Genomic DNA, 60,948 nt, shown 5'->3' with positions numbered 1-60,948 from the left:
GAGCGCAAACTAAATGACTATAAACAGAATAAAATGTGTCTATATGCTGCTCAGGTGTATCGTGTGTTAGATCAGGGGCATTTCTCAGGGGTGTTTAAGGTATGGATGACCTTATACCAGAGTTGTGTTGCATTCCTTCTCCGGCGGGTCTCCCGGCCGGCCCATATAGGGCTCGTCTGCTCCGGGCAGGAATGCAAGAGCAGCGTTCCAGTATTGGGAAGTATTCTGTGGGAATTAGTGGGGAATCTCAAACTCGCCAGACAAGGGCTGTTTGTGCTGTAAATCTGACCAGCGCACTAGAAGCTCCTGCCTCCTCCATCACTTCTCATCCACTCACACCTTTCTCAACATCCCTCCATCACACTGGACCAGCAGGGCACATTGAACTCCAAAGTTTTTTTTTTTCAAAATGGTATTTAGCCTATTTGTCTCATCTCATGTATGTTTCCATGACTAAGATTGGAAAAACCCTTACATGTCCAAGTTTTTCTGACCATCTGGCTACACATGCACAAAAAATAAATTCCATTACCCCTCACTGGCGGGAAAATGCCCACCTGCAAGCGAAATCCCAACTGGCAAACATGGCATGGTGAATGTGAGCCAACAGACGACAGGATGTTATTTACGCCTCACGATTGACTCACAACGGATTTTTCCATCTCAGAGGGTTTCCCCGTTGTCCGAGTATATTTTATTTATATGATAACCTTACATTTTATACATTTAAATAAACTTTTTGGAGATTTTGAGTTACCTGTCCAGCGCGTCGCGTCGCGTCCTCCGCTCAACAGGTGGCGCTGTCGAAACACTCAGCTCTAGTGACGCGAGGCGACGACGACAAGGAAACTCAGACGCTGTTTACGCAGACGGTTGTTTGGTCAGTATTTTAACGCAGGACATTATTTTCATCTAATTTATAATGTTCATATGTTTCTACGTGTATTAGTAGTGTAAATAGCATAAAGTTTTCGCGGTGGTTGTTGTTTGATATCAGTCGGCTGGTTTTTGGTTATTTTAAGACATATCGTGTATCAGCTGACAACTACAGTCAATTTGCGTTTTATTGTAATTATAACACGTTCTAATTTTTGCTCTGGCAATTTAATTAGTCCTGTAAAAGTACTGGAGTGACAGTATTACCATGGTACTTTTATATACATTAAGCGCAGCGTCATGTCAATGAAACAATGTATTACCATTGCATTTTTGTCAACGTTTAGGCGATACATGTAACTTCTAAGAATCTGAAACACCATATTTATGATTTATAATAATGTTAGTTTTTCTCTACCATGTTCTTTTCTGCAGTTGTATTCTGATTGATACTAAAATCATCTGGAGCTGATCTAAACCAGAAAAAATGGTATGGACCATATTTTTAAGTATTATTTATATATTACTATCTATTCATATTTTGAATTTGTTTTTATTTTTATAATTTGTTTTAAATTTTAGTTAACGTTTTATGTGATTAATTTTTTTTAAATTAATTTTAGATTCATTTTAAATATGAATAAGTTTTAATTAATATTAATTTCAGGTTTATTTTTTTGTCATTTTGGCACTTCCGCTTAAACTTTTAACTAAGTTTTTCATTTAATTTATATTTTATTTTATTTCAGAAAACCATTTTTCATAGTTTTAGTTAACAATAACACACTGGTTCAAAAAAAGAAAATATTATTTTAATGCTTGTTCTCTGTTTTAGGGTGAACGTAAAGGAGTGAACAAGTACTACCCTCCGGATTTCGATCCAGCCAAGGTGAGAACAACAATTTTTCTGGGTTCTGTCTTTCAAGACTCTGTGAAAGCTTGTATATTAAAAATGATTTTCCTGACATATGTATCTCATAACAGCATGGCTCCATCAACGGCTACAGGAAAAGTCACCCGCTGCGGGAGAGGGCCAGGAAACTGTCTCAGGGCATCCTCATCATCCGGTAATACACATTTTCACTAAACAATATCTGTCACTGTTTTTTTATTCACATGTGATGATTGTCTGTTTTGTGTTTACAGATTTGAGATGCCTTATAATATTTGGTGTGATGGCTGTAAGAATCATATCGGCATGGGTACGAATCTGAAGTTGTGCATAACGCTGTACTACTCTACTCTACTGTAGTAGTATGTAAATTGTACATAGTTTGTCACAATGCAATCCTCTCCAACTTGATTTTCTATTTCTAGTGTGATGAATTACCTGGATTTCTTCTTGACTCAATATTCCATTCTAAACATAGATATTTTGTCTGACAGGATGTCTGATTCGTTTTGTCTTTAAAGGGGTTCGATACAATGCAGAGAAGTCGAAAGTGGGAAATTACTACACAACTCCGATATACAGGTGATATGTCGTCTGATCTCTTACTGTTCAGTTTCGAATGCCACGAGGCAGCATGTGTTAACCTGTAGGTTTGTGTGTACCACAGGTTCAAGATGAAGTGCCATCTGTGTGTGAACTACATAGAGATGCAGACAGACCCGGCCACCTGTGATTATGTCATTGTGAGTGGAGCCCAAAGGAAGGAAGAAAGATGGGACATGGCTGAGAATGAACAGATACTCACTACTGGTGCGAAACTGTCTGTCTGTCTCTATATGTCTGTCTGTCTGTCTGTCTGTCTCTATATATCTGTCTGTCTGTCTCTTTATATATCTGTCTGTCTCTCTTTATATATCTGTCTGTCTGTCTCTCTCTATATATCTGTCTGTCTCTATATATCTGTCTGTCTGTCTGTCTCTATATGTCTGTCTGTCTGTCTGTCTCTATTTGTCTGTCTCTATATATCTGTCTGTCTGTCTCTATATGTCTGTCTGTCTCTATATATCTGTCTGTCTGTCTGTCTCTATATATCTGTCTGTCTGTCTGTCTGTCTCTATATATCTATCTGTCTGTCTCTATATGTCTGTCTGTCTCTCTATATATCTGTCTGTCTCTATACATATCTGTCTGTCTCTATATATCTTGTCTGTCTGTCTCTATATCTGTCTGTCTGTCTGTCTCTCTCTATACATATCTGTCTGTCTGTCTCTCTTTAAATCTGTCTGTCTGTCTCTATAAATCTGTATGTCTATATCTATCTGTCTGTCTATCTATCTGTCTGTCTATATATCTATCTATCTCTGTCTGTCTATCATCTATCTATCTATCTATCTGTCTGTCTGTCTGTCTATATATCTATCTATCTATCTATATGTCTATCTATCTATCTATATGTCTGTCTATCTATCTATCTATCTATCTATCTATCTATCTATCTATCTATATGTCTGTCTATCTATCTGTCTGTCTGTCTATCTATCTATCTGTCTGTCTGTCTATCTATCTATCTATCTATCTATCTATCTATCTATCTATCTATCTGTCTGTCTATCTATCTATCTATCTATCTATCTATCTATTTGTCTATTTGTCTATCTATCTATCTATCTATCTATCTGTCTATCTATATGTCTGTCTATCTATCTGTCTGTCTGTCTATCTATATATCTGTCTGTCTCTATATATCTGTCTGTCTGTCAGGGCTGCACAATATAGAAGTGCGATATTTTACGATAACTTGTTAAATAGTGCGATATTCAAAATGCGATACGACGATGATGCTTTAAGTGTGTAAAATAAATGTAATTATGTTTAAACATTTAAAAACTGAAAATGATATAACCAACACATGTTTCACAATCAATTTTTTTTAAGAGAAGAAAGACTAAGTGTCATTTTAACGTCACACGTGTAAACTTGAGGGTTTCAGGTAGGTCTACGTTACTAACCTAACTTAGGTTCATTTAACAACTGAAATTGAATAGTTATATGTAAAAATAAAACACTGCTTAGTCTTCACTGTATGAATTATATTATAACATTAAAGCTACAAAAGTTATTCTATCAAGAGCAGTGAGTGATTTTCTCTTTGTCTTATGTTGTTTGATTAACATTAAACACACAGACGGGAAGCAGGTTAATTAGGCTGCTGTCACTTTAAGAGCTGCACGGATACACTGGTGCTTTTTTTCTCAACTGTTTACCCCAATTAATATAAACTGACTGTGTTTACGTGAAAACTCACCAAGACGGGCATTTTTTCCCCCATAATTTTCTGTGTATTTGGCCATATTAGCTGCGGAAGAGAGAACTGAAATCGGGATTACGTGCTCTCTGAGAGGCGGCTTTCTGTGCGTGTAAATAGGCCCCACTTCTCTTATTTCTCCTAATAAGATTAAGCATGTCACACGTATGTGACAGTCATGTGTCCAGTGTATTCTTTAATGTCTGCGTCGACCTAAAACCTAAGACTTTTCATAATCTTTTAAAAGATTAAAGTCAACTTTGATGTATCATGCAGATTTTCTGTCTGATCTATCTATCTATCTATCTATCTATCTATCTATCTATCTATCTATCTATCTATCTATCTATCTATCTATCTATATATATATCTATATATCTATCTATCTATCTGTCTGTCTGACTGTAAATCTATCCGTCTGTCTGTCTGTCCATCCATCGCTGTCTATGAGCTAATCTATTTTTCTGTCTTTCTGTCCGTCCACCCATATTTTCAATATTATTTATTACAAATATTTTAATATTGATTTAAATTAAAAGACATTTGAGTAATTAATTAATTACAGTTATTTGTATGACAGTCATCAAGATATTTAGGCTCAGTGTGCTGTTTTCCCCTATAGAGCACAGTGAGAAAGAGAAGCTGGAGACAGATGCCATGTATAAATTAGATCACGGAGGAAAGGATAAGGAAAAGCTACGTGCCGCCATCCCGTCTCTCAATGAGCTTCAAGATCACCAGTCCAGCTGGAAAGATGATTTTCAGCTGAACAGCGTCCTCCGCAGGAAGTTCAGGGTGGGTTACACGTTGCCCGCTGCATCAGATATGCATCTGCCATGAAAGATTTGCCACGTTAACCTATTCCTGGTTTGCAAATACAGTCTGAGAAGAAAGTGATTGCCGAGGAGGTGGAAAAAGACAATGCAGTGCGAATGAGGACTGGCCTGTCCATCCCGTTATTACCAGAGAGAGAAGAAGATAAGAAGCTAGCCTCACTACTCACCCTTCAGATTCCAGACTGTGAGTGAACCTGCTCTCTTTTCAAGTCAAAAATCGATGTATTATATCTGTTTACTTAGATCTTTTATTTGTATATATATTCATCTTTTAATTGATTTTACTATTTGTTACTCTTTTTGTTCAACTTTTATTGCTTATAATGAATAAATCTATACATATATTTATCTGGATAAATCTTTTTCTCTTCCAGCATATGATGAGGGTCAGCAGTCGAAAAGGAAACAGATATCGACTCGTTCCTGGTTCAGTCCCTCGTCTTCAGCGGCAGGGGGAGCTGCCGGGAGCCTCTTGCTAAAGTTAGGCCAACAGGGTCGAGGAGCAGCCATGGCTAAAGCACTCAGCTCGACTATTCCCAGCCCACACATTCTGGTACGCAGGAAGTCCGAAAATGGCAAGACTGAAAGCGCTAACATTATGAACTCCAACTCGTCGTCTCCTGACACTAACCCAGCAGCTGTGGAAATAAACCCAAGGGACTCATCTTCTCCTCTCACAAATAATGCGAATGCAAACAAGGACACAAACACTCACAGCTGCACTACAGAGACTCGTGAAGGAACCACATCAGAGGAGGACAACGCCATTGACTCGTGTGGTGGAAAGTCTCTGGTTGCAGATTACAGTGACTCCGACTCGGGCAGTGAGGTCTGAAAAAGATCGGAAGTTGAAATTATTCACACATATATCATATCAGTCTTCTTATGGTCAACAATTAGTCGTCATTTACCAAAAAATAAACTCTTCCATACTGAAAAGTGTGTCCGTTTTTTTTTTTTTTTGTGTGTTTTTTTTTTACTTTCAAACATTGAGAATTGAACTTAGTTTATTGATTTGCTCACAGCAATCATGGTAACAAACTCCAAAACACAAGGGGGCGAGAGAGTTGCATTAAGATGCCTCTTGCATTTAAATGGATGACTGCCTCAGAAATCGCACACTGTCTAGTGTACCAGAATTGATGTGGAACGAAGTTTGCAACTGTTAAAAAAAATGTCTATATAGACTGCATCAAAAATCGCATACTTCCCTACTATATAGTAGGCGAAAAACAGAGTGCGGCAAAAAAAATATGTCCAAATATAGGCTGCAACCGATATTGCATAATTCCCTACTATTTAGTAGGCAGTACTAAAGTACCAAAAGAAGTATGTTCGTATTCACAGTGCTCATAAAACAGTAGGTGAAAAGTACCTGGATGACCTACTATTTAAGGAGATTTTGTAGTGTGCATTCGATGGACACTTTACTATCCCATGAGGCCACGGGAGAGGATTTGTGAATGTTAGTGAAGTGACACAGGCAGGTCTGGATAGGCATGGTGAATGTTGTATGTCCGGATGACATTCATATAAAGAACATACGTTTTTAGCGGTCAAGAAGTAATTACTTCAAAATAAGTATTTATTATGAATTTGAACATGACAGACAGTAATGCTTTCTAACAGAATGTGCCTCCAACACATTCCAAGGATAAGGTTGGGTTTAGGGTACAGTCACAGGGTTAGTATTTGTTTCGGCTTTGTGAATGCAATCAGCACTCTGAAATAACCAATGAAATCTTTAGAATCAATTGACTGATGGGCGGGGTGTGTACTTCTTTGTGGAAAAAAAATGGCTTATTATTCAGGTAAGTTGCTATTAAAATTTAGACTTTAAATACCATGATCAAGAATATTCTCTTCAAACTGACAGTAGTTGACCTAAAAAGGAAAATTTGCTGTAAAAATTACATTTACACTAATTTCTGCATTAGCGCAGAAAGAAAACACAAACTACAATAAACACTGTGGCATCATGATAATGAACGTTTTCACAAATTTTACTGAGAAAAATAAAAAATCTACTTTTAATAAAATTATGTTTGGCAATGTTTTTAGAGTTTCTAATGCTGAAAGCATGTTGCCTATGTGTATGTTGAAATGGCTGCTGCTTAGAATAAAGCAAACATTACACAAGAGTTTCTCAAAGTTTGAATAGCGGTGGTCTGGTTTAGTGGGAGGGATTTTGAGGTATTATTACAGCTCTCTCGTTGATGTTTCGGACATTTTATGAGTCGTCACTCAGTCCTAAGGACGATATGCTCCTTCCACTGCTGTTATGGACGACTTTGCTCTGTCACATCTCCGATGGCCAGGCTTCCTCTCAAAGACAGTGCGTTTAATATTATATTAATAACGTTTAATAATGTGTAAATGTTCTCCTTGTCTTGACGAAGTTGATTTAAAGTGTGTTTATCTTGTCAATTGAACAGCAAGAGGACAGTTTGGGGACCTAATATGCGAATACCGTATGTAGTCTATATCTTTTTTTGTGTGTTGTGTTGTGTATTTTGTGCTTCTGAGATAATTTTTTGAAAAACTTTCATGGATATAAAATTCTCAGTATTGATTTTTGTTGTATGTAAAATCAAGTAGGCTTTATCTGTAAGTGAGTGTGTTCTGTGTTGACAGTGAGCCGGTTATTGACCCGTCTCCGACGTAAGTAACTGTTACACAACTGTCTTCTGACCTGAGTTGGTTAACACACACTGTAACACACTTCTTTTCTTTTTTTAGTTTATAAATATTCTTTTTGAACGTCAGGCTATTCAATTTCTTTTCTTTTAGGTCAGACCACTTTGACATTTGTGACTTATTTTACCACAAAAACAAAATCATTTAAAATATATCTTAATTTGAAAATTGAAAACATGTTTCCCATCGAAGTTATGTGTGCTTGGATGTGTATGTTTTGGTTTAGGTTTTCTATTCTAGCTCCAGCAAAGATAAGGCCTGGAACAAAACAGAACATCTTGCTAGAGGGTCAGAATCTGTCCCGGGAACTAAAAGTCAATATCCAGGTCTATGACTATCCAGTCTCCGTAACTGTCTATTGGCAGGACTCAGTTATCCTCAAGTCAGACAACAACTACAGCGCCCTCAAGACCATTTATGTATGAATGTATTTGATCTTGGTTGGTTTAAACTTGGTTGGTTAAAGTTCTATCTTGTTTGAGACATTGCTCATGTTGCATGCTGAACCTAAATGTAATAAAATACGGTCTTTTGCCAGATTGATCCAGATGTGCTACGTCCAGATGGAAAAAAGAAATATGTGAAGCTGGTTGCTCAGTTCGGCCACTTCCATCGTGCAGAAAGAGTAATAGCAGTGTCGTTCCGCACTGGACACATCTTCATTCAGACTGATAAACCTGTTTACAACCCTGGAGATGCAGGTCAGCTCTCACATGCTGTTGAGCACATTGATAATACCTTTTATTAGTGCATTGTTCAATCCTTTTTTTGTTTTCCTTGATCATTCCGGAATTTTCCAGTGCGTTCCAGGGCTTTTGTATCTGATTCAGAATTCCGTGCTTCTGAAAGAACCATATCTCTTGAGATTCAGGTGATTGTCGCTGGCATTGACATAAGCGTCAATACAGTTTGCAAGGCAACAGTTTATTTTTCTGCAACAATGTTTTATGGCTCAATTGGCTCATGTTTCAGAATCCAGATGGTATTGCAGTACATGGTATTTCCAGAGCCAAAGCAATAGATGGGATACTATCTGACACCTACCTCCTCTCCACTGTAGTCAAGTATGCATATAGAACTGTTCATTTATATAGTATAATTACACAATTAGTATAGTTTGTGTTTAAATGTAATAATCTATATTTATATATATAGATATTTAATTAAAATTTAAGATCATAAAATAATGTAATTTATATTTAATAATATATATTAATATAATACATTTTGATTTACCCTGTGCTCATGTAGCTTCTGATCTTTTTGATTTTCCAGAGAGGGCAAGTGGAAAGTTGTTGCAAAGTTTGATCAGGGAAAAGAGAACATTTTCAGCAGAGAGTTTGAAGTAAAGAAATATGGTAAGCAATTCATATAATCTTCAGATTCTTATTTATTTCCCTCTGTCGGTGGGTTAACGCCATTTCTTCTTGCTCCCAAGTGCTCCCAGCGTTCAATGTCACTTTGACTCCAAAGACGTCCCACCTCGGTCTAGATGCAGATAAGCTGGAAGTAGAAATAACAGCCAGGTGTGTGAATCACTTTTATATATGTTCTACCGTTAAACAATTTGGGGTCAGTTATCTTTGCTTTGAATCACGGTTTCCGCAAAAATATTCAGCAGCACAACTGTTTTCAACACTGATAATAAATGTTTTTTGAGCTGCAAATCCGCATATTAGAATGATTTTTGAAGGATCATGTGACACTGAAGACATTCAGAGTTATGATGCTGAAAATTCAGCGTTGCCATCATAGGAATAAATAAATCTTTTATAAATAAATCTATTTTAATATATAAATAGATTCAAATATAAAAGTTATTTTAAATTGTTGTAATATTTCACAATGTTTTACCATATTTTTTATTGAATAAATGCAGCCTTGGCGAGAATAAGATACTTTTTTCAAAAGCATTACAAAATCTTACTGATCCCAGATTTTTGAACAGTGACGTATTGAATTCAACATTCATAAGTGTCCAAAAACCTTGTGGTCACTGTGTATATTTCTTCCAGGTATCTTTATGGTGAACCAGTGCAAGGTGTTGCATATGTGCTGTTTGGTATTGAAATAAATGGTGAGAAGAAGAGACTCACATCTATGAAGCAACTGAATGATGTAAGTGGTTAAACAAGAAAAACTTAAACATTAAATCAGCTTTGTAGAAAGAGACTTTTGTAATCTATGTTTTATAAACTGCAGCTGAAAGGAGGAATTGTTAGTTTGACTATGGAGGAGATAAAGAGGGTCTATCCTGACACAAACAGCCTAGTGGGGTCTTCTGTGTACGTCAAAGCGTCAGTAATGACCAGCTCAGGTGGGGAAATCAGTAAATATCAGCGTTTGCCTCTGAGTTTTCCTCTCTGAAAACACTCTTACGTCTTAAGACTTTCTTCTCAGGTAGCGACCTTGTGGAAGCAGAGATATCCGGCATTAAAATAGTAATATCACCCTACATGCTGTCCATCAGGGACACACCAAAGTATTTCAAACATGGCCTGCCATTTGGCATGAAGGTAATTTGCTTTCTGTTGCGACGTTTACTGCTCTAAGGGATAGTTCACCCTTCATTTCATGCCTGTTTGATTGAGCAGAATGCCCAAGCTGCTCTGTTCCTTACCCTGGACGGTGAACACAGGCTGTCAGGCTCTAAAAAGAACTTTAATTTTTAGTATTATTTAGAGTATTTGTTAATATTTTGAGTTAGTTTTCATTTTTATGTTTTAATTTAAGTTTTAGTAGTTTTGCTATGTGCATTTGTCATTTCTTGTAGATTAAAAAAACATTTATATTTGGCTTTAATTTATTGTTATTTCAGTTTTAGTCATTTTAGTTAACTTCTTTCATTTCAGTTAATTCCCAAGGCATTTCTAATTTATTTTATTTTTTTTACAAAAATATAGTGTATATATAATATATATATATATACACACACACACACACACATACATATATATACGTTTTTTATATATATATATACAGTAGGCCTACTAAAAAAAAAAAAACTATTTATACATAATACAAGCAATATGGTGTCTATTATTATTTTGAAAAGGTTTTATTTTTATATTTTCATGTTTTTTTTTGTTTTTTTTTTAGTTTTAGTAATATTATGTGTTTTTGTCAATTTTGCCTTTTTTATATATTTGTTTAGCTTCCTTCTAAAAAGATATTAGGCGCTGAGTAAATGATGACAAAATTGTCATTTTTGGGTGAACTATCCCTTTAATCTGATTTTATGATAGGATTGGTGATTTTAGCACATGACAGTAGCATTATTACAAATTAGTTTGTATTTTGTTGCTTAGGTTGCAGTGAGTAACCATGACGGCTCTCCAGCCCCTAATATTCCTGTTAAAATCAGCTTTCTTGAAAGCCCAATCAGTGTTCACAGCGGCATCATCCAAGTCTACATCAACATGCCTAACACGGCCAGCTCATTTGGTAAATCACAGATACTGAAAGTAAGTCACTCACAGAAAAAACATACACGCACAATAGAAACATATACAAATTGTATTTAACTGTAAGCTGAATGTGTAAATATATATATACACACAGGGCATAGGATAAGTCCTTTACATGCAATCTGCAAGCTGTCACATCATTACTGCATGGCACAAGCCGATTGGCCTCTGCTGATCCTGCAGCCAATGATATTGCTTGCTCATCAACATTTAAATAGTCTGGTTCAGTGTTTGCTGTAAGCTAGTCCTGCAGTGCGCTATCAGAGTTCCTTTGAACCCCTCCACCTCCCCCAGCTCCACCTGCCTAGATTTATGCATGTCTATTTATGCAGCAGTAGCAGCATATCTTGCTTGCTCACAGCTGCGTGTTTGTGTATCTATTAGAAGAAGCAAGTCCATACCTCCTCTGAAGCAGCGTAGCAGATCTAGTCCACCATGACAAAATACATTAACATTGCCATATTTATTAACCTGTCAAAACTACCCAGAGAGTTGTCATGATTGACATATTCATGTGTAGGTGGAGACAGCGAATCCTTCACTGAAACCAGAACAGCAGGCTGTTTTAGAAGTGCATGTGGAGCCATATTCCCCTTATACCGGCTTCAGGAACTTCCTGCATATCTCAGTGGGTCTCAGTCGAGTGGTGGTGGGCGACAGACTCAACGTCGAAGCGTACATCAAATCCCCACCAAATCAAAAAAAGTTTGTGGAGCATCTGACGTATGCCGTGAGTATGACACTTGGGGCATTTTGGGATGAAAATGACTGCAATCTTGGTATTGATTACACCTACAATTGTTTCTATAGGTGTTAAACAAAGGAAATATAATCCATGCTGAGAGAATGAATGTCAAAGACCTGGCTGTCATAAACATTCCTCTGCTGGTTACCACAGAAATGCTACCTGCCTTTCGGATTGTGGCGTACTACATTTTGCCATGGAAATTTAATGCGGAAGTGGTGGCAGACTCTGTGTTTGTTGATGTGGAGGACCGGTGTGTAGGTTCGGTGAGTTCATGTGGCGTCCATAAGAAATTATTAACATTGCATGATTCTAGCACTTTACGCCTATTTTTCAATAATGTAAGTGATTCTGCTTCTGGCTTTTAAACCACTTAAAGGTGCATTGTGTAATATTTAGGAGGATCTGTTGACAGAAATGCAATATCATATACATAACTATGTTGTCAGTGGTGTAAACAGAACTTACTTAATGAACCGTTATGTTTTTATTACCTTAGAATGAGCCATTTCTATCAACATACACCGCGGCTCCTTACATCGACATGTTTCTACAGGAGCCCCAAACGGACAAACGCGTTTCGTCACTATGTTGTTCTTCATGCAAAGAAGCTAGCTAAAGTCAGCGAATAAAATACTAACACAATGATGAACAAGTAACAATAATGTTCGCAATAACATATTGTTTTACTGAATAATTATGTAAACCTAATTTCTTATTTTTTCTTTGTATAGAAACGTGTCGGTTACCAATGTAACCCTCGTTCCCTGAAGGAGGGAACGGAGACTTAGTCGATCGTACCGACTGTATGGGATAACGCCTAGTGAGCCCGATCACTCTGATTACTCTTAAAATCAAGCCAACAAGCTTTGGCAGGTGCGTAATCAACGCCCCGCCTTACCCTGCGGGTATAAACACGGAAGTGGATGCACCTACCAGTTGTTTTTAGCTGAGGAGCAGATCGTGCCCCAGTCAGCGGTGGTCCAGTAGAAGTGGCAAGGGGACTAAGTAGGGCTGGGCGATATGGACCAAAAGTCATATCCCGATATATTTAGGCTGAATATCGATATACGATATATATCCCGATATTTTTTCTGCAAAGTGAGAGCAAATGTTCAGTCAAAGCCAAACATGACGTCACAAGTAGTTTTATTGAAACCGGCTATTTCAGTGAACAGTTGCAAAATCAAATTAATAAATTATAAACAGGTTTCTTTACCTTAGGGCTGCACCGATTATGACAAAAATCATAATTGCCAATTATTCCCTTGGAATTGTAATTGTGATTTATTAATTATGATTATCAAAGTTTACATTGAATATATATAAACAAATTTTGTGTAAACATGTTATAATTTGCTTATATATAGCCTACATATATATAGGCAAATTATAACACGTTTACACAAATTTGTTAACACACACACACACACACACACACAAGTACTGTCCCCCTTTACTTAACATAAATTGTAAAAATATGACTAGTAAAGACTAGTAGGCTACTAATAAATAAACAGTAGGGCTATGCTAAAGCTATTAAATAGCAGTCCCAAACTAGTTTTTGTTAATACAATGTGGCATGAGCCACTACAGTCATTTAAAAATATAAAAAATAACACAAAGAAAAATAAAGTAAAAGACAGTTACCATGGTGAATACACAATATTAACAATAACTGTTAATGAAACATGGAAACTGCTCAGGTGAATAGAATTAAAATCATACCTGCATTACTTTTATTTCGTGTATTTTACAACGTAACGGCGTTGCATGCTCGTATAGTTTCTTTTGCACTTTATATAGCCTACAGTGAAGCGATACACAGCGCGCGCGCCGCCGCATTTGCGCGTGCAATTGAAGAGTGTGCGCTCCGAGCACAGGATAACGGCTGACAGGACAAGAAAGTCCGTGTTTCTGAGGTGAAAAACTTTATTTCAGCGTACACTTATGTCACTGCCTGTTAGTTCCTATTGTGCTGGGTTTTCTGAAGTAGTCATGATTCGCCTCTCATAACATAACATGCTCTAAACACGCGCGCAGAGTGGAAGGAGGGGCGGACTATTTGAAAATTTGAAATATATATCGATATATGCGATATGGTCTAATTCCATATCGCATTTCAAAATATATCGATATATTTTTTATATCGATATATCGCCCAGCCCTAGGACTAAGTCTCCGTTCCCTCCTTCAGGGAACGAGGGTTACACTGGTAACCGAGACGTTCCCTTTCAGTCGGGTAACGTTCGACTTAGTCGATCGTACCGACTGTATGGGATCCTCTAACACGCCACTACTGTCAATTACGGCAGAGGTGACTCTGCCGAAGGAAGATACGAGCTTACCGTAGGAAGCATGCCGTAGAGAAATACACATACGGGATCACCGTAGGGATCGCAACGTATTGGCCCCACCTAACACAAGTTTCACAAGCATACAAGTGATAGGACTAGTATCAGACGCTCCGCCACGTCTACTACCGACAGGGGGCTCGGAGGAACTCAATAGGGTTCCGTAGAACTCACCAGAGTAAATTTACGCACTTATCCAGTCCATAGGAGGGGAATGGCGTAGCAAGCCGACACTAAACTAAGGCTAAGTGAGGCTGACTTCAATGAAGAAGCCTACTAAGCCATGAGTTCAGTACACATTAGTGTAATGTCGCCCAACCCCTAACACAATATCTGTTCAGCGAGGCACCCATGTCGACGCTTAGGAAAGAGCACACGCTCCAGATGGAGGGACTCTTAACCCAAGTGGACACGGTGCACCTTGGACGTAGCTCGCGACCACCGCTGCAACTGCTGTAAACACCGACACCAGGAGAGTCTTCCAAAAGAACACCGGCACACTCGTTGTATAGTCGCTCGATCAGAGACCATCAGAATGAACCGATCAGCTCCGAAAGCGAAAGACAACTGGTAGGTGCATCCACTTCCGTGTTTATACCCGCAGGGTAAGGCGGGGCCGTTGATTACGCACCTGCCAAAGCTTGTTGGCTTGATTTTAAGAGTAATCAGAGTGATCGGGCTCACTAGGCGTTATCCCATACAGTCTGTACGATCAACTAAGTCGAACGTTACCCGACTGAAAGGGAACCTCATTATTTAACTGGCTACAAAATCTTTTCCTGTCGGCCACCGTAACTTCTGTTGGTTGCAATTTGCAACCTCACCACTAGATGCCGCTAAAAATTACACAGTGCACCTTTAAGAGGTTACTTTGTCACAAAAAAAGGCCATATAAGTTTAATGCCATAATAGTGGCTTACATTCGTTTATTTATTTTATTTGAGTGTTTTTATGATTGTATTAGCTCAGTGTAGGATCACTGGAGGGAGAAAAACTTAATCACTACTCACCAGGCAGCAGCTTTAAATTTGAAGTGAAAGGTGACCCGGGAGCAAAGGTCAGCCTGGTTGCGGTGGATAACGCCATCTTTCTGTTGAGTAAAAACCGCCTGACGCAGAAGAAGGTGAGTGACGACGTTATTTTCACTGTACTCTCCAGAACCTTCTCCAGGGCCTCATTGATACTCATGACTCTTTCATTCAGGTGTGGGAGGTGGTGGGACAGGGCGATATGGGCTGCACCTCAGGAGGAGGCGAGAATAATATCGGTGTTTTCAGTGATGCAGGACTGATGTTTTATTCCAGCACAGGAAGATCCACTGACTACAAAAAAGGTCCTTCACACACACAGCATTAACATCTAATCAATTGGACTAGAATAAATGTCATTACACTACCATTCAAAGATGAGAACATATTTAAAGTTTTTTAAAAGAAGTCTCTTATGGTCATCACAGCTGCGTTCATTTGATCAAAAATACAGTAAAACAGTAATATTGTGAAATATTTTTACAATTTAAAATAACTAGTTTTTGAATATGTTGTAAAATGTAATTTATTCCTGTGATCAAAGCTGAATTTTCAGCATCATTACTCCAGTCTTCAGTATCACATGATCCTTCAGAAATCATTCTAATATACGGTTTTGACGCTCAAGAAACATTTATTATTATTATCAGTGTTGCTTAATATTTTGTCCTTTTTTTATAATACATTTTTGTATTAATGAAATATTAATCTTTTGTAGCATTTTAAATGTATTAACTGTCACTTTTGATCAATTAAATGCTTCCTTGATGAATTAAAGTATAACTTTCTTTCAAATACTACTGACATTGAACGGTTATATTTATAAAACAAGTCCAAAGCTTCAGAATTAGGCAAAGATAATGAGGATGGCAACAACACAAAATTGCACAAAAATGGCAAACTTTTAATTTCTAAACTATTTTACAGTCCTGTTCCCCATGTACATACTATGTACTTATTATAGTAATTGCAATAACTGTATAATAACTAGGTACTAACCTTAAACAATGTAGTTACCTTATATTAACCTGTACTTTCTACTTTCTAAGGTACACTTTACACATAAGTCCATGTACAGTAAAATAAAGTGCAACCAAATGTCTAATCAAAAATACAGGACACATATATCCCATTTTTAGAAAAAAGTTGTTATGCAGCCTTTCAAAAAACGTGCCTATGGTTAAAGTCCCCCTGTGGTGAAAATCAAGTTTTTAATGTTGTTTAAACATATACATTAAACATTGGCTCCAGTGAACCAAAAACACGGTTTGAAATCGCTGGTGTTTCTGACGTCACAAACTATCTTGTTACCAATCAGGTCAGCGTGTGATTGTCAACGAGTAGATATCTGAGCTGGTGTGAGTGAGTGGAGGCGGGGCTCATTTGCATATTCATCGAAATGAAGCAAGGGTGTAGAGTTACATTCAAGCCATTTTAAGGCATGAAGAATTTTGAAAAAAAAAAACGTTCAAATATGTTATTTTGGTGATCAAAGATACGTTTTAAAGGATAATTATTAGCCGCTTTCCGACCAAGTAGTTATAGGAACTTAGTTCTAGGAACTGTCCACTTCTAAACAGTTCTAAGAACTACTCTCCCCCAAACTCGGTTTCGCTGTTTGCGTTCGCACTGGCCAAGTGGCCATAGGAACTGGTAGGAGGGGTAAGGGAGTGACGCAAGCACGCTGACTTTTATTTTGACGGCGCGACGAACCTTTATTTTGGCGGCGCTGAGAACGCCAGAGCAAACAATGCTCGCATTCTCTGTGTTTATTAGTTAGCGATCTGTCTAACAGTACTGTTTAATATGTTATTAGATAGAACTGTTATAAAAGTAGACAGTATGTGAAAAAAGGTTATTAGCCTATGCTGTGTGGTTGATGTCCAGTGTTGCTAGCTGGGCAGATAAACAATCATGTTTGACTTGGTCCCCTCAAAGTTGCGTTGGATTTTCTCTTCAGCATGAAGGTTTAGAGACCCATCTATCACTGTTTTCCATGTTTGTATAGTTAGTTTATGGAGTAAATATATAGGCTATAATCTGTGTGTTTACATTCTAGCTGTTTTAAAAATGGCGGGTGCTGGTGTTCCGCGTGCGTTCGGTCAATCAGCGTACACTAACGTCACGGATAGTTCCTATAGTGCTGGTTTAGACCCTACTCTGAAGTAGGACCCAAATTAGTTCCTACAAATGGAGTTCCTAGAACTAAAATCGTTCCTAGTTCCTGCGGTGCGAACACGCCGACATCCGGGTACTTTAGCCAATAGTTCTAGGAACTGTGAAAAGGTTCCTCCGGTCGGAAAGCGGCTATTGACTACAGGGGGACTTTAACACTGTAATGTATTGCAGGTTAATGGCAAAGTAACATTATGGCAATAATATCAAATATCATTGGTATTACGTTGAGATGCTCTCTAGGGTGATCTTAACCTTCAGCATCCATGTCCCATTCGCCATGGTTTCACAGCGAAGCCATAGAAGGACCATTTTTGGTTCCCAAAGAACCTTTCAGTGGTCAGTTCTTAAAACCATTTTTTTCTTAGTGTGAAGAACATTTTAAAGAACCTTTTTCCACCGTCAAGAACCTTTTGTGGAATGGAAAGGTTCCATGGATGTTAAAGGTTCTTCACGGAACCATAGATGCCAATAAAGAACTGTTATTTTTAAGAGTGTATTTCTTTTGGTTTGTTTGGAACAGATTGCTCCAGTAAATCTAGAAGAAGACGTTCTGCTGCCAAACTGCAGCTCAGAGAGCAGCTGGGTGAGTCGCTGTGCATCAGAAAACTTTTAAAAGTTTGATATTTTACAGTTTGTTAGAGAAGCGGAGATATGAAAGTGCCAAAATGAGCGAGTCGAGCTAATGCGCCCTGCCTTAACACGTTCTTTTCTCTCAGAGAAGGTATATTCTGACGAGTTCCTGCAGAGATGTTGTGTGGACGGCATGCGGGAGATTCCCATGCCCTATTCGTGCTACCGCCGCTCCCTCTACATCACCGAGGACTGGAGCTGCGTGTTAGCTTTCCTCCACTGTTGTGCACAGTACAGAGGGGAGGAGCTTGGTGTCGTTACCAGGCCCCCGACGACCACCCCTACACCCACCACCACCCCTACACCCACCACCATCACCACCCCCCCTGCACCCACCATCGGCCGCCTTATTTTACCTACGCTTAATAGTGGACGTGCCTTGGATTATTTTATCTATTCAGATCGTGTTGAGGTATCCCGATCTGTCGTCCTCGAATCTTCCTTCCATAGATTTGATGTGTCAGCAAGCAAGGACAGTCATGTTGAAAGGATGAAAGAGGAGGTGGTGGTGGAGGTGGTGGAGGAGGAGGAGGAGGAGGAGCAAGAGTTCGATGAAGATGATTTAGCTGACATAGAAGACATTTACGTGCGCACCAAGTTCTTCGAGTCGTGGCTGTGGACTGACATCAGACTGCCCAGCGTACCCAAGTCTGATGGGTAAGAGTTTGACTTAGACTCAGTGAAGAAGTCCCACTTTTATCATGTTCACTGATGAAGTGTTTGTTATTCCAGGCTGGCTGTGTTTTCAGTGGACACGGTTCTTCCTGACAGTATCACTCAGTGGGGGTTTCTGGCCGTCAGTGCCTCGCCTGAGAAGGGTAAAGAGTCCTGATCTCGGCTGAAGATCATCTGTTTGTCTGGGCAGAGCTCCTTTATATGGTTTTAGATCTGCCATAGTGATAGCTGAATAATTACAATGAAAAGATATGAATTATGATCTTTTTTATTAGATTTTAATGAGCCATTTCTGCACATGAATTTGGAATATATTAATAATTAATATTTCGCTTTTAATACTACAAGACAAGCATTTCTGCATATGAATTATGGATATATTATTAATAATAATGATTATTATCATTTAGCTTTTAATGCTACATAACATATCAAGCGTTTTTGCATATGAACTATGAATATAATAATGTTTAGCTTTTAATGCTACATGCCAAGCATTTCTGCATACAAATTATGAATATTTAAAAAAGTATTATTTCGCTTTTAATGCTACGTGCCAAGCATTTCTTATTAAGAATTAAAAATATTTTTATTAATAGTTGTTTAGCTTTTAAAGCTACATGTCAAGCATTTCTTCATATGGATATTTTGATAATTATTATTTAGCTTTTAATGCTACAAGTCAAATTAATTAAGGATATTTTATTAATAATTATTTAGGCTTTAATGCTACATGTAAAGCATTTCTGCATGTGAATTATTCATATTTTAATAATTATTTTATCTTTTAATGCTATATGCCAATTTATTATGAGTATTTTATTAATAACTATTTAGCTTTTAATTCTGTCAAACATTTCTGCATATAATTTACAAATATTCTACTAATAGTTATTTAACTTTTAATGCTACATGTCAAATTAATTATGAATTATTTATCAATAATTATTTACGTTTTAATGCTACATGTAACACGTTTACTGTTTAGCTTTTAATGCTACATATCAAGTATTTCATCATGAACTGAGAATATTTTAATAATTATTATTTAGCTTTTCATGCTACATATCAGACATTTCTGAGAATGAATGTGACAATGTCCCTGAGAATGAGATTATTCCTGGTTTGTGAACCTCTCGCAGGTTTCTGTGTAGCTGAACCTTATAACGTGCGAGCGTGGAAGCCGTTCTTCATAGACCTGAGGTTGCCTCACTCAGTGTCCAGAAATGAACATGTGCAAATCAAAGCTGTGGTCCACAACTACAGGAACTCAAAACTGGAGGTTAGATTCACACCACCATCCAACAATCACCACACTCCCACTCTATCGCCTCTGTGACCTGACCTGAACAACCGTCTGTTTGCAGGTAATGGTGATCCTGGATAAGACAGAGGACATGTGTAGTGTGGCATTTAGCGGACCCCACAGACAGCAGGTTTCGGTGCAGGCCAGCTCCTCCAAGCTCATTACATACACTATCATCCCCCTCAAAACGGGAGAGCTCCCCCTACAGGTCACAGCCATTGCGGCCTCCTTCATGGGGGATGATGCAGTGAGGAAGAATCTACGTGTGGTTGTAAGTTACTAAATCCTGCGTAATATTGAACATATTTTATATTTGTTACATGTTCGTACACATTTTTAGTAACTGTCTGGGATATGCTGCTATATCTTGTGTTTTAGGTAGAAGGCATCCAGACAATTAAAGTGAGGAGTTTTGTGTTGAACCCCGTTCAGAAAGGAGACAGTGGTAAGACTGGTTGGAAATCATGAGATTATTCATGATCAATGCAATAACACAATAAAATCACGCTTTTTTAAACATTGTTACAGTAGCAGTTTTACACAATATAAAAGGGTCTTAGAATATCTAGCAAGGATGACATTTAATTGACTGACCAATTAAAGGTGGCATCCAATCACAGTACCATGCTTGAATCCACTGAGCTCTTCAGAACGACACATTTTTTTCACAAATGTTTGGCTAGGTGCTTGATTTTATACACCTGTAGCAATGGGTCTGACTGAAACACCTGAATTTAATAATAAAGAGGTGTGTTCCAAATACTTTTGTCCATATCCACTTTCTTCCTAATGAGCCCTACTGCGTTTTAGATTATGGGAGACACTTTCGGTTTGGGGAAGTTCCACTCAAAAAAGACAGACTGAAACATAATTTCAGATCATAAGGTCTCATAAATGTTTCTAAAGCAGGTAAATACAGTAGTTACTGTTTGTCATTTGTCAGAAATCACTTTGAAATATTATCACTCAATGTTCGATGGCTGAAGGGTGAGTAGAATAATGCCATCTCATTGTACCCAGTTTTTGCGTTCATAGAGCAAACCTTTCACTGATTGTTTCCAGTTTAACGGAATTGACTCCCATAATTTGTGCGTAAAAATAAAAATGATATATATATATATATATATATGTGTGTGTGTGTGATATATACATTGTATAATTATCTATAACTCAAAAGATTTCTTTATAATATCACGCTTCAGTTTTTAAGTTTTACACAGTTTAAATGGGTCTTGATGCATGAAAAGTATACGTTATTTTATTAAAATGTATATGTTCATTTCAATTTATTCATTATATGATTTCATTTATATATTTTTGTTATAATAAATTATTAAATATTTCCTTCGTCTCAGCTGGGAGACAGATGATAGCGGTGGAGAAGATGCAGCTGGACGCCGTTGTACCAAAATCTCTGCCGGAGACATTTGTCAATGTCAGAGGTTTGGCATTTTATTAAGCAATATTCATGATATTATGAAATGGTATTAACACTCAATTACATCATGGACATTTATGTGAATGAATTAAACTGGGAAATTCTTGACCCAGTTTTGTACTGATCTGTATGTGTTTTTTTTCAGGTGATTTGCTGGCAGATAGCATTGATAACTCCATTCAGGATGACTCGCTGGCATCACTGATCCGCATGCCCGGCGGGTGTGTGGAGCAGAACCTGGCCACCATCACACTGCCCCTCATTGCAGCCCATTACTTGGACCGCAGTGCAAAATGGGACGTTGTGGGAGTAAGTCGCAGAGAAGAGGCCATCAAATACATTCAAAGAGGTGCAATGAGAGACAAACAGGGATGAACTGCATTCTTTCAGATATGATTAAGATCAATTATTTATATTCTGTTATTTTTTTATTTATAGGTTACGAAAATCAACTTAATTATCGGAAAACGGATGACTCGTACCCTCCCTACGCCAAAGAAGGCGCAAGCACATGGTATTCATGCTAGCACTAAACTATAGCACTATATTGAACGTTTCCTTGTACAGTTAATGTGACTTTGTTATGTCCGTCTCAGGGTCACTGCATATGTGGTAAAGGTGTTCTCCATGGCACACTCGTTTATCAGTGTCAGTGAGAAGCATCTGTGTGGCCCTCTGCTGTACCTTCTCAAGAATAAACAGCGTCCAGATGGATCCTTTCAGGAGAACAATCCTGTCTACGACACCAGTATGACGGTGAGAATTTATAACTGTGATTGCACTAGTTTCATGATCATCTATAAAAGGCGGCCACTGTCATCTGAATGCTTTCTCACAGTACTAGCTTACACATGTTTTGTGATGCAGGGAGGCCTGCGGGGCTCTGAATCCAGAGTGTCTCTGACTGCATTCGTGCTCATTGCTTTGGCAGAGGCACAAAATGCTGTTACCTGCCAAGAGCCAGGCCTTGACATACAGGTAACCTCACTCTTTAACATGGATAAAAACATCTGAATTAAACAGTAGTTAAATTACATTATTGAAACAATAGCTGAATTAAACAGAAAAATATCTAAATTTCATAATTAGTAAAAAAAAGCTCAATTAAATTATACAATAAAAATAATTAATACAATAGCCAGATTAAATACTTACAACAATAGCTGAATTAAATAATTAGAAAAATATCAAAATTGAACAATTAGTGTAATTAGTACAAAAGCTAGATTAAATTATACAATCATAATAATTAATACAATAGCTGAATTAAATAATTTAATTTAATTAAACAATTAAGTAAAAAATATTAAATAACATTGTACAAAAATGATAATACAATGAAGTTAAGAATATTTGGACATTTTCAGGAAAATATTTGCCATCTTCATACAGATTTTACAAAAAAAAAAAAGTATGCCATTAAATGTACACTCCCCTCAATTCTGAAGGGATCAGAAAACAGAAACAGTGACCGCCCACTTATTCAGCATCTTGAGTTCCTGAAGTACACTGAAGTAGTATTTAAGTATATATATACAAATAAACGAATATAAATATAAGTAAATAGACAAAGGTACAACACTGATTCATGTTGTACTTCCGGGCAAACCAGAAAACTGAAATTGAATATTCAATTATGCTAATTGTATTTTCTACGTTCGATCATTGCAGGACGAGTCCAGGAAAGCAGCGATTTATATAAGAGAGCATTTCCCCCGGCTGTCGAGGCCGTACACAGCGGCTATAGCATGCTACGCCTTAGCAGTCTCCAACCACGGCTGCATGAAGAGCATGTTGCTAAAATTAGCCTCACCTGGTACATAGCTTTTGAAAACAAAAATATAAAATATGTTGCTTTGTGTGGGCTTGTCTTTCTCATCTTTCTTTATTTTCTGTCTACAGATCGTACCCACTGGCCTGACTCTGACAATTATTTCTTCACACTGGAAGCTACAGGCTACGCATTGTTAGCGCTTATCAAAAGTGGCCACATGGAAGAAGCAGCCGCCCCCTTTCAATGGCTGAGCGAGAAGCGTGGCATTGGGGGAGGGTACGGCTCTACTCAGGTAAAAACCATGTGTAAACCTTTACTTATTGTCTTACATTTGTATTTAAGGTACATGGTTATTCATATAATGACTGTTTTTCTCCCATCAGTCTACTATGGTAGTGCTACAGGCCCTGTCTGAGTACCTCGTGAAGAGCCCTCCTCCTACTGACCTCAATTTATTGGTGCAGCTCAGTGTTCCCGGTCGCAGTGACGTACGCTGGACCTTCAATCCAGAAGTTGCTTACGTGGCCCGATCTTCACGGGTGCGATAGTATATCTTTCAAACTCTCCTTTACAGTTTCATTCAAAATGTTTATTGGCAAAATGTACAGCCTTTCAGCTGTTTGCAATGGACAAATCAAACAAAAGTAATTATAGCTCAACACAACAAATGTTGTGTGGTTCCCCCAAATTCAACTGAAAATGCAACTTTTAATGACTTCTGCAGTCTAAAAATTATTCAACCCCTTCATGGCACGCATGTTTAGTACTTAGTAGAACACCCTTTTGCTGTTATGACCTGCTGCAAATGAGGCAGCATTTCTGAGGAATCTTAGCCCATTCCTCATGAGCAACGGCCTCCAGTTCAGTGATATTCTTGGGTTTGCGTGTTGCTAGCCTTCTTCAAATCCCACCAGAGATTTTCTATGGGGTAATCTATGGGGTTCAAGAAAGGTTTCCAGTGCCAGAGGATACAAAGCAGCCGCAGAGCACCACCATGCTTAACTGTAGGCAGAGTGTTCTTTTAAGCATATGCTTCATTCTTCTTCCTCCAGACATACCGCTGATTCAGAAAGCCGTAAATTTTGTCTCATCGCTCCACAGAACAGAACCTCAGAACCTCTGTGGGTTATTTATATGCTTTTGAGCAAATTGGAGCCAACTTTTCTTGTGATTTTGGGTCAGTAGTGGTGTAGGTCTTGGAGTTCTGGCATGGAAACTGCATGCGTTTATTACTTGCCTTGCTGTGCAAGCTGAAACCTCAGTGCCTGTTGCCACCAAGTCTTGCTGCAGGTCTTTTGCAGTCTCTCGAGGGTTTTTCTGAACCTGCCTTCCCAGAAATCTGGTTGCAGCGGTTGATAGCTTCCTTTTTCTGCCCCGTCCAAGACAGTGTAACCACTGTTCCTTTAACTTTGAACTTGCGAACTATGCTTCCAACTGTGTCACTAGAAACATTTCGTGCCTTCGCAACCTTTTTGTATCCTGTTTGTGAAGGGCGACGATATCTTCTCAACTTTTTGGACCATTCTTTTGATTTCGAACATGCAGTCAAACGTGACACTCAACAAACCTAGCCAGTTCAGATATTTCATGTGTTCTAGCTCAAGCACACCTGGTCCAACTAATGAAGCCCTTGATTAGTTGCATCAGGTGTGCTTGAGACAACAACTGTTTTGCAGATTTGTGCTGTTGTGAGGGATTCTATTCAGGGGTTGAATAATTTAGAGACTGTAGAAGTCACTAAAAGTGTCATTTTCAGTTGAATTTGGGGAAACCACTTGAAACATTTGTGTTGAGCTATTTAAATTTTGTTTGATTTTTTCATTGCAAACAGCTGATAGTCTGTAAATTTTGCCAATAATCTTGATTTGCAGTGGGGGTTGTATACTGTATGTTTTTGTAAATATATATGGTGTTATTATATGCACAAATATATCAGCTAGCACAGATTCCCTTCACTCTCCCACAAACATACAGTGCTCTCCCTGTCCCCTGGTTCCCCCGACAAAAACCCAATAGGATTTTTCCATTGGCTTTTGGATTATCGCAGAAAAAAAGCTTGGTGACCAGCAAGCATTTATGTTTCTCACATGTTTAGTTCATCAAGATAAATGAAAAAAGATATGAATTTTGAAGCCTAAATCCAGTTGGCAGAAGTTAAAAGCTAAACGTAGGCTATATTAAAAGAACTACACCAGGGTTGCATGACTTCAACTTCTCCTACACAAAGGCCCTGTACAATAACTACGTTACTCACCTTCATTATCTCTTGCAGGTACCTCTTGACCAGGAATTTACAGTGGTGGCTTCTGGGAAGGGCAAGGGAATTTTGGAGGTGCTAAATGCCCACATCTACACCAAAGTATTGAATTATTAAAATAAAACCAAGACGTAATTTAGTCACAATCTTTTCTCTGTTGCATTTTATGTGTCTCAGGTAGTGACTGTGTACCACCAGCTTCCTGATGTGTACGAGAACAGTACGTGTAACGGCTTTCAGCTGGACGTCTCCATCGCTGAGACCAATGGTATGTTCTCTAATCAGTTTATATGGAAAAATAAAAATAATTGCAATGTTTTATCTCAAAATTCTGACAATTTTTACATTTCTCATATCTGTGAGATATAAATGCGCAACTGTGAGTTCTAAAGTCAGAATTGTGTGTGGGGGGAAGTCACAATTGAGCTGAATTTTTTGTTCTGAGATAAAAAGTCTAAATTAATTATGCATAATTAATTGTATTACTATATTAAGTACATGTAGTGACGTGCATTAATGCTGTCATCACGTGCTATCGGAAATTTCCATCTTCCCACTTCTTAAGTTGTATTTACAAGCTCGTCGCGTCGGAAAGAACAGGAATCATGGAGGACACCAGGTTTATTCTTGCCTATTTATTGGAAATTGTTTATTAAAGCCAAAATTATATTTAGCGTCCCATTTATTGACAACCATAAACATCCACTGCACTATCTATAGTCAGCTTGCTTGCAATTCTGAAATTTTGGTAAAATACAGGCTATTTTGCTGTGTATAAAACATCAGTATGCTTCAAATAATTATTCATATATGTAAATATGCACTACTTTTTACTTTTAAGTTTATGAAACTTGGGTATCAAAATAATCGCCAAGCTTCCCAGTGGTAAATACGACTTGAGAGTGCGCTCATGTCCAATTTTTAACTTGGAAACTCGTATTTACGATAATTCTGATTAGCATGTGAAGGCAGCATAAGAATACTAAAATAAAGTGTTACCTGGCATTATATCAGTTAATGAAATATTTGTTTACTGTGCAAATATACATTAAATCTGTAAAACGGTAAACGGTTTTTTTTTAACGGTAAAGTTCTGCTAACCAGAGCTAACTTGTTTTTTTTTTTACACTGTACACATATAGCAGACAAGTTTTAATTAAGATGCTCTCTGGTCCATTTTAGAAAAAACCCCACCGGATGTAGAAAAGTCCTACAGACTCAATATCCACGTGAGGTGAGCGCTTGTATGCAGTTTGATATCTTATATTTTGCTAGGACATATTATTGTGGTTCCCACAATTCTCTGCTTTGCACCCCCAAAGGGCTCTGGAGGGACGCCAAGTGAGGATGGTTATTCTGGACATCAGCCTGCCCACTGGCTTTGAGCCTGAAAACTCAGATTTAGAGTTGGTAAGACCAAACTCGTGACATAATGTGGCATTACATTAGCGATAACAGCTAATCATGTAGCTAGCTGTGTTGTAGCCTACCAAGACAACATTTGGAGACATGAAAGCTCTAACTTTGATCAAATTTGGCAGGATTACATGTATCTATCATGGAGAATGCAATCCCATAATGCATTGCGACAAGCTACATCCAAGATGGTTAAAAAAATTATGAAAATAAATTGATGTTGATTAAAAATATCATGATTTTTTTCATTCAACACACCAGTGGGCTTTTCTACCCAATATTTGTGTGTGCTTTGTATTTTTATGCCAAGAGTATTGTGTTTTTAGCTTAGCAACATGCTAACGCTTAACTCTATTGGAATCAATTGTGAGTTGAGTCTATTTGTGTTGCACGCAGTTTCTGACTATGAGGAGCGCTTCAAATCTGTCCCCTTGACAGTTAGGATGCTAACTATGTAGGCAGCTACCTACATAGAATGTATGCAGGAAGGCAAATCATTAGGTTATAGAAGTGATAATGTCAGGATTTATTTTTTATTTTTTTTAGCTTAAAAATTCAGTAGACCGCTACATTAACAACTTCCAAGTGGTGGACAACCTGAGTGACAGAGGATCCCTCATAATTCACTTGTTTAAGGTAACCCAACAACCACCCTTACAGTTCATACTTGTTTACTATGATGTAAATGAAGGCTACATTGAATATTTGTCTTTGTATGAATGACCCGGACAGGTGTCCAGTACTGAGACAGACATGATCTCATTCAGGCTGCATCAGAAATTTAAAGTGGGGCTCCTTCAGCCCTCCACTGTCACAGTTTACCAGTACTACAACAAAGGTTCGTACACACAAAGGTTTGTGAAGTTATACTTCTGATCTACACCGTTAAAGGCAAAGCCAGCAATGCAAGTTTGAGAGGTGGCGCCCCGTCAAATCTCGTGAGAATCACGACTTGCTTTACAGCACGACGTCACATACATCAACAACATACGAAGCAGCCTCTATGGAAGACACTAGCACACATTTCAGACGTGAATCATGGCAGAGTTGACGAAGAAAGCGCGGTCAGAAGAGTGCAGAGACAGCTCTGCCTGAGTGGTATTTATGACAGTAACGTTAAATACAAGTACTCCACAGCGACTCTAGGGGTCGCTGTTTGACAAAAAACGGAAACTGCATAGTGTGCCTTTAAGTATTAAACTTGGCCACTGAACTCATCTCACATTGTTTCTGCTACTGGCATGAATAACTCAAACGCCTTGCTATTCACACAGAATGCATTTTAGCAAGAATGAAGAAAAAACAATTGTCTATAACAAAGTTTTTGTTAAAAGTTGAGCTTCTTTTAACTTGAGCACCACATTTGGTTACACTTTATTTTAAGGTGGTGTAGTTACATTGTACTTACTCATATACGTACTGAGTAATATTAATTAACTACATGTACAGTACTTATAGAGCTCCATCTTAACTTTGACAAAAAAATAAATTCCCGCACAAGACGTGAAAAATTGATTATTAAGAATTCGTTATGACTTATTAGGAAACTAACGGTGTGATCGTGATTATGATCTTTGCTCTGTCAGATAAGCGTTGTAGCAGATTCTACTCTCCTCCTGAAGACCAACAGCAGCTCGATCAGATCTGCAAAGACGACGTGTGCCGCTGCTCACAGGGTCAGTTCAGCAGGACTATCTTTATGTTTTCAATCAACTTTTCAACTTTAACCAGTTTTAAAACTTCCTTTCATAGGTGACTGTTGTGTAGTGAAAGAAGACTCTTTTGGGAAAGACAGGAAGGATGTTGTGTGCAATGGATTACATCATGGTAAAAGTTTCTTTTTGGGGGGGAACACGTCGTGATGTCACCATCTTCTCACCGTCTTTTCTTCAGCCTACAGGGTCAAACTGATCAGCGCCAGCCAGAGTCACTATGACCAGTACGAGATGGAGATCGTGCAAGTTATCAAAGAGGGTACGTCTACTACACTCTTAAAGAGGACCTATTCAAAATCTTGATTTTAAGAACATTTTAAGAACCCTTTTCCACTATAACGGAAAGTTTCCATGGATGTTAAAGGTTGTTCACGGAATCACAGATGCCAATAAAGAACCGTTATTTTTAAGAGTGTAGAGTCTTATCTAACCTGCCTCATGTACCTCCATACATGTCTGTTTGTGTAGGGACAGAAGAAGGTCTGATCGAGAAGGAAAGACGAATGTTCCTCTCTCATGCGAGCTGTAGGACGGGGCTTGGTTTGAGAGAGGGTCAGGACTATCTGATCATTGGGCCGATCGCTGATGTTTGGCAAGCAGGGAGCACGTCCAACAGGTGAGTAGCGTATTAGCACTGGAAATGTACATGTTAGGGTCTGTATTTGACTATTCGCTCACGGTTTCCCTCTCAGGTATGTGTATACGCTGGGTAAAGACACGTGGGTCGAGCGCTGGCCGGCTGAGTCTGAATGCGGTGCTGGATCTCCTCTGCAGGAGAAATGCGACAAGCTGAAGAGCTTCGCAACGGCACTGACAGAAAGTGGCTGTCAGTCTTGAGACAAATGCCATTCTTTAAATATACTGATGAATTTTGTCATGTTTATTGGGGTTTTTTTTGTCCACAGAACAAAAAAATCTGTTATTGCCAGTAAATTTCTCAATTAATTACAAAGAAACTGCAAGTAGACATAGACTGAAATAGTATTTTATATACTCCAATAATCAACAATCTTTGTTTTGTTTACAACCTCGAAAATGCATGTGTGTAAAAAAAAACCACTACCAAAAAAATAATCAATAATCAATGCTTAATCTGTACCAGAATGTTAACACACAAAAAACGAATACCGTGATGTCATATTATACTGTATATTATTGATAAAAGTGTTACAGAACTGTGCTGTTATGTTGAACGTTTTATTTATTTATTTAGAAACACTATAATATGCGCCTATAGACTGAACATGTAATACTGTACATAATGTCACCGTTTTCACAAATTCATGTTTTTGTAGTTTAATCTGAGACAATAAAGTTACTGTTTTTAAAAACTTGCACTTTGAAACCAATTTTAAAAAGTCTGCGTTTTCAGGCACCCAAAACGCCATCGTCGTGTAAAAGAATGGCGAAAACACATAAAAAGTCTTCTGTTTTCAGTTGAAAATGTTGTCGTGTTAACGGCCCCTAAATTAAAACAAAGGAACAAATTAGGGGCTGTTTTCACTGTTACGTGTTCAGTCTAGGCGCATAAGGTTTCTTTACAAAGTGACATCGCCATCTACTGGCCTGACAGCATAATGCAGCGTTTTTGCGTCGTTTTCGCGGATCCGTGTGATCGGGTTGTTTTGACTACGTTGTCATCTACACGAAAAACGCAAGGGAAAATCTTTTCCGTTTTTTGTACATCATTGTTGTGTAAACTTACCCTTAGGCCCTGTTTACACGAGAACGCTTGCGGGTGAAAACGTAACAATATTTTATCAGATGTGCCTTTTGTTTTGACGGCGACTGCGTTTTTGGTGTTTAAAAACGCAAAAAAAGTGAAACCACCCTCCAGAGTGGAAATCTTAAAAACGCTCCACCGCCACATTCCCGTCTAAAGGCCCTTGCACACTGAGTCCGAAATTATCGCATGCGTTTTTTCATGCTTTCGTGATTCGGTGGTTCTGAATTGTCAAAACACCATTCAAAATGCTTGCTACCGATGCGAAAAACGCAGAAATTCGAACCTGATTCGATTTTTTTTTTGACGGACGAAAGTTTCGGAGGCAGTGTGCAAGCGTGATTGACATAACGTGAGGTCGTATTTATTTTTTAACGTGCGAAAATTTCGGATGCGAATTTCGGACTCGGTGCAATGGCCTTAAAGGGTAAAAACGCAAAAGTCTGATTTTGCGCTACTAGGGAGAGAAGTAGAAGGAAGGTTGTACGCAGACGCGCGGACTTGTGGTGTTGTTGTGTGGCAGTGCTTCACATTGCCACCTAGCCGCCTGGAGTGTATACTACAATCGAATTTCACACACTTTTGTGTCACCATATGCACGCAGATTTCCCCCCCCATAACGCAACGCCACTTTTGCGTTTTTTCTTCAGATCGTTTCCGTGTAAACATAGCTTTAGTCAACGTGGCCACAATTGAACTTAAAGGGATAGTTCACCCAAAAATGAAAATTAGCTTAAAACAATGATTTAGGAAAACGTTTCCACAATTTAGGGAATGAATTAGTAGCCTATGGTGTGGCAATGATTTAACTAAAACAATGGAATGACTTCATAAAACGTGGCCATAAATAAGTTATTGGAACAAATTCTCAATATGTGGCCCCAGTATCTATTTTTGCGGTGCTCCATAATATGCTGATAGCATGTTTGATCTGGCATTACAACAAATGTCTAAATCATGCAGTCTAGTCCATCACCACCAGAGGGTGCAATTTAACAAGTATTAGCTGACATATGCAAGCGAGATCCTTTCCAGTTATATTGTTAAAAGAGTCAGACATCACTATTTAAAAATAAAACACTTAATTGGTTTATGGTGTAATTAATTTTAAATAACATTTTCGAAGACATGTTCAAGAGCTTTCATATTCACACGCGCAGTCATAAGAGATTGTGTGTGAGTGTGTGAAAGACCCTGAGAGCTTAATATCTAGTCATAACACAGAGGAAGAAAGAAACAATGCCCTCCCCGCCAGCTCAAACTGAAGGGCACTGCGAGAGAGGCCTCCTGTTTAGATCGTCTGCTCTGTTTTATTATATTTACAGTAACAGTATGTCCTCATTCACCAGCTCAACCTGCTGCGGTGCCATTAAAAAGCACCAGCCATTACAAACCAGGCAAGAAGCCAAAGGGACAATTACTGCCAGCATTACACACACACACACACACACACACACACACATTCCCCTTCCTTCTCTGGCTCGTCTCATGCGCCCCTTCATCTCCACTCACCTGCCAGCTTTTTTAAAGTACCAACAGGTGTGCAGTTCAAAGATAACCTGTGCGGTTAAGCCAAACCCGGTTTATCTAAGATAAACCATGACTGAGCAATGCATGACCGTACTGATAAAAAAGAAAAAAGATTTATGTAAAAATATTAGTGTTGTTTTTTTTGTGTGTGGAGAGAGTGTTTCTCATTACATATAGGAATGGTTCTTGGTATTAAAAATCAAACCAGAGATTTACCGTCTTTCACCCACATCTATAACATGATCAGCATTTACCTTTAGAATCCCTCCACTCTTCTTCAGAGTGATGGAGAGACACTTAATAGTATTTTCCTAGTATTGTAACAGGCTCTGTAAGCCATTCCATCTGACACTCACAAGCACAGGCATGCACTCTCAGCGCTCACACTCGACATAAACACACTCATACCATCATTACTGCACTTAACCTGCTGTGGATTCTCTGATCTTTGAGATCTGAGAGGTACGTACATGCGTATGGTCCACAGCTACTCATACACCAAAATCTCACCAGATACACTTTAACATCAAAAGAAAGTGAACTATACACACACATACAGTATACTGTGTATATATGAATCTTGACATCGTCATCCTGGAATATGGCCATGATGTTTCTTCCTACATGGTTGTTTAAGAAATGAAAAGCTACACACTCCATCAATTAGGGTTAGAAGAACTGTTGCCAAACATATAACATGAAAGAAACATAATAATCACTGCAATAATGATCCAATCATTTAAATCCAATAAAAAAAAAATGTGTATAGTTTTTTATCTTTATTCATAATCCTTTATATTTTATAACAAATTATATTAATCGTTCAGTACTCATGCAAAATTTGAGTAGGCTTATATCTTGGTATTTAATCAAAATGGATAATTTTTTTTTTTATTATATGTATCATATCTTTTTATATTTATATTCTAAAAAATATATATTTTTCAGCCATTTGACAATATTTGAGTGAGCCTACATTCTTTCTATTTCTTTCTATTTTACAGTATATATTTTTAACACTTCTTTAGGCCTAATTTGATACTTTATATATTGAAAAAATTATATTCTTGTCACAAACTTTTGTGATATTTGAGTAGACCTACATCCCAGTTTTTAATCAAAATGGCATAAAGGAGATAAAAAACCTAAAATAAAAGTTAAAAATAAAACACGATTTGTATGTTCCAATACAACATAATATAGTAGTACTATACATAAGTAACTACATACAGTGCTATGCATAAGTTTAGACACCCATGCTAAAGTTGACTAAAAAGAGGAATAAAAAATCATCTTTTGGAAATTGAACTTAATGCCTTAATTTAAAAAATTAGGAAAAATCCAACCTTTAAGGACACCAATTTTCTTTGTGAATGAATAATGTATCGTAAATAAATAAATGTTCTTCCTTAAAATACAGGGTGCATAAGTTTGGACACCCCTATGTTAAATTCCCATAGAGGCAGGCAGATTTTTATTTTTAAGTATTTTTATTTATTTATTTTTTTAGGATACTATGCATCCTGATAAAGTTCCCTTGGCCTTTGGAATTAAAATAGCCCCACATCATCACATAGCCTTCACCATACCTAATGATTTTTTATTCCTCTTTTTAGTCAACTTTAGCATGGGTGTCTAAACTTATGCATAGCACTGTAAGTAGTAATAAATATTTTTATTTAATACTATCATTTTCTACACTGTAAAAAATGTTACTGCTATTTACTTAAAAAAATTATGGTAACAATATTACACATAATATTTTTGAGTAGTTAAAGCTTGATTTCATTCATGGAATCTACCTGAATAAATCATGTAAAACGCCCTAATTTATTTAGTCTATGACACACAATTTTTTTGTGAAAATGTGCTTTTTTATTTTAAGTATTTTTTATTCTCAAAATTGTGTGAAGTTAAGTGAATGGATATGACCTGTTTATATTTAACTTTGAGATATATTGTTTTATAAAATGACCGTATACTGCTAGAACAGCACAGAATCAAACTTGTTACTGCACTATCATTAGCAGAGTTATTGCTACATGTATATAACAATATGCTTCATAATATTAAATAAATGCAGTTATTCACAACCTAACCATAAGCCCTACTCTTCTGCACAATGGTAACGATCAAAACTTTAACATAATAGAAACTCTTTCAAATGTCAAACATACCTGAACATTAAACATTAACAGATGTTTCCCTTTACTCAAAAACACATGAAATAACACTTAATTTCAAGATTTACTCTCCATTTCCAGCCATGTGCAAAGCATGCTGGGAACAAACAATGGTGTCTCTAAATAAAACCGCATAAATGAGCTAATTCTCTTAAAATAAATAGGTAGCCCATTTTCCTTAATTTTATGAGGTTTATCAGTTCCTCAATTCAAGCCTTAAAATTGTGTATGTTTCCTTAAAAAAAATAGGAAAATGCATCTCTTGGTGTTATTAGTGAAATTTTCTCAATATTTTCAATAAAACCCTAACCACAATTTTCTTAATAAAATATACATAATATTTTTAATGATCACCTCAATTTTTTTAATGAAAATTACAAGACTCATGATTCATTTTTTACAGTGTATGAACATTTCTGAACGGTGGATTCAATGATGCATCAGCGTATTGAACAGATTCATTGAAATGGACAGATATGCTATGAAAAGTGTTTTTCTGAATGCCAAATATCTAAATGCTCACATAGGCCTACTATTCTTCTAATGAAAACATCATGGAAAAAATGTATTAAAATATAATCATCAACATAAGATATGATATTTCAGAAATCATCAATAAATCACCCACCCCCGCTGTGAGAAAGATGATTTTCCTGCATATTCTCATCAGTGCACCTGTCTTTAGAATGCAATGTTTGCACTGCCATCATAACTACTTCTTTTTCACACATGCTCACTGTATTTTTAAACAGTCTCATGAAAGCTTGGGATAGGCAGCGAGGCCTTTTTGATCTATTATTGTGGCTTCAAATGAAGCAACTCAAAAAGCCCACCTGCGCAGGTGTGTGTGGGCATGTGCGTGTGTTTGTGTGTGTATTTAAGTGCTGAAAAGCACTCCGTCATCATCTGACCGCGAGTACCTTTTCCTTTGGGCCCCACGTGCTGCGTTTGTGAAACGCTACTAATAAGATGAATCACTCCCTAATGAGGGGTTTTCTCTGCACTGATGATGTCACCTATAGCGGTAGCTCCCTCTCTCTCCCACACACACACGTTAAATCTAAAGCGAGAACAATACTGTCCTTTCCCGCCAATAGCTGCATATTAAAGCCGAGGGAAGACTGCAAGCATTGTGTGGTCGGACAAAAATGACCTCATTCTTCCAGTGTGTAACACTGCACTTCACGCCTTCCTCTTTCCTCTCTGTAAGACACTGCGGATAAGCGATACAACTCAGACAATGCTATTCGCAAAGCCCCTGTGCATGTGACCGCATTGCTAATTGGACTAATCTTGCGTGTAAAAAAAAAGCAGCCTACAACAACCCAGACAGATCATGAATTTCGTCATTGCATTGCACTGGTGTGTACTGTATGGTTTATTCTTTCTTTGTGGGGTGGTGTGGCGCAATGGATAAGACACATGCCTTTGGTGTGAGAGACCCGGGTTCGAATCCACTGTGAGACACCAATGTGTCCCTGAGCAAGACACTTAATCCCTAGTTGCTCCAGAGGCGTGCGACCTCTGACATATATAGCAATTGTAAGTCGCTTTGGATAAAAGCGTCAGCTAAATGAATAAATGTAAATGTAAATGTGAACAATGTCATTCATCCTAATGAGAGCATGAAGAAGGCGTGGCTTAAAAACAGACGTGAAAGATCAAATGCGGGCTTGTCAGTCAATTAATTGAGGAAATGAATTATGCGAGATGGAATCTTGTGTTCTGTCACACAAAAGGAGAATTTTCAAAAATGATTATCAATAAATATTGTTTTGTTTATAAAATGTTTGATTCTTTTTTTGTATTACCTTAGATATTTAGACTTTTATTTTTAATACGAAACATTTTTATTTCAAATAAATGCTGTTCTTTCTATTAATCAAAGAATCCTGAAAAAAGTATCATCGTTTTCACAAAAATATTAAGCAGCACAACTGTCTTCAACATTGATAATAATAATGCGAAATGTTTCTTGAGCAGCAAATCATCATATTAGAATGATTTCTGAAGGATCATGTGACACTGAAGACTGGAGTAATCATGCTGAAAATTCAGCTTTGCCATCAGAGGAATAAATTATATCCAAAAATATAATAAAATAGAAAACAGTTCTTTGACATTGCAATATTATGTAAGAATATTAATGTTTTTACTGTATTTTGATCAAACAAATGAACATTGGTGAACAAGACCAATCTCAAAAGCATTTAAAAATCCTATTATTATCTCATAATTTGGCAGTAGTTATATTAGGCTGCTGTCACTTTAAGACCTGACACACAGATCCATTATACTGTTACACATGCGTTTTCTTTCTCAACTGTTTACGTTCACTTAAAACATAACTGACTGTGTTTACGTGAATACTCGCCAAGACCAGCATTTTGACATTATTTTGTGTGTATTTAACCGTACACACAAAATACGTTTTTTTTTTGTGCAATAAGCAGCGAAAAAGAACTCAATTTAGTACTGAGAGGCAGCTTTATGTGCGCGTACTTTGGGTTTGAGCACAAAATCTGTGGGAATGAGTAACATTATGCACAATACGTGCAATCCCATGGTGCAATTCAAGCCCTGTAACAGGAACAATATTCATACGGAACAAATTAAATGAGTGAATGGAGGCGGGTTTGTGTGTCAACTCACTATTGGAGAGATCATGAGAGAGAGAAAGCACAGCTGGTATTGTGTATCTATTCTGCGGAAAATGAGTATTGGAAGCGTTTCAGATATTTCAGTATCGATATGTATTGAGATTTTTTATAACACTACATTGAACTTAGTTTAAGTTTTCAGATGCCTTTTAAAAAGACTACAACTGAAAATGTATTATATATAAAATTCAACCCACCACAGTGTCTAGTAGGAATGTTTGCGTTACACTGCTGAATTCACCCGCATTTGGTGGGTGCTAATGTCAAGCCCTGTGTATATTATGCAATTTGATATCTCCAAATGTTGCTACCAACAACCTCTTGGACAACAATCAGTCTGGTTTCAAAAGCGGACACTCAACTGAGACTGCCCTGCTCTCAGTAATTGAAGCTCTGAGACTGGCAAGAGCAGCTTCCAAATCCTCAGTTCTCATCCTGCTGGATTTGTCTGCTGCCTTTGACACAGTTAACCACCAGATCCTCCGTTCAATCCTAAAGATGAAGGGCATCTCAGGAACCGCACTCCAATGGTTCAAGTCTTACCTCTCAGGTAGGTCCTTTAGCAAATCGTGGAGGGGTGAGGTGTCTAAGACCCAACATCTAGCTACTGGAGTGCCTCAGGGCTCAGTGCTTGGACCTCTTCTCTTTTCCATCTACATGACATCACTAGGATCTGTGATTCAGAAACATGGCTTTTCCTATCACTGCTACGCTGATGACACATAACTCTACCTCTCATTCCAGCCTGATGATCCGACGGTAGCTTCAACTAAACCTTGCAAAGACAGAGCTACTTGTGGTCCTGGCCAACCCAACACTTCATCACAACTTCACCATTCAGCTAGGCTCGTCATCCATAACTCCACCAAGCTCAGCCAGGAACCTTGGAGTGGTAATTGATGATCAATTGAACTTCACAGACCATATTGCTAGAACTGCCCAGTCATGTAGATTTGCCTTGTACAACATTAGGAGGATCAGGCCCTTCCTATCAGAGTATGCTATCACAACTCCTTGTCCAGGCACTAGTTCTATCCTGTTCTAGACTGGACTATTGCAATGCTCTCCTGGCTGGTCTTCCAGCTTGCACGGTCAAACCTCTGCAACTGATCCAGAATGCTGCAGTCAGAGTGGTCTTTAACGAGCCGAAGAGAGCACATGTCACTCCTCTCCTCACAAAATTGCATTGGTTGCAAGTTGTCGCTCGCATCAAATTCAAGTCACTGACGTTTGCCTACAGAACAACCACTGGCTCTGCTCCCTTTTACTTAAACTCATTACTTCATACTTATGTGCCATCCAGAAACTTGCGCTCTGCAAGCGAACGACGTCTTGTGGTGCCATCTCAAATAGGCACAAAATCTCTTTCTCTGACCTTTACCTTGACTGTTCCCTGCTGGTGGAATGATCTGCCTAACTCAACCAGAGCTGCTGAGTCCATAGCCACTTTCAAGAAACGGATGAATACGCTTCTTTTTCGACAGCACTCGATCCAGTAATACTAACACTTTCTCTTCTATTCTATTATAAAAAATAAATAAAAATACTGCGTTAGATTAAACTGAGAGGGGTCATAGCACTTGCATATTGTTGTCCTACTGTTTGTTTAACTGCTTGCTTCTATTGTTCTCATTTGTAAGTCGCTTTGGATAAAAGCGATTTGCTAAATAAATACATGTAAATGTAATATAAATATTTTATTATTTTATTTAAAATTTTAAATAACAGTCCCTAGTGAGTGTAAGCTTTAAATATATGGAAAAGAGCAGCATGGACATTCTTGAAAATATCTCTTTTTGTGTTCCACAGAAGAAAGTAGCATTTGAAATTAGTGCATGATCACAGAGTTTCTCTTTAAACAAAGCTCTAAATATAGATGAGAAGAATGAACAAGTGTTTCCTCTGAGTCTTTTGCAGGTGCTTGTTATATTGCTGCCGCTGATCTCACACACCAGATGCTTACTGACCCATCCATCAACACTGAGTCCTGTTTACCCAAATACCTTCATCACTGTCACTCAGAGGAAGAGGGGAGAGGAAGGAGAGAGGAAGATGTGGGCCACTCAGCAGTGTTCGGCACATCTGCTCAGTGATAAACAGAACAATGCCACGGTGACCACTAATCTTACACACAAGATCAAGGACACGGGGGAAAAAAATTACAACAGCAGACAGAAAGCAGGGGGAAGCAATGAAAGAAAGAGCCTTTTGTTTTAGTATAGAAGAAGATGACTAGTGCAGGAGATAAGGAATCAAAATGGAAACCAGGAAAGCACTTATCTATTTCCATGCTTTGGCTTTATCTATAAAACTCAGATATGAAAGATCGTTCAGATCTGGGGTCTGATGTATAAAGTTGCATAAGCACAAATTGGGTGTTGTAAAGTGCATTTCAGGATTTATAGGCTACATTGTCTTGTAGGCTAACGTTAAACACGTTAAAATGAGGTTATGCATAGTAAAACTAGGCGTCGTAAGTTCCAAATATGGTTATTTTGGGGAGGAGGTGCTTTTAGAATGAAATCAACAAAAAAAAAAATGTATACATGAGGTCCTTTATGAGGTTAAAAAGACCTTCCTTAAAACTACTTTGAAGGAAATATTAGTGGCTCTTAGCCATGCAAAACTAGCCGTTAGCATGCTAAATTACAATTGGTTGGTTTTAGAGTGTTCTAAATAGATTCTATCCTAGAGGTTTCTATGGAAGCTTGAATTCCACCATAGAATGAAAAATAAAAAAAGGTGACTTTTTATCTCACAATTCTAACTTTTTTTCTCACAATTGCGAGTGTACTTCTCGCAATTCTGACTTTACGTGATATAAAGTCGCAATTGCGAGTTATAAAGTCAGAATTGCGTGATATTAAGTGGTAATTGTGTGTTATAAAGTCAGAATTGTGTGATATAAACTCGCAATTGCGAGAAATAAACAAAAAATTCTGACTTTTTCTCAGAATTGCCTGTTTATATTTCGCAATTCTGGCTTTATAACACGCAATTGGAAGATATAAAGTCAGAATTGCATGATATAAAGTCGCAATTGCATGTTATAAAGTCAGAATTGTGAGATATAGCCTAAACTCCCAAAAAAAAAAAAAAAACCTCAGAATTACAAGTTTATTTCTTGCGATTTTGACTATAACACGCAATTGCGACTTTCTATCACGCAATTCTGAGAAATAAAGTCAGATTTGCGAGATGTAAACTCACAGTTGTGAGATAAAAGTCGCAATTATCTTTTAAAATGTTTTATTCTGTGGCAGAAACAAGCTTAGGTATCATTATGAGATGTAGCACAAATTGAGAGTTTTCACCTTTAGGGTAAAGCCCAAAGTATACTATTTTACTCTGTATACTCTGTTTTTTATGCATACTAGGCCAGTCAGGGGACCAGTTCTCCTCTGGCCAGACGAAATAATATTCCAGGCTACATGACAAGTCAGATTGTGGATTGAAATAATTCAGAATATTAAATTCCTTCTGATGCATCATGCCGGCATTTGGTGGGAGGAGGAGTTGTTCAAATCACTAACACTAAGTATGCACCCATAGCAAGCATCACTAATGATTTAACATACTTCAGTCAATAACTGTGCATTTGCAAATGCTGTAAGATAGAGACTTGGCCTTGCACAATGCAGATAAGGTTGTAACACGCTGTTCCTAAGAGTAAGAGCATTCCAAACTGCGATACACACATGTAAGCATGTTCCTGCATGTGTGTCTGATCCTAGATATCAAAACAAAGTTTTATTCTCATGCTGATTACGGCAGGGCTCGTTCTCAAACACGGTAGCTGTGCAACATCATCGGTCTTGACCTCTTCAGCTGCGCTCACACGCAAGCTCCCGTCATCACCGTGCAGATGTTGTTTGACGTATGACAGTAGTGTCTATGAGTAAACTTAAGCATATTCATGCATTATCTGGGATAAGCCTTTGATTGGACACCACCCAAATGCTCCTGCAATGATGCACAATAGGTTTTGGTTGGCAGCCAAACAAGGCTTACACTGAGTATAGGCTTTGATGTCCTCTCTGACCTACCTACTGATGCAGACCAGGGTTGAGGAAGCTCCTTTTGAAACTCCAGCTTGCCAAGCCACAAGAGAGTTCAAGCTAGTTCAAGTTTATGTTGAGCAGGGACTTAATTGGTAAATAGTTTTTTTTTCTCCTTACAATGTAAAAATGTCCTGGTTGTCCATGACTGTGAATAAGGCTACTTGAGATCAGTGTTATTTTCATATTATTTTAATCCTCTGGTGCTTTTCGGTAATTTCAGACCGAAAAAGATTACGTTTAGTTTTGTTGTTGTTGAATTTTTTATTTCATTGGAATGGTACGAAACTTTGTAAAGGTTTTCGCACTTGCTGTGCGAACACACTTGAAATTGTTCACACTTGTATTGTTCGTTGTCAAAATGGCCGCATTGGAAATGAATGGGAGACAAAATATTACATCTATTGGAAATGTTTGGTACTGCGCCCAAACAAAATCTTACTGAAAGCTCTTTTTTTTTAAAGATATCATTCCTCAAATTTGGGACACAGCTTGTTTAAAATTTATGGCTTTGATTTTCTCACAGCTGTAGAGTAAAACGTATTTTGGAAAATATATATTTCATATAAAAATTGAAAATTGTATTTTTGTGCATTTTTGCATTTTTCATAACAATAAATGTAAAATTTTAGAACTTTTTTCACTTCAGCAATAATCTGTCAAGTGTCGTCTTTAAAAAGAAACCAAGTTTGTGTTAAGTCTATGCTTCAAAGCATTCAAGATTTGTGACAAATTAAATTTCATTTTCAGGCTCAAAAAGTGAATAAATGGATTATAACCACTGCATAAATATAATTTAGTACCATAATACCCCCCTAAAAATACAAAATATTAAATAAAAAATAATATCGAACTAAAATATCATAAAATCATTTCATTGACATAAAATAAATAAAAAATCTGTCATTTTTGACTGATACGTAAACAGTAGCCTACCAGAGGGTTAATATTATTAAACTTTTATAGCATTTATTAATATCTCGAATTAGTTTTTATTTTAGTATTTTCAGCTTCTATTGTATTTTTAGTGTATATTTAAGTAATTTAGTTTTAGTCTATTATTTCTTTAAAGCTTAATTTTGTTTTAGTCTTTTTTTTTTTTTTTTCAGGAAGTTGCGAGGGCAAAATTTCAAATTCATTTAAAGGGATACTCCACTTTTTTTGGAAATAGGCTCATTTTACAACTCCCCCAGAGTTAAACAGTTGAGTTTTACCGTTTTTGAATCCATTCAGCCGATCTCCGGGTCTGGCGGTACCACTTTTAGCATAGCTTAGCATACATCATTGAAGTGGACAAGACCATTAGCATCTCTCTTAAAAAAATGACCAAAGAGTTTCGATACTTTTCCTATTTAAAACTTGACTCTTCTGTTGTTACATCGTGCACTAAGACCGACGGAAAATGTAAAGTTGCGATTTTCTAGGCTGATATGGCTAGGAACTATACTCTCATTCCTGCGTAATGATCAAGAAACTTTACTGCCGTACCATGAGTGCAGCAGGCGTAATGATATGACGCAGCGCCTGAAAATAGTCCCCAGCTCGGTAACTTCTAACGCTCCCTGTGCAAGCAGGTTGTCACGTTGGTTATGTTGACGGAAGGTAGCCTATTTTCAGGCGCTGTGTCATATCATTACGCCTGCTGCACTCATGGTACGACAGTAAAGTTTCTTGATCATTACGCAGGAATGAGAGTATAGTTCCTAGCCATATCAGCCTAGAAAATCGCAACTTTACATTTTCCGTCGGCCTTTGTGCACGATGTAACTACAGAAGAGTCAAGTTTTAAATAGGAAAAATATCGAAACTCTTTGGTCATTTTTTTGAGAGAAATGCTAATGGTCTTGTCCACTTCAATGATGTATGCTAAGCTATGCTAAAAGTGGTACCGCCAGACCCAGAGATCGGCTGAATGGATTCAAAAACGGTAAAACTCAACTGTTTAACTCTGGGGGAGTTGTAAAATGAGCCTATTTCCAAAAAAAGTGGAGTATCCCTTTAAGTTTTTTAAGTTGAAGTTTTCCTGTAATATTTACATTTTATTTTATTTCAGCCTTATTTCAATGAATGAAATGTTTAATTTGATTTAACAATGACAACGTTGGTTGAGAGAGGGGACAGATTTTTCCATTCATGTCAACATGATGTTCATTATGTGACTAATTTTACTTTCATAATGTGATGTATTTAATAATTATAACAGGATAATCAAGGAGAAAAAAAAATTCAGGTGGGACTAAATTTTATCCAATGAGAACTTATAGAGATTATAAAAAGTTAGAGTTATAGAAACTGAATGTGAGTTTGTTAAAACAGCCTAGGTAGCTATTTTGCTATTTGTTAGCATTATTACGTTGCTACATTTTCCTAAACATTTATAGATTTTTTCCCCCCTTTGGAGTTAGACCAGGAACATCCATTAAGAAAGTAAATAGGGACGATTTGAATTTCATGTTGACTTTAATACAGTATGCCTCGCTTATCTGTAAGGCTGTTAGCATAATACATTGTGACATAAAAAAAACACAGATGGAGAGTTTAGTCATGCTACACCGTTTAATGTTGAAAATGAAGTAGCTTATTACTGGAAAATCAACACTATTTTGAGAATATCTGAGCTATTTGTCACGCTACTAAAAAGTTATGTTAGCAGCATCGCTACATGCCGCTAGTTACTCCCCATCACTGAGGGAGAAACAAGAGTCTCTGGTTAATATTTCCTAAACACATTTTTGGTATAACTTACACGCGCTGTAAAAAACACCCCTTCCAGGTACAACAAACATGCTCAACCACACCTTTCTTTCCTTCTTCCATCTTAAGGTCTCAGTATTAAATGGCTTACAGGGATGAGATGAGACATGCACAAACACAAACATACACAATCTATGTATAAAAATAAAAAAATACGCAAAGCCAGTAATTGGAGGAGGGTGAGATAAGTCTAGTCTGTCTCTTTGTGTAAACTGTCTGGACTGCTTCTGGGAATTTCCCTTAATTTTTTTCTCCCCGCTCAAGCATTGCAACACACTGTTATTCTTGTGAGGGCTTGAGGGCTTGTCTCTGGTGGCAGAGGTCTTGGTCTGTTAATTCCTCCGGACACACTGAAGCTCTGCAGGAGCCAGAGACACTGGGGATGATGAACAGTGCATGAATTGAGAGAGACTGAGGAGGAGGAGGGACAGAGCAGGGGTCTTTTTCCTCCCTCATCAATAATACTTTTGTATGTACATTTATATGAAACATTTTTATCCACTCATGAGTGCTGCAGAGCAAATCAAAATAACTGATGCTGTCACTCCACTGCCAAGCTCCATTACTGAAGAACATATTTTGGTCCCACTGTTCTGGCATCGATGCTACATGACATTTCAAGACATGTTATTTCTCACTTGCTCAACTTTCACTTACTTTCATAAGAGCCAAAACTTTGGGACACTAAGTTCTCAATTTTTATTACCGCCTCATATTTTCAAATGGGACAGGGGAGTCGAGATATTGTGGACACAAATTAAGTGTTCATCCATATGATTATTAAATTGTTCCCTCGTTTTAGGTAAAACTTTGTCAAAGCGATCCCCATTCAAATCCCCATTCATCCGTGAAATGACAAAAAATGCTGTTTTATTCATGCCAGGCCAATAGATGGCGATGTCACTTTGTAAAGAAACACTACGCGCCTATAGACTGAACACGAAATAGGCCTATGCATGATGTCACAGCTTTCACAAATTTACATTTTTGTAGTTAAAGGGTTAGTTCACCCAAAAGTGAAAATTCTGTCAGTAATTACTCACCCTCATGTTGTTCCAACCCCGTAAGACTTTCGTTCATCTTCGGAACACAAATTAAGATATTTTTGACGTAGTGTAACAGCGCAGGGCTTCTGTGTTGTACGTCAGCAAGTAGGCTCACTATTGGCCAACGCTGGTCATGTGTGTGATGCATGTGACGTACAACCCAGAAGCGCTGCGCCGTTACACTACGTGAACTCACTCAGGCCCACACAGACGAAAATGAATAGTTGAATAAAGTCGTTATTTTTGTTGTTTTTTTGCGCGCAAAAAGTATTCTCGTCGCTTGATAAACTTGTGGTTGAGCCACTGTAGTCACTTGGACTATTTTAACGATGTCTTTACTAACTATTCTGTGCCGGCAAGTTTCGATCTCATAGAAGCCTATGGAGGACTGATCCAGCTCTCAGATTTCATCAAAAATATCTTAATTTGTGTTCCGAAGATGAACGAAAGTCTTACGGGGTTGGAACAACATGAGGGTCAGTAATTACTGACAGAATTTTCATTTTTGGGTGAACTAACCCTTTAACATGGAGGTAATAATGATGCAATGTTCAAAAACACGTTTTCAAAAACCCCAATACGCCATTGTTGTGTAAATGAACAGCCAAAACACACAAAAAAGTTTTCAGTTTTTAGTTAAAAACGGTGTCATGTAAATTAGTAAATTGTGGAAACAAATACTTTGATTTAATGACAACAAATATTTAGATTTTAAAATGTCAAGTGGTGAAACCATCAAGTAGAAAATACTTAAATACTTTCTTTGGGTTTTGCATACATTTCATCATTTTTCACAAATATTGAATAATATTGATATTTTATAAATATCATGCACTTTGAGTCATTAATATCAACATGTTTTCTTGGGGTTAGTCCATCTGACCTGAATAAAATGCATTGTTTAATGAAAAATGTAATGATTGAGACAATCGTGAAGATTTAAAGTGGTCAGATGACGAACAAATGGCCTCTGTGTGCTGGTTACACCACACTGATTTTATTAAGTTACATAATGTTTTAAAACAAAATTGCTTTGATTTAATTCCCCTTTTGCATTCCACAGAAGAAACAAAGCCCGGTTTGGAATGATATCATGGTGAGTAAATGGTAACAGAGTTTTCATTTCCGAACCATTCCTTAAAAGTCCCTCAAGTCAAGAGCTTGACCAGCTAGCAAGTGTGCAGTGTTTTTACACGATAGAAGTTCAACTTATTATTCTTATGCTTGGATGGATGGGAAGGAGAGCAAAGGTTTTTGGTTTTGGCAGGAATCCCAGCTTGGCATGGACCACTGGTGCTCGAGGTATGTGTGGGTGTCCGTGTGTCCAAGAGTGTCTGTCTTACAGAAAAGATACAAGTACGCATCTGCGTGCTCCATAGAGGTTTCCCACACACATTACTGGTAGATGTGGTTGTGCTGTGACTCATTCTCTTTGGCAAGGCGGGATCTCAAGGGACTTCAACTCCCATAGTCCCTTTTTTCTCTGCCTATTTTTACCACAACCATAACAAATGTCGTCTCATTTGCTTTTCCTTTTTCCTTCATATCAAACTGTCACTAGACGTCCATCCATACCAAAACGTCTTTCCGTATCAGCTCTTTCGGTTCAGCTCGTCTGACCTCGTACCCCTTCCCCCTCCGTCTTCATTGAGATGTCAGTCATGAACTACATAGACGCTGGATTTCCAGCTTCTTCACCTGCTGAAGCTTTAGTGTGTGTGCGTCGGCCCTCACACATTCCTCTCCATCTTACGGCTAAAGCCAGGGTCAGGAATGCAAATCGTGCTTGTCACACACACAAACCCTCAAAAGTAATGAAATGGGAACATGCACAACCATAATGTATTTTGTTACAGAAGAAAATGCCAAGTCTTTTATTCCAAGAGCCAATCTGTGGAATGAGCGGAATGAATGGAAAGCTTCCAGAGAATTCCATTATTCCCTTTTACCTCACCAAACTGCACCAAACCCAATTTGGAAGCTAGTGTGTGTGCCGTGTCTATTTATCTACATTGTTTCAACTCTAGGACAGTGTGCTCACCTCCTGTAGTCTGCTGTCTTCACCTTTTCCTTATTAGCTTGTAGTCCATTCAGTGTTTCCTTCTCTCCCATAATTTCTTCTCAATAGTTGTCTGTCTATGGTGCTTCCTGTCTCAGTGGGGCTAATTAAGGATTCACCCATCTAAAACTGAGGAGAACACTGGATTCAGTAGACCCTGAAACTCACCCACTCCTATTTCTCCTGTTAGACATTATCTGACAGGAGAACATGACTAATGTAAACACTGTCTGAATCTGAACTAAATGTGTTAACTATTAACTTTCTAATAGCTCAGAGGAAGTTACCTTGATAACTCACCTCAGAGTCGAAATATCAAGGAAAATAGCTTAACCGTTTCTTTCAAAAATAACACGCGAGGGTAGGATGTCACGTCCTCACTTGTCAAATCTTGAGGAAATGTGGAGCGAAGTAGAAATAATTCTGTCTTCACAGGATGAGCAAGGTGAAACACATCCGAATTATGGTGGTGTTTAATTTCTGAACTCATCTTTTAAGGGAACGGTGTTTGTTTTTAACGATTTTACCGACGGTCACTTAGTGAATTTTTTTTTTTTTTTTTTTTACTGATTGAAAAGATTGGAATCAAATGAATCGAAATGCGGTGACTTGAAAGGCTGGTTAGCAGAGATTACCTCGTCCTGAGGGGGCGCGCGGCTCTCTGAGTTTAAGTTGAGGAGATGAGAGAAGCGCCAGTTCATTCACTGTCAGATCCCCTCCACGCGCGCGAGCCAGACCTGTTCAAGTTTGAACCGAATTAGTTTTATATGAGGAGTTGAAGACACAAAGCGTGGACGGTGCATAAAATGGACTATTTCGGATAAACGTGGACTCTGTATTCTATCATGGTTTTGAATCTAGGATTACCTTTGGATTTAGAATTTAGGATTTTTTAAAATTAAATTCAGAAGCGATGCGGTCAAGAGATGAAGGATCGCTTCATTCATGTTTTCTTTTTTGTGTGTGAAATGATCTCGCGCAATGTTCTGTGACTTTTTAACGGATTAAAACGACAATTACTTGTTAAAAGGAGTATTTGATTTCAGAGAGTCGTTTTAGTGCTTTAGCAGACTTGTGAAGAGTTTATCCTTAGAGAGGTTTGTCTGTGGAAAGGCATGTTCCCTGGCTCCACGCCGGTAGGAGCATCTTTGCGGCTCCGGTCGGGAAGGTTTCGCCTGCGCTGGGACACATTTGGACCACAGGGGAGATGAGAACCGCGCTGATATACTTTCTCTTCTGCTGCTTCTCTCTGCTTTCAGCAGCCGCTGAGGTAAGACCAACCTCTGAACACATATTCATTGGGGACAGAGGGAGAGGAACGCGATGTTTCGCTCTAAAGAGAGAGAGAGAGATTCCTTTATAAACGATGAATGATTGTTCACTGTAAAAAAAAGAAAAAAAAAAAGAATTTGCTTCCTTAATATTTTAAGTACAATGAACTTGGATGTTTAAGTAATTTCAACTTAAATTACATTAAACTTACGTAAGAGTTGGATCTTACAGTATAAGTTATTAAAAAAAAAAGTTTAAAATTGCTTAACTTATTTTGATGCTTAATTTATAGCCTAAGGTCTGTCACTTCGCAGTTCTTCATTAACTGGTCATAATTTATTAAAGGTCATAAAATGATCATAAAAGTAACACCCATTCGTATTGCACATACTTTTTCTAAAATCTACTTTTGAAACACAAGTTATTAGAAATTCATGTAATATTTGTTGGCTACTCATGTTGGTAACACACAATTGGTAACACTTTACAGTAAGGTCTCATTTGTTAACATCAGATAATGCATTAACGCACATGAACTAACAATGAGCAATGCATTTATACAGCATTAAATAACCTTTGCCAATGTCAGTTCACTGTGTTAACTGTTAAAACATAGCATATTTTGATCTAAAAAGTGTATTAGTATAGCCTAAATGTTGAGAATAACATTAATACATGCTGTCGAAGTAACAAATGAAACCTTATTGTAAAGTGTTACCATAAAAATATCGAATTTTCTACAAATATGTTGATATAATGACTTTAAACATTTCAAGTGGTGCAACCGTAAAAGTATTTAAATACTATTTAATAAATATTTTACTAAAGAACTTAAGGGGTTTGGTCCACAACACATGAATTTTCATTCATTTCAATTTGATGTATTTTGGAAGGACCATTTTCTTCCACAGGAAGCGCCGATTCCCCGAGAGCTGATTGAGAGACTCTCTAACAGCGACATCCGCAGCATTAGCGACCTCCAGAGGCTCCTGGAGATTGACTTCGTAGGTAAAGTCATTCTGTTTTTTCGGATTATTTGACAAGAGGTGTGGGTAGGCCGAATATGATCTTAAATAAATCCTAAACCTATACCAGCTAGTGGTGATTCATATCTGTGACTTGAATCTTGTGAATCTGTTCAGAATTTCTTCAGATTCATTCAGTTTTGTTTAGTGGTCCTTTCTGCGGGTTACATCTTTGGCGACAAGTTTATGAATGAGTCATTGAAACATTCACTCAACCTTCTTGTCAGCTGGTTGCTAAACAAGTTGCTATATAAGCACTGCAACTACTACAGGAATGTGGGTTGTGTGCTAGATAAATCGGAGAATTGTTGTAGTCCTTGATTCGTTCGAGAATTATTTGTTCACTTAAAAGATTTGTTTCAAAACATGAGTGAAACCCAACCGATGTCAGCACAATGTGTCAAGTCGCCAAAGTGTTGAGGTGCAATGTTAGGAGAACAAGACTGTGGGAAATATCCATTCAGAGGAGACTCACTCAATATTTTATTGCACTCAAAGTTTATGGACCTCACCACGAACGCCTCAGCACATGTTGCCTAGAGACCGCAGTCCCTCCTGCACTCATGGCGCCGCATCAGCATTTGAACTTGGTAAATCATGTGACATTTTGGCAGCACAAACATTCTGAACTCAAATATGTCCTTTGAAATTATGCAGTCACAGTAAATTTTTAAATTCCATTATATGAAAAAGTAGTTTATTCCCATTCTTGAAGCATGAGTGATATTTCAGCATGTTTTGTGAATAAATGTAAAAATAAATGCTTTTTTAAAACGTAAAGTTGAAAAATCTCGGTTTGGCTTACAATGATGAATGTTCAGAATTCTAAATTCTAACTGACAGTGATGATGTCAGTGCAGCATTTGCATACTGCATTGCTATTGGTCCTATTCCTTGCATTTATTTGCATTCTCAATCGTCATTTGTCTTCTCTTTGCATCTTTTCAACTTATCAACAGCTGTCTTTACACTGTAAAGATGCTGTTGATTAGTTATTCCCACAATGAAGACTAGTCGATTTTAATAATATGAAGTTGTGCACATCCCACAAATAATTTTTAAAGTATATAAATAGTAAAATAGTTCACCCAAAAATGAAAAATAAAATAAAAATGTCATCCCTTACTCACCCTCATGTTGCTCCAAACCTGTATGAGTTTCTTTCTACTGTTGAACACAAAATAAGATATTTTAAAGAATGTTGTAATCAAACAGTTGATGGACCCCATTGACTTCCATAAATACCATGGAAGTCAATGGCTACCATCAACTGTTTGATTACCAACATTCTTCTTTTGTGCTCAACAGTAGAAAGCAACTCATACAGGTTTGGAACAACATGAGGGTGAGTAAGGGATGACAGAATTTTTATTTTTGGGTGAACTATCCCTTTAAGGAAGCCTAGTATGATTTTCAGATCATCTGCCCCTAAATGGGAGCTTTTTTAATCGCAAAGATTTGATGGCGAAGACCCAACCGAAAGGGTTAAAATACCCACAACGCCTCAAATATAAACTTCCAGCGCATCTAATGAGGAAATGCTGCAGCCGTAACGATATGAGCCTCAGATTTGATTCGGCCCATAAGCGCTGTAATTGAAATGCAAACAGCTGCGTCTGTGTGGCTGGTGCCTGAGGGAGGTCAAGAGACTCTCTCCATTATACTGTTGTCATGCTGCCTTTATGAGTTGAGTGCGGCTGAATGCCAGCGCTGCTGTAATGTATTATTCATGTCGAATTCCTCAGTTTTTGTGTGCATCTCTGCGTGCGAGTGTGTGTCCGTGTGTTTGGGAGAGAAAAGAGGCTGAAGCTCAAGTAGTGTTTGCGTTTGTGAGGTCTGTTGCTCCGCTAACGACTGTGTGAAAAGCCGAGCGGGTCGGTCGGCCACGGTGCTCAAGCCTGAATTAAAACCACCCTCCTCCTCCATTGGGCCGGTTTCCGGGGGCAACAACAGGGGCATCTCTGCCCCCCTGTCGTCCCGCTGTATGGCTGAATGGCTCTGTGGATCCGTAGAACAGCATGATTAAATACTGCGCACTTTGCTCAGACTAACCAACCAGACGTCCTTAAAGCATTTTAAATGACACAATCCTTTCCGAACGTCTTATTGTTGAGTAGGTTTTCTCGGTGTGTCCTCAGGCGGTGCATATATATGCTTTCGAATGAAGCGTACAGGCAGGTTGGCGGACACCTTTCAATTCTTTAGTTAGTAATCAGACCGGGTTTTCTTCATTTCTTTGCATCGGGCTGGCGGAGGCGGGGTTCACAAAGAGGTTCAAGGGCACTCTTTCTTCACAATAGTGAGGGAGGGATTGTGCACTGGATGGTTGCTTGTTCTACAAGCCAAAATATGTTGCTTAAACACTGTTGACTTTGTGCTTCGTTGACTTCTTTTGCAGAGAATGAGGTGCTGGAAGACGTTAAGCAGGGCCACCATAAGGAGCATCTGTATGACAGCAGACACCTCAAGAGTTCACACGCACACTCTAGACGCAAGAGAAGCATTGGTAAAACGCAGACACACACACATGCTCAGGTTGCAAAGCTCCTTCGGTTGTTCTGTGTGTTTATGGGCTATTGTGTGTTTAGAGGAGGCAGTGCCAGCCGTCTGTAAGACTCGCACAGTGATCTACGAGATCCCACGCAGTCAGGTGGATCCCACGGCTGCCAACTTCCTGATCTGGCCTCCGTGTGTCGAGGTGAGGCGATGCTCAGGCTGCTGCAACACCAGCAACATGCGCTGCCACCCGTCCAGAAAACACTACAGGACTGTGAAGGTGAGAAAACACACATCTTCCCCTCTAGTATATACTTTTTTGAAATGTAATTATTTAATCATTATTTTAAATCAAAATATAAAATTATACATATATGAAGAGTTCCAAAAAGTGCCATCTGAAATTTTCTTCTAGAATGATCATTTTTATCAAGCTTGTATATTTAAGTTCAATAATTTCACTTAAATGGCAATGAAAATGACCTATTATTTGTCATTTAAGTGAAATTATTGAACTTAAATATACAAGCTTTATAAAAATGATCGTTCTAGAAGAAAATTTCAGATGGCACTTAGAGGCTTTTGCATCTGAACTCTTCATATATACACTATTTTTTTATATACAAATATTTATAATTGTAAATAGTTTGGCAAATTTAAAATTTTCTATATAATACATTTTTTATATATACATGTTTTTATATATCATGGATATAAGACATTATTATATAAAATTAGTATTATTATAAAATAGAAATATTTCTAATTTATATATTAAAAATATATACTCAATATATTTAAAATAATACTTAATTATAACTATATTTTGCATAATTTAGCAAATTTAGTTTAAAAATAGAACATATATATATTTATATTTTAAATATTTAACTTATGATTAAATTATAATTATAATTAAATTTAAATTATTTTAAATAATTTGGCAAATAAAAATGTTCAATGTTTTATAATTAATACATATAAAATAATAAATATATATATACATTGTTATATATTTTTATATTTTATGCACATAGATTAAACATATTATAAATTACTATTAAATCATAATTATTTTAAATTATTTTACAAATATTTTTCATAATAATAAATATAAAATAATCTTAATATGAAATATAAAATCTTAATATGAACACAGGTGTTTTTCCTTCCAAGACCAAGTTATCTGAGTTATGACATCCACATCCATTTTAAAGCGCAACATTTTTCCTGCATGTGAAAATTTTTTCTCATTTCTGCATTTTTATAGGAACTGTAGGTGAAAGTTAAGTGAAACAACTCCCTTCTTTCTCCTCGTCTAAGCACATTTATATTGGAAATTCGTTTTTATTGATGCAAATCTCCTGCGCACTAGGCTGTGACCGTGTTTGCCACTTGCCAGGCTCATTTTCACCATGCAAAGCTTTTCACATTTCTCAGATTTAAATGTAACAAGAGCGAGGCGTAGGACGTGCCAAAAGGGAGGACAGTGTCAATGAGAATTTCAGGGCCGCTGAACACACTGAAAGAGTTTCAGGCCAGACTTCCGCGGCTGGTTAACGAATAGCCCTAACCTTGAGTTAACCGCTGCAAATATCTGTCTGTTACTCCACGGCTGTGGGGTGTGTTCTGTTCCGTTTATCTCGCCAGCAATGTGTGTGAGTGTTCAGACCTGAATAAAGTATTGTATAAATGGGCCTGCAGGGCAGCTGAGTTGGCAGGGAGGGAAGGAGTCTGTCAGTATGATATGAGGTGTGTGTGTTTAGAAAGAGAGGTTTGAGGCGGCTCATCTGCGTTACAGGAAACCGACCGAGTCACATTTAGCTCTCGCCTTATCTCACCTCTGGAAAAGCAGAGGAAAAAACACACTGTTGATAGGGTTATGAGTGTGTGCGTGCAACTCAGGATGTTCCCACAATCTCTCGCTCTCTCTCTCTCTCTCTCTCAGGTGGCCAAGGTGGAGTATGTACGCAGGAGGCCAAAGCTTCGGGAGGTGCAGGTGCAGCTGGAGGATCATCTCGAGTGCGTGTGCACGTCCAAACATCACTCAGAGTCCCGCATACACACAGGTACGCAAACACTGCCGCTCTTAAAGGTGCAGTACGCGTTTTCTGAGAAACACTGTTGATATTTGAAATCAACCCAAACAAACACACCCCTCCCTTTATTGCTCCGCCCCCAAAATGCACAATGGATGTCTCTTTATCACAGCTGAAGCGAAGCAAAATAATGCGAAGATGACGAAAGAACAAAAAATTAACATACAGTACACAAGAGTATTGAAAGCAAGAGTTTGTTGTTAGTCGCCAGCAGCTCCAGATAAACAATGACACTCAAAACTGTGCTGTTACTATAGCAACATTACAACAACAGCATATCTTGGTTCTGTGAAACAGCAAAACCAATGTTACTTGCGTATGGAGCAGAAACAACGCAACCTTGCGTCTGTTTTCAGGCCTTTCCGCCTCTGTCTCTCCAGCGCTGGAAAGCTTTTCTAATATAAAAGGCCCCCTGAAATCAAAATGTACGATTTTTAGCTTTTAGTATGAATATGTTAGCCTTAAGATTATGAATAAGCTGGTGTGTTCCAAAACAATGACAAAATTTGCATTTAGGAGATATAAGCATTCAAAACTTACAGTCTCTCACTTCTGCTAAAATGGATCACGGATTTGTATGACATCACCGCGGACTTCAGCTTCTGTCCAATCAAATGCTCTCTAGAATCTAAAGCGTCTAGGACTCCCGCCCCCCGTGCTATAAATACCACCTGGCCAAAGCGACCATTGACAGATATGTCACAGAGCAATATGGGTTGAAAATGTGTGTTCGGTTGCTCAGACGCTCGAGTTTTATTCCGTTTTCCAACTGTACGTTGGTTAAGAATGAAATGGCTAGAATTTATTCACACCTGTACTATTGAATCCAACGTATCATCAGCGCTCGGATTCGCTTCCATGGTGCCGTCAAGTACGACTTGCAGTCTGTGAGGTAAACTAAACGCTATTGGCTATTTGAAAAGGAGGAGGGGCCATTCAATATGTCCCGCCTTAGCTTCCTGTTTCAGTGGAAATTACGTCAACGCATCATACAAAGCTGCGCGTTCCAAGGCACTCCTATCATGAATGGACACGCCCCCTACTGCAGAATGGCTACAAGTTTGTTGTGGCACTCGGTATAATCCACTTTCAACAGCGTTTCTCAGAATTCGCTTACTGTACCTTTAAACACACTCCGTCTTTTTAATCATTTGCTTTCCCACACCTTCTTTTATTTTTCCCTCTCCACCCTTTTTTCCTGCCTTGTCGTTTCCCTTCGTTCCTTCGCTCAAAGGCCAGAGCTAAAAAAAGAAGAGGAAATGGAAAATAAGATAAACTGTCCGAAAGCAGGCAGTCAAGATTTACAGACTCTATATTTAGACTATTGGTCAGTAAGATGAAAGCCAAGTGGACTTATTGGTCAAGGTCGAGAGTAAGAGCAGTCTAGGGAGTATCTTTATACAAAATTTGATGATTTTTAGTATAAAAATGTACGATTATTTTAACAATTATTCAAGACAAGACCATTTTTATTCTAGCCGATGCACACTTATCCGGTAGACTTCCATTGTAAGCGCATTAGCTCAACAGGTTTGCTGTTGTCAAATGCTTTAAAACATTTTTTTAAATACATTATTATATTATATTATACTATTATATTATGAAATATTATTTCAATTATATTTTATATAAAATCTAATAATATTAAAAAAATATATATATAATAAAATGCAATTTTTAATATTAAGACAAATAAACTTTGAGGAAGAAAAATGAAGAACAAAGAAACAAAATAATTATTTTTTCATCCATTGCACACTTCACTCACAGACATCCATTGTAAGCAGCTTCTTTTTTTTTTGTACAACAGGTGCGCTGTCAAAAGCTAACAAAGTCTTTTCTCCACAGCAGATATAAGGTGAGCGTGGCTCTGGATAAAAGAAAGCAGAGAAGGAGGGCCATCGCATCCAATCAGATAACTCGGACTGCACGACAGCCATTGAGTGATATCATCTGAAGAGACGAGGCGGATGTGAACTGTTCAACAATGAGCGAATCAGGGCGGCCTTTTTGGCTTACTTTGGACTTTTGATGCACCTTTAGAAGCGACCCGGAGAGAGACTTTGGATTAAAACCCTGGGGGAACAAAGCACAACAAACTAGAGACTGCAATGACAGAGACTCGCAGAGCCTGAAAACGAACATTGAGTCGCAGACGTCGAAGTACTGATTCCACGACCGTTGAAAGGAGCATCTATCACAACTTTATTTGTGTATCAAAATGTATTTCTCCAGAAAATATCTGTATCATCTTATTTTTGTATAACTGCCAGTTTTCTATCAACACTGATCTTCTCTTGTCTTATATATGCCGTAGAATGAACGAGTACAACAAAACACAATCTACAGTAACTGATACTAATAAAGTGAATACATTTTATGACGATTGTCTGACAGACAAAGATTAATATGTCTCAAAGATGAGTATGATTATGTGCATTCATAACACCGTTTCCTAACCAGGAGCATTGTGATAAATCTTCTCTCTTCAGTGTCGATCAGGAATGTTTCTTGAACCAAATGCAACCACATCAAAACCATGGGTGACAAGCCATTTTTAAGTCTATTTTAAATATGTCCTCCAGACGATATTATTGAGATTAATGCAACCACAAGTTAAAGGGGTAGTGGTATGAGTAGTGAGTTGTCCTCGAAAAAGATGGATAATGCAAAAAATATTAAAAGAAAGAGGGAAAAGGACATGACTAAATGAGTGGATGGTGAAAGGCAACAGGGTGTTTGTGTGTGTGTGTATATGTATGTGTGTGTGTGTGTGCGTGTTCATCTGAGCCTCATTGGACTCTCACTGCTCGTCAATGTCAGAATATTTGAGATGATTAATCAATCAAAATGAGCGCGAATTTTAGCGGAGCGACTCAACGCTTCAGTTTACGGTCAAGTGCGAGATAAGATGAAAGTAGCTAAACTAAACGTTTCATATTTGATGGTCTCTTTAGGTCATAAATGTTAAACGAATGACAAAAATAATCAGAATAAACTTTTGTCTAATTTCGCCATTTTGAACTGAAAATAGCCTATGTAACGTGACTCATAATAATTAGTTTACTGTCATTGTGAGGTGACAAGAAAAATGAACAAAGCCGTTTTCATCATGTTAGGGACAAGATTAATAATGAATGTGTACATATTGAGAATTAATATAATATAATTTGTAGCCTTCAGTTAATTAAAAAAACTGATTGGCTGTTTGATCACGTCGGGTCACACCCCATTTTCGCTTTCACGTCGCGCCAGTATGAACTTTCCTGGAGGACTTTAAAGGGTTAGTTCACCCAAAAATGAAAATTCTGTCAGTAATTACTCACCCTCATGTTGTTCCAACCCCGTAAGACCTTCGTTCATCTTCGGAACACACATTAAGATATTTTTGATTAAATCTGAGCGCTGGCTCACTCCTCCATAGGCTTCTAAGGGACTGAAACTTGCTGGCCCAGAAAAGTTCGAGGCCCAGATAGAAGGAAATGAATAGTGGAATAAAGTCGTTATTTTTGTTGTTTCTCGTCGCTTGATATACTTAAGATTGAGCCAGTGTAGTCACTTGGACTATATTAACGATCTCTTTAATAACTTTTCTGGGCCAGCAAGTTCCATTCCCTTAGAAGCCTATGGATCTAGCCTATCTGCGCTCAGATTTAATAAAAATATCTTAATTTGTGTTCCGAAGATGAACGAAGGTCTTACGGGGTTGGAACAACATGAGGGTGAGTAATTACTGACAGAATTTTCATTTTTGGGTGAACTAACCCTTTAAGGCATCTAATAAGTTCTGATTGGCTTATTTCGTGCAGCTCTCTTTCTCTAATATGACGATAATTGAGATGATGGAAGCTGCTCTGTCAGGTTCTGGCATATCCAAAGCAAACATCAGCCACATAAACACACACATCCAAACCACTAAACCAAACTGTGCCCTGACTGGTCGCCCAGTTCCTGTCTGGCTGCTCCAGGAACTTTGATGGGGCTCCTGGAATTGGCTTGTGCTGAAACCCTGCGTTGTTTCAAAATGAAAGCTAATTATAATTGCCAGTTACTGTCACAGACCTAGCGTTCATACACAAAACTCTTGTAGACAGTGGTTAGCTGAGAGACGAGGTCAGAATAACGTCATGTGATGTTTGAGATCTTGTTGTTATGTAACAAGTAGGCCTATTGCCCACAAATGCGGTTACATGTTGGTTTGAGGACTTAAACATGCTTTCTTTACTTCAAACCACCAGCTTGGGTGTGTTTGAAGGCACAATAGATCCAATGTGAGTCATTAGTGTGACTTTGTTGTGATAGTCACATCTAAGTACAAGTGTTCTGTGATGAGCATGTGTGGGTGTATTTTATAGTAGGCTACTTAAACCAACACATCCACTTTCCAAAAAACAGGCAGGATAAGGCCAGAAGCATACACGATTAGAATGTAAAAATGTCGATTAAAGTACATTTCATTCAATACCTAAAAGCACTGATGAATTATAAATTGACTATTTTAACCATTTTGCATGCGTATTTGTATATCATGCTTATCTTAGCAACATGCCAGTGTTAAATTTGGCATGTTACAGAAATTGCGCTAGGCTAATCTTTTCTTCCCTAATGTATTGAATTGGCTTCTCGAACAAGAACAAAATGGAAAATGTCCATTTTGATTTCATGTAAAAAAAAAAAAAGCAAATAGAATCAGTTGTGATTGAAATCTCTAGTCTGCTTCTTATAAGATGGTGCTCTGTATTTCTATGCTGATTAGAGTATTGAATCATTAGCAACATGCTAACACTAGAATTCATTTTTTATTCGAGTTTCCCTTGCGTTTCTTGTGAGGAGTGCAAGTTGTTCTGCCTGTGTATCTTTTAAAAAGAGAGGCAGTTCACTAGGTTTTGAAAAGTCTGAGCTCATTTAGCCTCCGGACGAAAGTGAGAAAAAGAAGGACAAGAGAGATCTGTTTCACGCAATTTAAGTTGAAGTACAGAAGCTTAATTCAGCTGTTAAAACTCTGTCATGTGTGGAAATCAGGTTTATTGCCGTTAATAGTGTAAATTACAGAATGGCCTTTTCCTGGACTGTCTGATGGATTCGGGTTTCTGACCTCAGATGGAAGCAAACAAAGGAAAGGATACAGGGAATTTGTTTCTCAGACTCACATTTCAACCCATTTTCTTTCTTTCATTCTCATTTTCCCTCTCTCTTCTGAAAGCTTTCTTGTGAGTACAATAAACAACCACTTCATTTGTTTTATCCTTACATCAGCAACTGACATCTTTTGATATCGTAGAGAAAGTATTTCTCCTCCGGGGTAGAACTGAATATAGTCGCTATAACACAACGTGATTGTTCTTAAGAAAATGGCTTTTGTTTCACAAAGTGTTGATCTGATATGAAAGATCCAACGCTGTGAATCCAGGCCTCCAGGCAGGTATGTCCATTTCCTGTTTTAAGCTTTCTGACTGAAGGGCTACAAGTGATCTTTTGTCACAACATACCTGACATTTATTCAACAGTGTATTCTACGGTAACTGCCGTCATACTAAAGCAAGAAGCCACTCAAAGTCATGCTTTACAGTGATTTTACCACAGTAATGTAGTAACAATAGCTAAAAGCCATTTTACCTGTGGTAAAATCACTGTAAACCTTTACGCCACAGGGTGTTCTGGGTGTTTTTGAGAGCATGGCTTGGTGGTTGTATGGGGTTTCTGTGTGGTTGTTAAGTAGTCAAAAGCACTCAACAGTGTCTTAAATTCTAGCCTCTAAACAGGGCTTGACATAAAACAAATTTTCTCACTAGCACATTAAAGGGTTAGTTCACCCCAAAATAAAAAAAAAATATGTCAGTAATTACTCACCCTCATGTTGTTCCAACCCCGTAAGACCTTCGTTCATCTTCAGAACACAAATTAAGATATTTTGGATTAAATCTGAGAGCTGTCTCACTCCTCCATAGGCTTCTAAGACACTATAAATTGCTGGCCCAGAAAATGTATTAAAGACATCGTTAATATAGTCCAAGTGACTCCAGTGGCTCAATCGTAAGTTTATAAAGCGACGAGAATACTTTTTGTGTGTAAAAACGAACAGAAATAACGACTTTATTCCACTTTTCATTTCCTTCTCTCTGGGCCTCGAGTCTTTTCACGTAGTGTTTAAGCGTAGCGCGTCTGTGTTGCACGTCACCACGTAGGCTCACTATTGGGCGACGCTGGTCATGTGTGTGATACGTGGTATCTTAATATCTTAAAATATCTTAATTTGTGTTCCGAAGATGAACGAAGGTCTTACGGGGTTGGAACAACATGAGGGTGAGTAATTACTGACAGAATTTTCATTATTGGGTGAACTAACCCTTTAACTAAAGTTACTAGCCACTCAGCATTTTCACTGGCCGCAAATTTGACATCAATACCATGGGGAAAAACTGCCATATAGATATTTTTGATATTATCACAGGTATATTAGGCTGCGGTCACTTTAAGACCTGAAGCACGGATCCATTATACTGTAACACATGCGTTTTCCTTCTCAACTGTTTACGTTCACTTAAAACATAACTGACTGTGTTTAAGTGAATACTCGCCAAGACTGGTATTATTATTTTGTGTGTATCTGACTGTTTAAGTAGCCTGGAAATCTAGACCTAAATCTGAAAGATTAATGGTCTGGCATCGACTAATGAAAATCGGCCAAGTCGAGGGGCGGCACCAAGCATGCATTTGAAAATCTCACTGCTCACAATTGGATAACACTACGACCAATCACAACAAGTTATCGCTTAGATACCAGCGGAGCTAACTGGTAGATTAGACTCTTACCGTATCCGGTTGGCAAAACAGCAAAAACGCCCTTCTTGCAAAGGAAGGATTCGAGCGGCGTCTTCTGTTCCTCTTTTAGAGAAAAAGCCAAGTCTAACTCGTTCATTGTAGCGACCAAAGCTGTTTCAAACAACTGGTGTTCATCCATAGCCATCTTGCAATGTTTACTAATGACTTCGACGTCACAGCGTTGTCGTCATCTGTTTAGCTCGCCTCTGGCCCGCCTATTTCAGATAACCCGATGTGATTGGTGCAGCTCGGATACAAGGGCATATTTAATGAGCATCATTACTCAACGCCAGAGTAACTCGCTGAGCAAATTCAACTTGTGCTCTCGCGAGAACTCTGGATTTCCAGGGTACTGTTTAAGTGCAATGAGCAGCTAAAAATAACTCGATTTAGTACTGAGAGGCGGCTTTGGGTCTGAGCACAAAATCTGTGGGAATGAGTAAAATTATGCACAATACGCTCAATCTCACACCGAAATTCAAGCCCTGTAACACCAACAATATTCATACGGAGCAAATTAAACGAGTGAGTGAATGGAGGCGGGTTTGTGTGTCAACTGGCTGTTGGAGAGATCAGGAGAGCGCGAAAGCACAGCTGGTATCGTATTTCTGTCCTGCGGAAAATGTGTATTC

The 60,948-nt window shown here is 37.9% G+C and overlaps 3 protein-coding genes across 5 annotated transcripts; all 3 read left to right on the top strand.

Moving 5' to 3' along the window:
* The first annotated feature begins 551 nt into the window (after nucleotides 1-551).
* On the top strand, nucleotides 552-5,842 carry yju2b (YJU2 splicing factor homolog B). 2 transcript variants are annotated; one of them, XM_084416933.1, is made up of 10 exons: nucleotides 552-880; nucleotides 1,312-1,366; nucleotides 1,712-1,765; nucleotides 1,861-1,943; nucleotides 2,023-2,078; nucleotides 2,290-2,350; nucleotides 2,436-2,578; nucleotides 4,696-4,868; nucleotides 4,955-5,093; nucleotides 5,284-5,842. In XM_084416933.1, the coding sequence occupies exons 2-10, from the start codon at nucleotides 1,364-1,366 to the stop codon at nucleotides 5,742-5,744; spliced, it is 1,173 nt and encodes a 390-aa protein (XP_084273059.1). In that variant the 5' UTR covers nucleotides 552-880; nucleotides 1,312-1,363; the 3' UTR covers nucleotides 5,745-5,842. The 2 variants fall into 2 exon arrangements, with proteins under 2 accessions (XP_084273059.1, XP_084273060.1); XM_084416934.1 differs by lacking the exon at nucleotides 552-880 and adding an exon at nucleotides 895-1,147.
* Nucleotides 5,843-7,130: 1,288 nt separating this feature from the next.
* On the top strand, nucleotides 7,131-29,764 carry c3b.2 (complement component c3b, tandem duplicate 2). The gene is made up of 42 exons (XM_084416943.1): nucleotides 7,131-7,244; nucleotides 7,345-7,380; nucleotides 7,544-7,570; nucleotides 7,833-8,025; nucleotides 8,145-8,307; nucleotides 8,407-8,477; nucleotides 8,579-8,670; nucleotides 8,882-8,964; nucleotides 9,045-9,132; nucleotides 9,622-9,724; nucleotides 9,809-9,923; nucleotides 10,007-10,122; nucleotides 10,915-11,070; nucleotides 11,594-11,803; nucleotides 11,884-12,084; nucleotides 15,137-15,295; nucleotides 15,376-15,505; nucleotides 17,899-17,961; nucleotides 18,095-18,665; nucleotides 18,741-18,826; nucleotides 19,826-19,965; nucleotides 20,051-20,260; nucleotides 20,368-20,434; nucleotides 21,345-21,431; nucleotides 21,573-21,776; nucleotides 21,866-21,941; nucleotides 22,024-22,183; nucleotides 22,295-22,405; nucleotides 23,099-23,243; nucleotides 23,330-23,493; nucleotides 23,585-23,740; nucleotides 25,474-25,533; nucleotides 25,636-25,726; nucleotides 26,641-26,692; nucleotides 26,781-26,868; nucleotides 27,421-27,510; nucleotides 27,607-27,712; nucleotides 28,461-28,550; nucleotides 28,627-28,701; nucleotides 28,768-28,848; nucleotides 29,058-29,205; nucleotides 29,282-29,764. The coding sequence occupies exons 1-42, from the start codon at nucleotides 7,171-7,173 to the stop codon at nucleotides 29,424-29,426; spliced, it is 5,283 nt and encodes a 1,760-aa protein (XP_084273069.1). The 5' UTR covers nucleotides 7,131-7,170; the 3' UTR covers nucleotides 29,427-29,764.
* A 17,501-nt stretch (nucleotides 29,765-47,265) lies between these two features.
* On the top strand, nucleotides 47,266-55,985 carry pdgfaa (platelet-derived growth factor alpha polypeptide a). 2 transcript variants are annotated; one of them, XM_084417861.1, is made up of 6 exons: nucleotides 47,266-47,872; nucleotides 48,786-48,882; nucleotides 51,298-51,405; nucleotides 51,488-51,675; nucleotides 53,344-53,464; nucleotides 55,343-55,985. In XM_084417861.1, exons 1-6 carry the CDS (start codon nucleotides 47,810-47,812, stop codon nucleotides 55,354-55,356), a joined length of 591 nt encoding a protein of 196 aa, XP_084273987.1. In that variant the 5' UTR covers nucleotides 47,266-47,809; the 3' UTR covers nucleotides 55,357-55,985. The 2 variants fall into 2 exon arrangements, with proteins under 2 accessions (XP_084273987.1, XP_084273988.1); XM_084417862.1 differs by having other exon boundaries at nucleotides 47,275-47,872; nucleotides 55,346-55,985.
* The last annotated feature ends 4,963 nt before the right edge of the window (nucleotides 55,986-60,948 follow it).

This window comes from Rutilus rutilus, assembly GCF_951802725.1.
Source record: "Rutilus rutilus genome assembly, chromosome: 8".
Lineage (NCBI taxonomy): Eukaryota > Metazoa > Chordata > Actinopteri > Cypriniformes > Leuciscidae > Rutilus > Rutilus rutilus.
This window is presented reverse-complemented; position numbering and strand designations above follow the sequence as displayed.

Bases quoted from the DNA above. Each gene is read 5' to 3' on its own strand.
- yju2b (XM_084416933.1), top strand. The intron at 1,766-1,860 runs GTGAGAACAACA...ATCTCATAACAG, and splicing joins CGGATTTCGATCCAGCCAAG to CATGGCTCCATCAACGGCTA. The intron at 4,869-4,954 runs GTGGGTTACACG...TTGCAAATACAG, and splicing joins TCCTCCGCAGGAAGTTCAGG to TCTGAGAAGAAAGTGATTGC.
- pdgfaa (XM_084417861.1), top strand. From the start codon at position 47,810: ATGAGAACCGCGCTGATATACTTTCTCTTCTGCTGCTTCTCTCTGCTT. The intron at 47,873-48,785 runs GTAAGACCAACC...TTTCTTCCACAG, and splicing joins TGCTTTCAGCAGCCGCTGAG to GAAGCGCCGATTCCCCGAGA. The intron at 51,676-53,343 runs GTGAGAAAACAC...TCTCTCTCTCAG, and splicing joins AACACTACAGGACTGTGAAG to GTGGCCAAGGTGGAGTATGT.
- c3b.2 (XM_084416943.1), top strand. From the start codon at position 7,171: ATGCTCCTTCCACTGCTGTTATGGACGACTTTGCTCTGTCACATCTCC. The intron at 7,381-7,543 runs GTATGTAGTCTA...CTGTGTTGACAG, and splicing joins GGACCTAATATGCGAATACC to TGAGCCGGTTATTGACCCGT. The intron at 26,869-27,420 runs GTAAGACCAAAC...TATTTTTTTTAG, and splicing joins AAAACTCAGATTTAGAGTTG to CTTAAAAATTCAGTAGACCG.